The sequence below is a fragment of the Lactuca sativa genome, chromosome 5 (genome assembly GCF_002870075.4).
Source record: "Lactuca sativa cultivar Salinas chromosome 5, Lsat_Salinas_v11, whole genome shotgun sequence".
Classification (NCBI taxonomy): Eukaryota; Viridiplantae; Streptophyta; class Magnoliopsida; order Asterales; family Asteraceae; genus Lactuca; species Lactuca sativa.
In genome coordinates, this window is record NC_056627.2 from 227,105,909 (window position 1) to 227,177,997 (window position 72,089).

General features: G+C 35.4%; 2 protein-coding genes and 1 long non-coding RNA gene across 3 annotated transcripts; 1 reads left to right on the forward strand and 2 right to left on the reverse strand.

Moving 5' to 3' along the window:
* Window positions 1–7,328: 7,328 nt before the first annotated feature.
* On the reverse strand, window positions 7,329–9,467 carry LOC111881893 (receptor-like protein EIX2). The gene has a single exon (XM_023878282.1). It carries the CDS (start codon window positions 9,465–9,467, stop codon window positions 7,329–7,331), a length of 2,139 nt encoding a protein of 712 aa, XP_023734050.1.
* Window positions 9,468–38,894: 29,427 nt separating this feature from the next.
* LOC128126273 (uncharacterized) lies at window positions 38,895–39,304 on the forward strand. Its single transcript, XR_008224056.1, has 3 exons — window positions 38,895–38,964; window positions 39,061–39,160; window positions 39,266–39,304. It is a non-coding gene; the product is annotated as an uncharacterized LOC128126273 (long non-coding RNA).
* A 10,936-nt stretch (window positions 39,305–50,240) lies between these two features.
* LOC111881807 (receptor-like protein EIX2) lies at window positions 50,241–53,463 on the reverse strand. Its single transcript, XM_023878199.3, has one exon. The coding sequence runs from the start codon at window positions 52,627–52,629 to the stop codon at window positions 50,644–50,646; it is 1,986 nt and encodes a 661-aa protein (XP_023733967.1). The 5' UTR covers window positions 52,630–53,463; the 3' UTR covers window positions 50,241–50,643.
* Between the last annotated feature and the right edge of the window lie 18,626 nt (window positions 53,464–72,089).

Here is a 72,089-nt window from a genome sequence, read left to right on the forward strand (position 1 = left end):
AATTATGAGAAAAAAAACACGCAAAAAATAAATAAATTAAAATTATTGTTTAGTTATCAGACTCGTATACTAAACAGATTAATTATAACATAATGTTAAACACAAAGGTTTAAACTGTAAATTTATTTAAAATTGAAATTAAAATTTAAAATTTAAAATTTGAAATTAATATTATTATGGTAGGTTTAATTTATGGAAACTAATTAATAATATATTAGAAATGGAAAATGAAATAAATAACAAGTGGAAAATAAATATATCTCTAAATTATGACAAAATGACATGTGGCAAATTGAATGAGAGAAGAACATCTGGCAAAATCATTCTTATTTATTAGGGTAGATTTGAACAAACTTGTAAAGAATAGCTAAATTTTCATGATAAAAGATATCTAAGAGTTTAGATTTTGACTTGACTTATAAAATTTTAGATTTTAACTTGATTTATAAAAAATACACACTACAGTAAGTGAAAATCAACCAATCTTTTATATATATATATATATATATATATATATATATATATATATATATATATATATATATAGGGTTAGGATCAAATGTGAATCATAAATATTGTGTGAATGTGTGACCAAATTCTGACCATTAGATTAAGAAGAATGAATGGATGTGATTTTGAGGTACATGTTATTAACATAGACTATCATGTACTATATAATTACAACTATTAATTATAATGACAATTATGACATTTAATAAAGAGAAAGATATGATAAGTATCTACAATTTAAGCAATGACATAAAATTAGTTAATAGAAGTCAAATCAAATCTCATATTTTATTAATTACATTTAATTTAAATTAGTTTTTTTTAGAATACGTCTTCATTCAACATATATTTTAATTCTTTCATTCTTAAATAATATAATGTTATTTAATAGTTTTTTTATTCTCTCGGTCTTACAGAATATAATTTTATGAGAAGCAACATTCTTAAAATTATAAGATAATAAATTTCTTAAAGAATACACCTCATATATTAGATAATAACATATCATTCTTTGAGAAAAATGTATTACAATACATTAAAAAAAATATTAAATATACAAATAAGAACCATTTTTATAATATCAAACAAGAATATATATACAACATTTTAAAGAATATCCGCAAACTTGTATACTACATTCTTTAAGAACCTTTCATCTTTTTTTTTAGAATATACAAAAACCATTATAATATATCACTTTCTTTAAGAATCTATGATTATTCTTGAATAATTTGTCCTTTCTTTTCGAAGGTTTTTCCATGCATCTTCATTGGTTTTTGATGCTTTCCAAAAACGACTATTTTTTTACCTGCAACATTCTCGAAAAATCAATCATTTTTTAGTCATTCATTCTTAAAAATATATGTTGGTTTCAGTCTTTCCCAACATTTTCTATTAAAGAATCACATGGAAATTCAAATGTTTTCTTTTAAAGAATCACATATCAATGCACACATTCATTTATTGTTTAAGAATCACATTAATGTTATGTATTATTTAAGAATTAGAGATACTTCGAGGAAAAAAAAACTCCAAAAATGTTAAGAAATTTAACTTTTTTTTCATTTCACTTGATAAGAAGATGTGATTAAACAAGGTTTCCTTAAAACATAGGAATTCCTTTTTTTTATAATCTTTAATTCTACCCTTAATCTCGTCACATTAGAATTGATGTAATATGTTGGTATTATTCAAAAGAATAAGGAAATTAACTCAATCAAAAGGATACATATGCATCCATATTCAATGTAAAATGCATATAATAATGAATATAATATTCAAATTACCTCAAAGCTTGACAATTGATATTTTTTGCAATAAAAGGGAAACAATCTTGAATAACCAATAACAATCCATCTCTTGATGAATCGTAACTGTCTTTAATCGTAACTGTCTTCTAAATTCAAACCCACACAATTACACAAACATGCGTATAAGAAAATTTAAAACCATAGAAATTAAATCATTACCCAATAAAAAACTTGTGAGAATATTTCAAGACTAGCCGAACGGTAACGGACAACTGTTGGTGGCCGGTTGAAGTTCGATGATGGTTGTGATGTGGGTATATCTCGATGGTGGCCGAGAGACGATGGGGTGAAAGTTCAAGAAGGTGGAAGTTTTTTTGTGATGATATCAAGCCATCATTATAGGGGATTAAAATGGTAGTTATTTGGATTTTAAATTATATTCCATAATTATAGAGTTTTAATTTTAGTAATAATTAATTAGATTGACAAACTTATTATGTTATCCATAACAAATGATTGGACCACATTTGGTCATACATTCACACAATAATTATGGGTTATATATGAGCCCAACTCTCTCTCTCTCTCTCTCTCTCTATATATATATATATATATATATATATATATATATATATATATATATATATATATATATTAACTTTAGAAAAATGAAAATCAACCAACCTTCATTAAGAAAAATGAAGTATTTGCTAAATAATATTAACTTTAGTTATCCATTCAAATTGTATTAAGTCACAAAAAAGGCTAGCATTAAAATCATAATTTTAGTTATCAATTTAAGATTTTAGTTATCAATTTAAGATAATAGTAACAATTGATAAAGAATAAATATCATTAAAAATGCCCATTAACATTTTTTATGCACTCATAATATTTTCTATCTATTATGTGTTCAACTTTTTAATAATAATATTTCTATAATACGTTTGATGTTTTATTAACAATATTTAAATTAGCATTTCATTTTTCTAAACGTTGATATATATATATATATATATATATATATATATATATATATATATATATATATATATATATATGCTTAGTTTATTTTGTTTTTATTAAGTATTGTGTGTTAGAATACACAAATCTGGACCAACAGATGAAATTAATCAATGGACATGATTTGAGAGTGTATGATATTACAATGGGGTAACATGTACCATAGAATCACACAATTTTTAGCAAAAGGGTATTTTGGAAAATTAACTATGTTTATAAAAGGAAATTTTCGTATTTTTAGGGATGATTAATTCTCCTAAAAAAATCGGAATTTTTTAATTAATTCAATTTCAATTTTTACCGATTTTATTCTATCAGAATATTTTTTGTTAGAATGATACTCTTTCAGAATTTTATTCTAATAGAATATTATTGAAGAAAAACAAAATTCTTGAATAAGATGTTGAAAAATAACAAACATTCTAATATATTCTTATACATCCGAACATAAATACAAATTCATACATATTCTTACAGACTAAAAGTATTATACATTTTAATATAGTTATAAATATCCTAAAAGAATATCAACAAAAATGAATAACATTCTTAAAAAAATAACAACATTCTGCTAGAATACTCTCGTTCTCCATGTTTTCTTCTTTAATTTTGAAAGAATATTGTTGTTTTTGGATGTTGAATCCTGAAATTCTGAAAGAATATTGTTGTTTTTCTTCATTCTTTGAGAATGAAGTACAACATATCTTTTTTTTATAAGTTACCTCATCATTCCTGCATCATCCTAACATACATTAAATTCCAACAAAATATCTCAATCATGAATATTTGAAAGAAACACATGTTCCTGCTTACATCACCATAAAAATACACACCAACTTTTAGTTTTTGTTTTCTTCTTATTATCTACAAAACTCAGAAGTTTTTAGTTCTTTTATATAATTTTACTCAATTCAAATGGTTTAGAAAAACAAAAAAACTAAACCCAGTATATGCAAAACAAGATTCTAACATAAATTGATTTTTATATTCAAAATCACTACAATAAAACATAGAAGAACAAGTATAAAAACAATTCCAAACCAATTACTAAATTAGACTTTTATAATCAAAGTATCTATTCAAAAGTCAAAGAGAAGAATTAATATTTCCCATTATCTGATTCTTTAAGAATGGGATAAACAATTAATGTATAAAAATTTCACTGATTTAGAAATGATCGTGTGTCTCTACGGATTTAGATTGGGGAATAATTTCTTGGATAAGAGGTTGATTATCAATAAGAGAAATCAAGATCAAGTTCCAAATAAAAAGAAAAACAAACTGAAGTAAAACCTGATGAACGACTCCCCCTCGAGGGGTTTATTTCCTGAAGAGGTAAGTGAAGAATGGTTGTCATGATCTTCGTAATGTTTGGAAGCGAAGAGACCTTCACTACCGCCATGAAAGAGGAAAGCGTTCAACTGAGGAGTGAAGAGCTCGTTGCGATACTCATGAATCGATGCTCCGATTGGTACGATTGAGTAATCACATAAGTACAATAAACCCAAAATAAACCCTAGCACTACTTCGCCATTGTAGAATCGAAATCCCTCTTTGAGGTTATTGCTGATTGATTCCAGCAGGGAGAGTCGAGAGGAGCGGTGATAAGTTCTGGACTTTGATTCAGACTCTTGGAGAGCATAGGGGGGGTACAACCCACATCTTAAATATCTAGGGCTGGTTTGTGAAGAAGCGGAGCAGTAGATGAAGGCATGTCGTTCTTCCTCCTTTTATTTTGGTGATTTTAAAATCAAATCTCCCATTTATCTAAATTACCATAAATTTAGAGTCATGATTTACTAATTTACCCTTATTTCAAGCGGAAACTTAAGCCTGAAAATTGTGTGCTCTGGTTTTGAACTAAATTTGCTTCATTACACAACAAAAGAATTCCAGAATACCATCTTCTCTTCATTGGTCCTCCATTCTCACTCATCTCCGCTCCGGACGACGACCTAATTCCTGGTAGCCAGTTGACCCTAAACGGAGTCACAACAAAAAAAAGGTAGGAACTCCTGGTGGTTAACTAATTTTCGGTTGCCGGCGTTGCCTGGTTGCAGCCCTGAAGCTATCTACATTTCTAATCCAATGAAAACATAAAACATTTTTCTTTCTCAAATCATGTGTTGTTGGTATCAATTATTTGTTTATATATGCGCTTTATGATCTCTGTGTGTATAGGGATTTAAAATGATAAAGTTTTTCTTTTAATTTGTGTTAATTCCAAATTTTTACTCAAACCTAGAGGTTACTTATTCTTTGTATTTGGGTCTAATTGAATATTTTCGGATGGTAGTTGTCTTTAAAAAGTTGTAGTTCAACTCTGCATTTTACTTGTTTTTTATTGAAAATTGTATTGTTTTCGCTTCGTAGAAGTTGGAAAATGGACAAGAGATTTTTAGTTTAACATCTCGTTCCCGAGTTCGACTTAACGAGAGAAAGGAATGGAAATGGATGGAAATGAGAAGAAACTAAAAGAAATTGGTGTTCCCGAGTTTCATTAAAGGACGGAAGTGGAGGGAAATGGGAGGATCACTTTCCCTCCTAACTTCCCTTCCGATTTGGGAGGATTCGGAAAGAAAGAACAAAATGACTCATTTTTTCTTCCACTTCTCTCCTACTCGGGAACACAAAAGAAAATTTTGTTTTCCTTTCCTTTCTCTTCTTTTCTCTCATGACTTTTTTTTTCTCTTTTCTTCTTTTCTTTTGTTAAACTCGAGAACGAGGCGTAAGGGTTGCTTGTCCAAGTGCTTGGGGATGTCTACCAGAAATTGATTGTAGTTCTCAGTTATGGGTTTAACGATATCAAAATTCACAACCAATATATATCTACTGGACAGGAAACATATTTCCCACTTATCGGCCTCAAGGTCCAAATCTACAGCCAACAACCCCATATGGGTCGGCCTCACCTTGGGCTAACTCTTATATAATTAATTCAGTATTGAGGTAGAATAAACATTTCTCATATTGGACAAGCAACCCTTAAACTACCTAAGTGTTCCCTCAAACTTCAACAAAATTTTGTTGGTGTCCAATGCAAGAAAAACTGCATCGGGTTGTGTTCGTGTTCAAATTTCGACACAATATAAACATGTGCTTGTTGTTTTTATTGTGTTCTATATGATTAAGTATGAATTAAATAAACTAATGGTTATTTTATGTTATCTTTGATTCTTTGTTTTGATTGTCATGTTATAATTGGGTAATTTTCGTGTTAGTAAATAAAAATATGGCATCCTATTACATATAACCTTGTCGTGTCGTGCTAGACAAAAACACAATATGATTGCCCGATTTGACACCTCTGGTTCCAAAGTGGGGGTGCGACGGTTCTGTGACAGCACTTTTGTTAGTGGATTTGTAGTAACTATGTTTCTGATCTCTAATAGAAGTAAATGATTGATTTCTTGGAATTTTTTGATTCAGTAAAAAAAAGTAAAAAAATTTTGTACGTATTTTGATGATCGATGATTGACTGCTGAATTTGCTTCTTTATTTTGGGTGATGAGAAGAAGCCTTTGGTTGTAATTTCTTCTTGATGCTAAACTTGATTATGACTGTAATTTGCTTCTTGATTCTTGAAGAGGAAAAGAAAATTGATGCTGTCTAAAGGCTGTTAGGAATTTGAAAAAAAAGGAGAAACTATTGAAGAGTAGAAAGTTTGAGAAGGAAAGATAGATAGGAGTGGGCTGTTTTGTTGTTGAGCAACGAAGGCTTTCATACCATAAAGAAATTGAAGACGAGGGAGATGAACAATAGTCAGTATTAAACATATTTCATGATTCCGTTATGTGTTAAATTGCTTGACACATGGTATTTTAAACTAAAGCACAAAGAATCCTATTTTACTTCTAATACATATCTTTCGGCATATAAAAGGAATCAAATACTCAAAGCATCCTAAACCAACCAAAACTCTAATTTTGACAGATTAACTAACTTCTTTATCATGTAGAATGTTGTAATACATCAAAAATAAAAGTAAGCTGCTATATATTTCTAGCATTTAAACTGGCAATCAACTTTCCTAATTCAGAATTCGACATTGCCCGGCCATTGATGTCTTTCCTGGTAAGAACATTGTTACGACCCAATCTGGTAGGTTTGGTCAAGTCTATGAAAGGCGCAACAGGAATAATTTAGAATAGGATAATTATTTTTTAAATTCTGTCTTTATTTTTTATAGGATTGCATTGCTTGCTGTTTGACTTATTTTAGGATTATTGTTTAGCAGGACACTATAAATGGTGCTGCATAGATTTTGTTTGGATTATCTAATAAAAAAGAAGCCCTGTGGCGTTTTAGGAGTTTCCTGTGGCTCGAATAGCAGGCTAAGTTCTTGGGTTTACCTGGGAACGTATTAAAAATAGAAAACACAACCTACTTTCACCATTTTATTAGTTAACCTACTGATTTTTTTTTTTTTTTTTTTTTGTGTGTGTGTCAATTTAGTAACTGGCTTCTTCGGCATGCCTGCTTGTTTTTGGGACATTCAAGTCCTGTTGCAGTGGTTTAATCTTATATCTTAATGCAGATTTTGATTCAATTTAGTAACTGGCTTCTTCCAAAGAATCTGTTTTCACCCAAATCCAGCAAAGCCAAACTTGTGCAATTTGCCAGAGTTTTCGGAAGTTCACCATGGAAACTGTTGTTATTTAAAGCTAACCATTGTAGCGAAGAACCAAGATTGCCAAGAGAGCTTGGAATGACACCCGAGAGCCTGTTGGAACTTAATATCACAACTTGCAGCTTTCTGAGATTTCCAAGGCAATCTAGAAAAGTCCCAGATAGCATATTTCTAGAAAGATCGAGATAATATAAATTTGTAACATTACACAATGAATCTGGAATCGATCCGTAGAAGAGGTTGTTCTGAAGAAACAACGAACACGTCTCTATAGAGCAAACTGGTATTGTTTGGTTAGATGGAAGGTTTGTCAATGGACCTTTGAGAAAGTTATGGGAGAGATCCAGAACAGTCATGACAGGGAGGTCATTAAGCCAATCTGGAAGTGGTCCTGAAATGCTAGTATTGGAAAGGATTAGGGTGTCAAGACTTGTTTGTGCTCGAATCCAACGTGGAAATTCTGATTCAATTTTACAAGATCCAAGCTTAAGTGATTCTATCCGAAAAGGAGGCTTCCAATCAGGTGAAATCTTGAAGCTCAATCTATAGTTTGAGGTTACATGGAGGAGTTTTAACATCGATGTATTTGAGAAATGAGCTTCAGTGACTACACCAGATAAAGAATTTTCGGATATGCCAAGAACTCTAAGTTCGGAAAGTTTTCCAATGCTAGGAAAAGGCCCTCGCAAAAAGTTATTGCGTAAATCTAGAAGCTGAAGTTTTGAGAGGTTTCCAAGCGATAATGGAAGTGCAGACAACCAATTGTAAGAGAGATGCATGAATTCTAGATTCGATAGTTGTCCTAGTGATAATGGTATCGTCCCCTTTAACAGGTTCCAAGATAAATCAAGATTTTGTAACAACAGCAGGTTTCCGATAGACGTAGGAACCAAACCTGTTAACTTGTTCGAAGCAAGATATAAATCCTGTAAACTTGTTAAATTTCCTAGTGCTTCCGGGATGGTTCCTGTTAACTGGTTCCATCCAAGATTCAATTCTCTCAAGGCCGTAAGCCTTCCTAGTGATTTCGGAATTTCACCACCAAACTTGTTGTCATTTAGATTCAGTGTCTCCAGAGAAAATTGGGCACATTCTCCATTGCTTGCTGGCACCGTGAATCCCCCTTCCATAGAATTCTCTGAAAGATCCAACCGCTTTAACTGACAGAGTCTCCAGACCCTTGTATCTTCAATACCCTTAAAATTATTTCGCCGAAGCTTGAGATCGACAATCTCTTTGAAGACCGGAATTGAAGAATTGAGGGCATTGGATGAAAGATCAAGAACTCGTAAAGACGTCAAGTTTTGTAAAAACAGAGGGAATTCACCTTGGAATGAATTGGAACTAAGATCAAGTTTTTGAATGGTGGAAAGGGTAAGATTCGAATAAAGATGTGTGCGATGGAAATGAGAATTAGAAAGATCACAACCAGACAAGCGTAACTCTAGTAAAGTAGGAATCATATACAGCAATACTTTGTCAAAATTTGGAGCTTTAACAATACTCACTCTGCTTAGATCAAGATACGTGAGTGATAAAAGATTTGAAAACCATGTGAAATCATCCACAACTAGCAGTTTCATGTCACCAAGATCAAGAACACGCAAATTCAACAGATTTCCAATAAAATGAGGCACCACACCTGAAAATCCTGCAGAATGAAGTATTAGGTTCCTGAGTTGTGTTAGCGATCCTATGAACTCAGGAATTGGACTACCACCAAAATGTATCCCACTCAAATCCATGTAACTCAGATGAGTCAACTTGGCCAAACACGGATTCAATTCTTTTGCCTTTAACTTTTGAAAAGATTTCATAAAAAATGACCGATCAGCTTCGAGGTCAAGCCTAGTGACATGTCTGGTTGCATTATCGCAGCCGACCCCTTGCCAGTGGCAGCAGTTGTTTCCATTCCAAGATGATAGTTGACCATAAGGGTCTGATAAATTACTGCGTTTGAATTGGAGAAGAGCTTCCCTCTCATGCTCGAAGCAACCTGAAGTGAGGTTTGTGTTTGCAAAAGTGAAGAGAAAGAAAAGCCATAACTTCCTCATGATTGTGTAATGTTGTTTGTTCACGAAGATACCATTGACGTGGTCAATATTTATAGATATATGGGTATTCCATGCACACATGCAACAGGGTCCGTAATATTCAAAATTTGCTTTTTGCCTAAAGCTTCCACTAAACCTTATCGCGTCAAAAACGCCTTATCTTTAAAAAGTATACTTTATAGTTTATATCAATCATACATTACATCTTTTTTTTTTTTTTTCTGGAATAATCTTAAGAGACTTAAAAAAACTGTAAAGGGTGGGAACAATATATATTCAAGCGTGTACGTCATATAACCAATTAATTAGTAATAATTAATAATTAACAAACTACAAATCTTAATTAACAATCCTCATAAACATATTAACTATTAACAATCTATGATTAGACATATTAAAATATATATATATATATATATATATATATATATATATATATATATATATATATATATATATATATATATAGGGTTAGGTTCATGTGAGATAGCCTAATTTTGTGAGACCGTGAGACGCATTTTTTTTTAGTTAATTCAAGTTCCGAAAAAAATATTTAAAAAAAGATTTTTTTGATTTTCCCATTTATTTTGCATTTCAAAATTATTTTTTAGAATATGTACAGTGTAATATTCTATTAGAATATTTCATGTATTTTTCAAAAAAAAAAAAAAATTTATTTTATTTTATTTTTTATTTTTTTTAGTTAATTCAAGTTCTGAAAATAATATTTAAAAAAAGAATTTTTAGATTTTTCCATTTATTTTGCATTTTAAAATTATTTTTTTAGAATATGTCAGTTTAATAGAATATTTCACGTATTTAAAAAAAAAAAAAACGGGATTTTTTTTTTAATTTTTTTAGTTAATTCAAGTTCCGAAAATAATATTTAAATTTTTTTTTGGATTTTTCCATTTATTTTACATTTTAAAATTATTTTTAGATTTGGTCGCACGGTTTCACAAAATTAGAATGGTCTCAAACGAACCTGAACATATATATATATATATATATATATATATATATATATATATATATATATATATATATATATATATATATATATATATATACACCTCAAATTTTAAACCAAACTAATTAAAGATTAACCAAAAGAGTTCTTACATGGGCTTATGCCCTCCGTTCACATTGCTTTCTAATGAAAAAGAGACAAGAGATTAACTTTTATGGTAATTGTGGACCTCTAGATTTTCCAAACATGGTCCACTAACTAAACTTAAATAGATATAGTCTAGTATTTTATATGGAACAATGGGCCTTTATTGTTAGAAAAATGACAAAACTATATAATTGGTCCTTGTGGTTTGTAGTTCTTTTGGGCTTTAGTCCAATTACTGAAAAGTTTCAATGAATGGTCCATTCGAGCATGTTTCTTTGTGGATTCGGTCCATATCTGTAAGTCCCCAAAATTAAGGATCCAATTTAGTAATCAATGAAGTTAATTGATATTAGATTTAGATTTAGAAGAAGAAGAAATTGAATCAAGCATGCACACATTTATATCATATAAATGTCAGGTACATCTTGGGAAAAACACACACATACGTCACTGATTTCTAGCCAAAAAGTACAGACTGACACACCTCAGATGCTATAAATAGTACTCCTCCTACCAGCACAAGAGTGTGCGGCCGCACACACACATGTGTGGCAGCACACATTACATGACTATAAACAAAACACTGCAAAATGACACAATTAACTATACAAAATGATGCCTGGCTCAAACCACAAATTATGTTCTTTCAGTCTCCCCCTTGGTTTGAGACTAGCATAGACTTGTCATCATTCCTTTGGCTCCTCAGCAGGCTTCTCAAACAGCCTCAGATCTGATCTCCCCATTGAATCCATCCATAATCTTCCATTTATGATTGTAGCTACCATTGTAGTGTATTCTTTAGCGGCAGCTTCCATTACTTCTTTTCTGCAGATTATCTGGTGACGAGCCAGAGTCCGTATGTCCCTTTCTCGAAAACGAAGAAGATCTTTTGCATTGATCAGCCTCAAACCACGTTCTTGATCCTTGAATTTGATGGCAGCAGTTGCAGTTTCGTCATCGTATGCCCAAAATTCCATATTGTCAAGATATCCCTCCTGGAAATGCTGAGGGATTGGAATTTCTTTTTGCTTCTTTGTAGCAGGCCATAATATAATCTCCATAGGTTCGCCTGTTTCTGGGTCGATAACATCCTTATCCTTTCGATAAATGGCTTTGGCAGTCTTCATGCTGGGAAAATTTTCTTTGACCTGCCTATCAAGGAATCTCTTAAAGTTTGATGCACTTGGATCTTGCGAGGGATTGTGAAAGGGAACTCTAGATAATTCTGCTAGATCAGTCTTAGTCCAAGAATTGAAATCATGGGTGCTTTTGTAACATTCAGATATTCCTGAGTTTCGCTTCACCACCCACAAATTCGTTTCTGGATCAAAAGCCCACATACGGATACTAGATCTGTCATCATACTTATCGCCAAACTTTCTCTTTTTCAAATCTGTTATAGTCAGGGCAGGTTCTTTTGCTTTGCGATTTTCATTTGAATTTTTCATAAACAAAAATCCTTCGCGTTGGTTTGCAGTCACAACTCTTTTGCCCTGTTTAATTGTGATTCTAGCTCTGCTTCCTTCTGGTTCTTTTTCAAATCTGTCGACAACGGTAGTTGTTCTTGGAGCAGGTGGATCAACAGGAAGATTATCAGTTGCAGGAGGTGATTGAGCAGAAGGAGGATCAACTACTCCATGAGGCTGTTGGAAGAGGGCTTTAACTTTTTCACCAAAGCATCATACAATACGTTTTTGAGATTAAAATAACTGGCTAGAACTGATCCAAGACTCGTTTGTAAAACTTTGATTTGTTTGGTCTTTTCTTCATCCTTTGCCCTGAGTTCAAAGATATATGCAGAAAGTTGATCCATTTGAATTGATTTTTCAATGAGCTGTTGGCGGAGAACTCCAACTTCCTCTCGAAGATCAGATGAAGAGAATTTGTCATCATCTGTCCGACCCTCATTAAATGATATTCCTTTCCCTCGTGAAGAGGTTGGACTTGATTGAGCCAAATGTCTTACAAGTCTGATAGAAGCTTCATCTAGAGAAGGTCGAGTTGGAAAATATTCTGGAACATAAGAGGATCCACCAGTCTCGAACATTGTGCTTGGACCTTCATTAGTCTGCTTCGGAGGAGAGTGAGCAAAGGTTGTAGTGATTGTTGAGGTAACTTGAGGAGCACTTTTTACAGCGGGAATCTCCAGACTTTCAAGAGATTGACTTGTTGTTAAGGAAGTCTGAGAAGTCTGAGGTACCGATAAGTCGGAAATGATTGGAGCTGATGTAGAGACAAGTGACACAGAGGGAGGAATCTCTGATGTCACATCCCCTTGGCTTGTTGTGACCTCCAAGGGCTTTGAGGCGGAGAGTAGAATTTTGAGAGAATCTTCTTCAACTCTAGTCTTGGTTGCAAGAGAAACAACTTCATTGACTTTATTTGCACGGCTGTTGGTGATACCGAGAAAAGGATCAAAGTCTTTATCATTGAGATCAAACTCTATGTTAGTTGGAATGTCATCATTGATTCCAGTAAAGTCGAATTCATTCAAAAACTCTACGCCATCATAAATATCATCGTCATCATCACCTCGAGAAGACTTTGAATCATTTGTTTTCTGATAATCATGTTCATCAGCTACACATGCTTTGGGAGAGTGATGAATCTCCTCCACTTCAGGCTCGGAGGGAGAGTGATGAATATCTTCATTTTCCATTGGCATTGATTGTTCTTCCGATTCGTCTCTATCATCTTCTTTAAAGATTCCAAATTTTATCAATGGAAACTTTCCTTCAAAAAAAAATTTCCCACCTCTCTTCTGTTTCATTAGCCCAAAAGCACTTGGACCAATGGATTTAAAATCCAAGACATCATTTCCTCTCTGCAGCTCGGCGTGATTCAAGTTGAGGATGATTTGTAGAAATCTTGGATACATCCAGAATTTGTCTCTTTTGTTCCCTTCAAGATTCAGGATCATTTCATTCAGAATGAATTTTGAGAAATTAAACTCAAAACCTACAGCCAATGCTGCAATGGCACCAGTGTTAGCAAGAGAGATCTCGTTAGCTCCAGATCTCCTGCCGGAAATACAGCTCATGAACACATGAGCCAAATACTTCCAACACGGAGGAAGCAACTTCTTGATTGTAGGGGGAAATGTTCCCTCATAACCCATATGCTCCAAGACATCCTGAGTCTGATGAAGATCGATCTCCATGGTATACTCAGGTTTGTCTGATATTTGAAGGGATTCTCTTATGATGCTCTCCGTTACTTGAATTTTCTTTTCTTCAATTGTTGCTTCAACAAATTTGTCACCCTGACCATTTTTCCTTACGACAACATTTCTCCAAAATTCTTTGATCAAACACTGGTAGATAGCAGGACTTGTTGTTAAGACATGAACCAAACATGATTTCTTCAATCCATCCACAATGAATTTCATGTCTCTATGGGCTGCAGGAGGGTCTTCAAGAAAAATAGCAGAATTATGAGCTTTAGCAAATTCCTAGTCTCCCATTTTAATCTAAAAGTAAACACATGAAAAATTAGGGCAACAAGAAAATGTTCAGCTGCACATTCACAAAATCATGCAACCTCACATGGTCAGCCGCACACGGTTGTGTGGTAGCACACGGTCATCCGCACACGCTTGTGTGGCAGCACACGGTCAGCCGCACACTCATGTGTGCGGCCGCACACGTGAGCATACACAGTGTGCGGTTACTCAAATAAACATTTTTATTAAAATCAAATAGCAAACCATGGATAAATTTTTGAAAAATGATGAAAAATCCAGCCGCATTCATAAGAATTACCGAGTACGAGTTTGTTTTTACTGAAACTTGAAGGAAATTTCCAAAGAAACTGAGAGAGAAAATATGTGTGTGCGGTTGAGGCAACAGTAAATGACGGTGAAAAAGCCTCACCGCACACACGCTATATATATTCACAGAATTTACACATTCTCCCCCTTGTCTTTTAAACATTTATTCCAAAACCCCTTTCTGCACACAATTTTCTTAACAAATTGTTTTGAGGATTAATAATTTTTTAATTTCTAAGATTTTAAAAAATAAAATAATAAAAAATAAAAAATAAAAATAAAATTTTAAACATTTATTAATCGACAAGAATCAATTCAAACCTTTATAAATTCCTTTAAACTGTTGAGGATTAGGGATCAAAGTTTTTAGACGACCGTTATCTGCTTGTCGGTACCTTTCATATTCACATCTTTGTCTGGTTGATTGTCGGTATTGTTGTCCACTTAAACACGAAAAATTGTGACAAAATTAGGACATACTATAAGTGACAAGACAATGTGATCCTAAGTTCCTAGATATTATATCTGATCCTAAGTTTCTAGATACTATATCTTAAGGACCATTAGCTGACGACGACCAGGGATATTGTTGTCCACCTAAATTGAGCAGCGAGATCTATAGACAATCTGTATGTGTTCAATTTTAAGTGTACTAGAACGTGTTTCCCGCTTCCTGATATGCCCCATCCATCAAGAACTTCCAGAGTACTCCTTACACCGGGTGAGCAGACAACCATTCAGAGAGAGAAGAGATACAGAATTCTTCAGAGGGGTTGAGAATAAGAAGGTTGCATATGTTGTGTACCAGGTCGGATTAGAAGTCGCGCAAAGGAGACAACATATGGCTAACAGATAAGAAGTTTTTCACACATTTCACACATTATATATATATATATATATATATATATATATATATATATATATATATATAGCTTGCAGAGAAATAGACTTGCATATGTTGTGTACCAGGTCGGATTAGAGATCGCGCAAAGGAGACAACATATGACTAACAGAGGGAAAGAAAGAAAATGATATTCTACAGACCTAATTTATCGGAATTTACCAGTCGCCCCATCCAACCGGAATTAAGGACAGAATCCGCACATCGAGGAAAAGTAAAACCACGGTTCCAAGTACGTGTTCAATTAATGTGACGAGTAGATTCCCATATATATCTCCCTGCTCAACCTATCCGAGCGTCGTATTATCAGGCTAAACGGAACTATCTAGGTCAAAATTTGTCAAGTCATTTGATTTCCTAAGTTCAATTCTGCCTAGTCATGTCCATTTAGAATCTTTCGTGCCTACCGTCACATCAAACTAGAGCATAGACCCTTCAACTTCGGGTACGTTACACAGACTCAGGTTGCCTCTTATCACATTATCATATCACTTCCCAAATTATGTCCCTCAAACACAATCTATAACCAGCATAATTTTATTTTCTAATATTTTGGATTTTCTCTTTTTTAATGTTTTTGGTTTTTCTCCCCCTAAATTTGTGCATAAATGAAATGCACAAATTTATTTTTAAAAAAAATTAATCCTCAAAACGAATCATTTTTAGAAAATTAACCAACACATCGAATCGAGCTTTGTTAAAAGGCTAGGTGAACAGATCTGCTACATTATTATCAGAGCGGACCTGTTCTAGCCGAATAAGCAAACGTTCATAACATTCTCGAATAAAATGAATTTTGATGTCGATGTGCTTGGTTTTTTAGTGCAAGACCGGGTATTTGGCAATTTGAATCGCAACCTCATTGTCACAAAAAATAGGGGTTTCTTGAAAATTCAAACCGTAGTCCAACAATTGATGTTGGATCCAGATGACTTGAGAACAACAAGCAGATGCAGCAACATATTCTGCTTCTGCTGTTGAGGTTGAGACTGTGTGCTGCTTCTTGCATTGCCATGACACCAATCTATCTCCCAGAAATTGACATCCTCCTGAAGTCGATTTTCTATCAAGCTCACACCCGCCATAATTGCTGTCTGCAAAAGCATAGAGATCAAATTCGGGATTTTTCGGATACCAAAGACCCAGTTTTGGGCACCCTTTGAGATACCGAAAAATCCTTTTAACAGCAATTAAATGAGAGAGTTTAGGATTAGCCTGGTAGCGAGCACATTGACAGACCGCAAACATGACGTCTGGGCGACTAGCAGTAAGATACATGAGTGATCCGATCATTGATCGATAATGAGTTTGATCTACGGGTTCACCCTCAAGATCAGGAGTCAGAAGAGGCCGTTCCGCCATGGGAGTAAGAGCAGGTTTTGCGTCTTGAAACCCGAACTTCTCCAGTGCATCTTCCACATATTTTGCTTGATGAATAAGGATTCCGGTTGAAGATTGTTGGACCTGAAGCCCCAAAAACGTGGTCATTTCCCCAAGTGAACTCATCTCAAAACGCTTCTTCATCACCGCTTCAAACTCCTTGCAAAGTTGCTGGCTTGTCGACCCAAAAATGATGTCATCCACATAAATTTGAACGAGAATTTGATCTGGACCAACATGCTTGAGAAATAAGTTTGATCAATGGTGCCTCGGGAATAGCTGAGCAAATGCTGAGTAAGAGTAGAATACCAAGCTCGAGGAGCTTGATGCAATCCATACAAAGCTTTATCTAACTTGTAAACATGGTTTGGAAGAGATGAATTAACAAAACCCGGTGGTTGGTTAACGTAAATCTCCTCCTTGACTTTGCCGTACAAGAAAGCCGTCTTGACGTCCATTTGGTATATAGTAAAGTTCATGTAGGAAGCATAAGCAAGGAAGATACGAATGGCTTCCAAACGAGCAACCGGAGCATAAACTTCTGTATAGTCAAGACCCTCAACCTGTCGAAACCCTCGAACCACTAATCTTGCCTTGTTGCGCACAATGACACCTTAATCGTCTTGTTTATTTTGAAATACCCAACGAGTATCAAGAGATTTCTTTCCTTTTGGTGTTCCACCAATTTCCAGACTCCGAGTTTCTCAAATTGATTTAATTCGTCATGCATGGCTTCAACCCAGCTGGGCTCATTCAGAGCTATTTCGACAGATTTAGGTTCTATTTGAGATATGAAGCAAGAGTAGAGACATGTATTTACTTCCCCACTTTTACTTCTTGTTTGAACCCCGTCGCCTAACTGGCCAATGACGTTCTCTATTGGATGATCTCGCTGAATGCGTGAAGGGATCTAATAACTAATATCATTGACCGAAACAGGAAGATTATGAATGTTAACCGCTCCATCATTTGATGTATGGTCTGTAGAGGATGAACAAGGTTCGTTAGAAGAATCCGCTACAAACTCTTCTGCAATATTTTCTGGAAAAAGAAGTTCCATCAAAGTTGAAGTTACAGCGGAAGTCTTGTGATTCATGAACTCTTTTTCCATTGGAGTTAAGGGAGTAGCAATGGCATCAGGAGAAGGTTGTTGAGGAGATTCAGAAGATTCAAAATGAGTAGGGGGTACCGAGGGAGGATTAGTGGAAATCAATGGAGGTCGATAAACAACTTCATCTTCTTCGTCTTCACTAGGAATCTTCGAATTGAAAGTAGATCCTTCTTGATTATCTAAAGACACATTGAATGATTTGACAAGAGATGTGTAGTCAAACAACCAGTCAGGACCCACTCTAGCACCTGTCTCATTTTCCTCAAGCCAACGAACATCAAATGATTCTACAATCTGTTTAGTCTTCTTATTGTAAACCCTGTACGCAGTTCGAGCAGCATATCCAAAAAAATAACAGCCATCGGCTTTGGCATTGAATTTGGGATTGGATTCCAAGTGGAGAAGGGTGCAAGGGCAGCCAAATACTCGGAAATGACTGACAAATGGCTTGTGTCCAAATAAAATCTCATACGGCATCTTCATTCTGGCTTTGTTGATTAGCACACGATTTTGAATACATGAAGCTTGGAATCACAGAGCATCGTCCTTGCGGCATCTTTTAGAGTTCGATTGCGACGTTCGGCAACCCCGTTTTGTTGAGGTGTTCGAACAGAACTGAATCGACGCACAATCCCTTTCTTAGCGCAAAAATGATCAAGAACAGCGTTCTTGAACTCTGTTCCATTATCAGTACGCAGTGCTTTCACTTGATTGTTAGTCTAATTTTCGATCATCACAATGAATCTTTTGATAAGGTTAGGAATTTCTGCTTTGTTAGATAGAAAGAAAACCCAAGTGAAACGGGAGTAATCATCTATCACGACAAGGCAGAAAGAGTTGTGATTGATGCTCAACACATTAACCGGACCAAATAAATCCATATGCAATAACTCGAGCACATGACTTATGGAGTTTATCTGCTTTGGAAAGTGTGGTTTTCGATGATGTTTTCCCTGGGCACACGAAACACATTTCTCAAAAATAATGAAATCTTTGATGGGTAGCCCACGAACCAATTCGTTCTTCGCAAGACGATTCAGGTTCTTTGCATTCGCATGACCGAGACGACGATGCCACAACATCGCATTTTGTTCAGAAGCTTTGGAGAAGAGACACGTGACATCATCAGGGAAATTGCTATTCATGTCTATAATGTAGGCATTTCCATCCCGTTTAGATCTTACAAGAATCCAATCGTCAAGGATAATAATGCCAGGTTTTAAGATCAGACATTCCTTATCTGTGAAATGAGTAGAGTAGCCCTTGTTGCATATCTGGGATACACTCAGCAAGCTGTGCTTCAGTTCTGGAGCAAAGTTAACATTCTCAAAATTCAACACTCCATTGGACATAGTTCCTCTTTGAGTAATTTTTCCACCCTCTCCGCCCGCAAAAGAAACATATCCCCCATTAAAAGTTTGAATGTCATGCAATTGGGATATGTCTCCAGTCATGTGCCGGGAGCAGCCGTTGTCGACATACCAAGGTCTGGCGACATTCCTCCGCAACTATCCCTGCACGATGAATGGAATTATTTAGTTTTGGGAACCCAGGTCATCACAATCCTGGGTTGATTTTTTCTTTTTACAAGTTTTTCATTTGATTCTTTCTTTGCTTTTGAATTGGAGAGTAATGGAGATTAATCTGAAAGAGATTTTGGAATCCATTGAAAGTTAGGTTTCAAAAATTTGTGAGTTTGCTTTGAACTGGTGGATCTCTTACTTGAAGAGTTAGAAGATCCTGTCCTGCTCTTTGACAAATTCGACTTAGGCTTGGCCTAAGTTGACTTTAGCAAACTTCTGTTGTTTTTGCAAAAAACCTGTTTATTCTTTTGAAATCTTTTGAATTTTTTGTTTAAAGTTGTATTCAAATCTCCATTTCTAGAATGAGTTTTGGGAATTTTCCTAGTCAAGGATCGTCCCCGAAATTCATTCTCCCCTCTTTTTGTTGTATGAGATACAAACATCCGGTTTATGCAGTTTCTTGCAATGTGTCCAGCAGTACCACAGTTAAAACAAATTTTTTTGTTATCAAAAACTTTGGCACTGCTGTTGTCAGTTTTGTTCTTAGCTTTTCCATTACTAACACAATTACACTTGCAAGATCCATCATAGAATTTAGTAACAGATGTGTTAGATGCAGAGACATGTAAATCAGATTTAGCAGTTTAATCAGAAACAACACTATTAGAATCATTTTCAGACTGAAATAAAATACCACCCAACACAAAAACATTTGTGTTTGATTTTGACACAGACTCATGACTGACACCAGACTCAATCACAATATTATTTGACTCAAAAGTTTCAGCAGCATGCTCCCCCTGGACTATTGATATATCTGCACTTGAAGCAAAAACATTAGTATGCAAAGTCTCATAACTAGACTGTATTTCCTGCTCAGAAGCTGACTATCCATACACCATGCAAGGTTCTTTGTCAATTTCTTCTTGAGACAGAGGAATAACAGTATAATTGTGATTGAAGGGAGGAGGGACACTCTCATAACCTAATCCAACTTTTATTTGATTACCATGAGTGATATCTCTCCATTGTGATTGACCTTCGATTAATTTTGCAATCTTTTCACTTGACACATCGTATTTTTTGAAATTAAATTCAGCTTTTTCAAAACAATTTTTCAATGTGTCAAGTTCCATGGTTACAGCAGCAAGTTTTCTTTTGAGATGATCATAGTTCTCGCATTTGTTGCTGTAATCCTCTTGCAATTTTTGAAAATCTTTTGTTTTATTTTCTAATTGAGTTTTTAAGGGCTTTTAATTTTTTCTAAGAGTATATCCCTCATATTTCAAGTCCTCGTTCTCTCACTTGATTATTTCAATTTGATCTCCCAAAAACTTAACAGTTTTAATACAAGATTGAGAACAACCGAATTCACTAACCTCAGATTTGACTGGTTCAGGAGTGGTCTGAACAATGAAAGCAAACTGCAAATTCATCATCTCCTCCTCTAGATCTGCTTCCATTTCTTTACTTGCATCCTTGACTTGAGCAAGATTTGCCTTTTTAGGTTCTGAAATGTCTAGGGCCTGAACTTGATCTTCCCAGTTGAACGATTGAGCTACCATTGCCATGTTTGCAGACTGGTTGTTTGAAGTTGATCCTCTGTTGTTGCTGTGAACGTACGTTACTGGCACCATGGTTCTTTCGAAGTTTTCTCGCTGATTTGGTTTTGGACATTCCTTCGCAAAGTGTCCTGGTTCATGACAATTATAACAACGCAACTTTCCTTTGCTAAAACCCATCCTTTTGTCTGAATTTACACCCCAGTTGTTCTTTCCAGTCTTTTTTGAGAATTATTTAGCCCTGAATACTGCCATTGCCATTTTCCAAGTAATATCCATCTCTTCCACATCTTCAGGATGAATTTGATGAAGATCCGTGAATGAAAGTTGTGGAGAGAGCTCTCCAGCAACAAAGGCATTGTAGCAGTTCACCAACCCAGTAGCTAAAGCCAAATTTTCCTCCTTTTCTTTTGCAAATGAGCTTTGGGAACCAATTCCATGAGATTGAATTAAAACATATGTGGATGGACTAACACTAGAACCAGCTTGAGATATGGTTTGAGGGATTTGAGTTTGTTGCATGTTAGGTATGATGTATGGTATGTTTTGATGGACTATATGAGGTTGAACTTGAGGAACCTGGATTTGAGTATTTTGAAGAGTGGTGAAGCTTGAAAAAGCGGTGTTGTTATTTTGAAGTCCAAGATTGGCTCTAGAGTATGAATTGACATGATTGATTTCTCTTTGTTTATCATCAAGATCGCAAGCTTTGATGATTGCCATTGTTTCAGATAGGCTTAAACGATTCAGATATTTTGTCTTTTTAATCACCGAGACATTCATGTCCCATGATTTTGGAAGAGAATTTAGTAACTTCTTATTGATTTCAGATCTAGTAACCATCACTGCTGCGAAGCTCATTTCAGTGGTTAGTGTGATAAATCTTTGCAATTGATTTTCCAATGTTTCTCCCAACACGTAGTTAAACATGTTGATTTTTTGTCGGAGCATGCCTTGTCGACTTTGCTTCATGTCTTCATTTCCTTCATAAACTTCTATGAGTGCTTCCCATAATGCTTTTGCTGATGTATACTCACGAAATCCTTGTGCTATTTCCGGAGACAATGCCATAGTCAGTGTGGCAAGAGCCTTTTCTTGTTCTTCAACTCGTTCAAAATCATCATCAGTGTAGTTTTCAACTTGTTTATCAATTACCGTTCCATCTTCTAAAGTAGAAGTAATCCGAATTGGTCCTCTCAAAATGCTTCTCCAAATTTTGAAATCCTTCATTTTGATGTATTTTTCAATTCGACATTTCCATTCAGGAAATCCTTCAGCTGATAGCAATCTAGGAATACGAGTAGTTGTTCCCATTATTGCATCCAAATCTTGATGAACAGTCATGTTTTGAGATTCCATTTTAGTAATTTTAAACTCTTAAACACACACTCCTTAACCGCACACACTTATCCAGCCGCACATTGAATTGAGCCGCACACACAAATCTAACCGCACACTATACCAACAATCACTTTAACCGCACACACCTTCAACCGCACACACCTTCAACCACAAACACCTTCAACCGCACACACCTTCAACCGCACACACGTATTTTAACAGCAAACCTTGAAAGTCAGCAGCAAACCTTCAGTTGGCAGCAAACCTTCAAAAAGCAACTTCAATTGATACCAAATTGGCTCTGATACCAATTGTAAGTCCCCAAAATTAAGGATCCAATTTAGTAATCAATGAAGTTAATTGCTATTAGATTTAGATTTAGAAGAAGAAGAAATTGAATCAAGCATGCACACATTTATATCATATAAATGTCAGGTACATCTTGGGAAAAACACACACATACGTCACTGATTTCTAGCCAAAAAGTATAGACTGACACACCTCAGATGCTATAAATAGTACTACTCTTACCAGCACAAGAGTGTGCGGCCAAGCACATGTGTGCGGCCGCACACACACATGTGTGGCAGCACACATTACATGACTATAAACAAAACATTGCAAAATGACACAATTAACTATACAAAATGATGCCTAGCTCAAACCACAAATTATGTTCTTTCAATATCAAAATTTGAAAAGTCTATTTTACCCTTTTAATTTAATTTTAGTGTTGTTTTTATTTGCTTTATAATTTTAATTTTAAACAAAATGTAAAAAAATTAGTATTTTAGTCCATTTCTCTATATCTCTCACATGTTACCATTAATAACTTAGTTATCTCCCATATACTACCGGAGACCATCTCCCGCCTGCCAAACACCGACTTACCCTCATTTTCCATCCACTGTCACGGTCTGACCTTCAGCAACTCTCAATTCTGCCACCTGATCGATTTTAGGTAATAAAAGCAAATCGATTTTAGAGAATAAAACCAAAATTGAAGGAGGTCTATTTCAAAACCATAAAAATCAACCACCTTTGAAAACAAGATCCTCTGGAAAATGAATCACCAACGAAAGATAGATTCCCCGACAAGTTTAGATGAAATGTATATGTGTGCATATGTGTGTGTGTGTGAGAGAGAGAGAGAGATTTTAGATTCAAAATTGACATCTTGTTTCTCAACCAAACAAAACCATAATCGACAGGAAAGATGGGGAGAAAATGAGTTTATTGGATGACTTTTCGGACTAGCGATGGTGGTGGGCTCGTTTTCATGGAAGATGGAAGGCAACGGAGGGTGTGAACCATTTCTCAGTCATCGCCACCAAGAAGGGTAAAATGGTAAATGGTAAATGTTAAATGTTTTTTTAGTTTGTGCTAATTCAAGAATTATACTGAAACCTAGATGTTAATTGTGCTTTGTATTCGAGGCTATTTAAATGTTTTTGGATGGTAGTTTTCTTTCGTAATTTGTTGTTCATGTTTGTATCTTACTTGTTATTAAGGGAGTGTTTGGCTTGTCTTTTTTTGAGGAAAAAGTCCTTTTTGGAAAAGTTACAAAAAATCAGGTTTTCCTAACTTTTACAAAAAGTCGGTTTTCCTTATATCCAAAATCCAAAAGTAGATTTTAAAATGTTTTTTCCCAACATCTTTTACCTTTTATCTTTTCCAAAAAGGACTTTTGCCTCTCAAAAAGACAAGCCAAACACCCACTAAGTCTTTAGCTAACTGAAAATTGTAAGGGTTTTGCTGCCCTAAAATAACAAATTTGCGATGTACGTTCTTTTCAGGTAACGATAATTGCAGTGGCGAATCTAGAATAAAATATCATGTGGTTCCCAAATTAAGTGAAGCTGATAAAAAAATCAACAATACTTGTGAGGGGTCGGGTCGTGTACGATTTAATGAAATATAATCGAAAAAACCGATCAACCACCACCAATTAAAATTTTTTAAAAACCGACTGAAATATAATTGAAAAAACTGAACAGTTTAATGCAAAACTAGTTGATTATTAGTGCATTGATACCTAAATGTTTTATAAAAACTATATATTATGTTTAACCGTATATACTTAATACCACGAATACCCCATGTAACTTATTTTTTTCTCCATTTCAAATGGTTTTTTAAGACATTTTTAAAAAACCAATTCAAGGTAGGTCCTTTATTTTTTCTAAGATGGTTCCTAAATTTTGTGGTATGTATATTATAAATGAAATTCAAAATTTAGGTAGGTCTTAGGACCTACCTTCTTACATGTTAGATAAGCCCTTGGATAATTGTCACTTGGTGAATATATAGTGGGGATTTTTTTTTGACAAAACTGCAAACTTTGTTCATGTGGTTTTCGATAAACCGTGGATAAAGTCCAAAATGTTTTCAACTTTCACAGAAGGTCCAAAATCAAGAATAATCAATGGTTTTCGTCCTAAATGTCACACCCCAAAACCGGTAACGGCGGAATACGTTTCGGGGTGGAGGACGTCATGTACAGTATCATCAGAATTGTATAATAGTAAAAACAAGAAACATGCAACCATTTCATTTACATAGTGAGTTTAATTACAAGTGTGTTCTGTAATGTTCATCAAACACCAAAAGTAATACAAAAATAAGAGATGGATCTTGTATGCTCCACCTTCTACAAATGTTGCACCTGTACCTGTCTATCTTTGACCTGAGGATACAAGTTATTTTGAAAACGAGTATTAGCGTAAAGCTGGTGAGTTCATAAGAGTTTAGTGTAAATTTTAGTATAAAATGTATTAGTACAGATAGTGTGAAAAGTTGCAGTTTACATTCGTAAGTAGTAGAAAACTCTAGAAAATCCTATATTTTCCTGAAAATACCTTGTAAGTGAAAGCCTTTAAGTTGCATGTACTTATCTTCATTTAAAACCATTTGTTGTAAAGGTATATTAGTGAGTCTCCAATAGGTAGTGTAATAAGAAAAGTTATGCCTGATATCAATAATAGTGGGGCAAACTCCCATAAGAAATAGATACTTATTTACTTTGGGATTTTAACTTATTCTTTAGTGTTTGTATTTTAGTGTGAATGTAGTGTATTCCTTGTATGCTACTGATAGTGTGAGTAATAGAGTACCCCATGACCTTCCGGTCATGCATAGTGTAGAGAAGTAGCGGCATCCCTGGGCCTGCACGGCTCGGACTGAGGTTAACAGTCGGGATGTAATAGTGTCTGCCCCGTATAGATCTATACATGTAGCGTCGTCTTCCTGTTAGAAAACTCTGGGCATAGTATGCAGCGAATAGCGTATCTCGTAGTGAGTTAGTGCGTTATCCCCTGATTAGTGCTTTCTCTTGTATTATAGTGTAGTAGTCTTTTGTATAGCTCGTAGTGAGTTCTCTTACTAGTGTGTCGTAGTGTAGTAGTCTTTTGTATAGCTCGTAGTGAGTTCTCTTACTAGTGTGTCGTCTCGTAATAGTGTGTATTATAGTATGTAAAGTAGTGGCAGTAACGAGTAGTAGTGGCCTTAACTATACCCATTATAGTTAACTTAGCGTGTGTAATTCTTGACAATTAAGTAGTGTAGGCATGAATGAAATGAAAAGGCTCATATCCAACACTAATGTACATGATATATAACTAAGAAATCAATGACATTCGGACGGATAACAGCTACCCTAAGCCCACAATCAAACAAGAACAGGAAATAGGGCGAGCTATCGGTCCTAAGTCCTTCAAGTCTTACTTATATAAATATATTAGTGTGGTTACATTTTATAAGAAAATTTATTTAATAAGAATCTTGTACAAAGAAAACATTTAGAAAATAGTTAATTTGTCCAAAGTAGTTTCGAAAACACAAAGTTCTTTTATAAGACATAGTGGTAAATCACATGTGATTTGAACTACGGGTAGTGAATCACATGTGATTTGAACTACGGGTAGTGAATCACATGTGATTAATATTCATAAACATGTGTATTTGACTTGTATCCCCCCCTAAAACATATAAAAACATTTGAAAGGTTCATTAAAGGGGTATGAACTCACTGTTTATCGTAGGGTTCGAGTGTCAACGGATGCCCTGAATGCCAATGGTCCTTATAAATCATGTGATGACACATAATTGGGTTAGAACTAGGGTGTTTCATGCTTAAACATAATGGAAAAACATCCTTAGGGTTCGGAATTACTGAGTACAAGTGTCTCATGATCCATACTTAATGATTCATGCAAGTTTAGGGCCAAAAGTGGGCATTTGAGTGAGTGCATGGCCTTGAAATTGAGTGTGCGGCTGAGGTGTGCGGCCAGAAGGGTGTGTGAGGCTGCACACAAGTGTGTGCGGCCGTTCAGGGTGTGTGTGCGGCCGTACACAGGAGTGTGCGGCCATACACTCCTCTTGTGAGTCCATATGAAGTGTTTGCTCTTCACACTAAGGAGATTTGAATGTGTGCTGCCCCCCTCATGAAGGTGTGCGGCCGTACACCTTCAAGGGACTATGAATATGATGAATATGATGAGTTTTAAAGCTTGGGATTCAAGTGTTTACCACTAATAAGCTTGAAGATGAACTAGATCACAAATATGAGGCCTTCAAGGTGTTCTTGGTTGAAGATTTTGGAGAGAGAAAGTAGAGAGAGGGTAAGGAGCATCCACATGAATGAATGAAGAGGGTATCCATCTATATATATGTTTGGATGTGAGGTTGGAGGGTGTGTGGTTGGGTGTGCGGCCGCACACATGGGTGTGTGGCCGTACACACAAGAGTGTGGCCGCACACACCTCTTTTGGTGTGTTTGATCCAATTCCATGATGCAAAACACTTTCCAACTCCTGCTAAGACCCATAACTAGATTATATTATGTCCAAAACACGCATTTGGAACCACAAGATTTACAAAGGATGATGAATCCAAGATTTAAAGATGATACGCGGACCAATTACATTGGATGAAAGTTTTGGGTTGCCACACTAAAACACTTGAAAAAACTATTATAACCTTTTATTTTATATCCTACATTTCATTTAAATTCTTTCTTATTTTCCATGGTTTTCGTTCTTTCAGGTTTTCCATGGACCAAAATCATAGAAATTTCTTAATTTTGGGACCAAAACCATGAAAATTTCTCAATTTCGGACCTTCCATGCAAGTCCAAAACTATTTGGACCTTATTCACAATTTTTTGCAAACCACAGGGACGAATTTTCTAATTTGTTTTTGTTTTCTTTATTATTTTCTTTATGTTTTTTTTTGTAGTTTTCTCGTTTTTTATAACATTTTGACTTTGTGAACGCCTAAAATACTATACACTCATCCTTTCTGGTTGGTCCTTTTCACTACAAGAATAATGGGCGTTAGCGGCAACAGCCCCCTTTAGCGGCGACACGTAACTTTCGCGTTTTGTGTCGCCGCTAAAGGCGGATGTCTCCGCTAATGCCTATCGACCCCGATCCGCGTCGAAATATGAGGTGAAACCTTATCCGTTGATTTTGTCCCTAATCCAAGGACTGGAAATCGATAAGTACATACCAATATCGGCGACGGTGTTGCCGATAATACTCGAAAATTTTGACCGCCAAAGTTTACCCACAAAGTTGTTGCCGAAAATTTTTGACCATCAATACTCCCCCCCCCCCCCCCCCCCCCCCCGAAAGGTGTCGCTGCTAATACTCTATATGTCGTCGCTAAAAGCCATCGCCGCTAATTCTCTTCGCAGATTTAACCACCTTCAGCTCATTCTTCCTCTTCTTCTGTGAACTCATTTCTCTTTGTCACCACTCCGCCAACAACTCTTTCTTTTCTATTTTTATTATTCTTTATCTTCTACCCATGTGACATACTCATTGGTGGTGTCAGATTGTTTTAGTCCCTTCCCGGAAATGTTGAAGATCTACTGGAATTTGTTGTTGTCCGCCAGAAAGTGGCCGGAAAATTAGTCCTACTGCCGGAATACCGCCACCAGTCCATCACCCCGCTTCTCCGCCGGATTACACACCACCACATCTTCTATATATGATTATTTTATTTTTGTATGTAGAATGTGTATTTTGTATATGTATGTATATTTGTATGTGTATCTTGTATGTATATATATGTTTTTTTATATGTGTATTATGTATGTATTTGTGTATTAGTATGTGTATCATGTATGTATATGTGTTTTTGTATGCGTATTATATATGTATCTATGTGTATTATGTATGTATGTATTTGTGTGTTTTTGGTATACGGAAAAAATGTTTTAAAAAAAACTAAAAAAATGAGAAAACTACAATTAGCGGCGATACCTTTAGTGACGACGGGTCACCGCTAAAGTTATTAGCGGCGACGAGCCAAAAGAGGTGATCCTTTAGCGGCGACGGGTCACCGCTAAAGGTATTAGCGGCGACACTCGGGATTTTATATAGCTTCAACAGGAGATTTTATCTAATGCATTTTTCAATCATAGAATGTTGTAGTACATAAAATAATATCAGATTATTTATATGAAAGTTTATAACATCAATGCTCAGGCTCTTTAATGGCTACTCTTCTGTGGTATGACTTCTTCATTTTTAAGTTATTACAATGTACTTCCATTAATTTGTTGATTATGGCACCCTACTTTCAAATCTTCACATAATAATAACATCATACTTTAAAAAATCTACCCAATTATAGCAATGTCATCCAAATACAAAACAAGTTTGACTGCTTTATTTCGGTGATAATGTCCTTATATGAAAAAACTGAAAGTACAAAGTTATAATTGCATAGAATTTTCATAGTATGTATAGTGTTTTCATAAGAAAAAAAAGTTGAAATACAATGCTGTAATAGAAAGCAATATTTAAAGTAGGATGTTCAATGTTGTAATATACAAATAAATAAAAGTTGGTTGCTATTTCTTGGATTTAATAACACCGATATTCAATTTCTTGTAGTGTTTAATGTTATATCTTAATGCAAATATAGATTCAATTCTCCTTTGGTGGAGTGTTCGATGTCTAGAGTTAAAAGGTGCTCCCACCTTCACCCAGAAGGTCTACAAATGGCAGTGTATAGGAGAAACAACAGTGAGTTCAAGTCTGGATGGATTGACCACCTCTTCAATAAAAGAGTTGCTTACATAGAGCTATGGTAAACAACCAAACTCCTAGATTTTACATGGTCTAATTTTCTTGAGCTCACTAAGACGCATTATGCAACATTTTTTTGATGGGATAATAGCTATACATGATGTTCATTAGTGGCTTACAGAGAAGCTATATGGATGGACTTGGGCTTTAGTTGTAAGTTTGTTCCATATTGTTTCGGAAGCTCAGATGCACAATTATAATCACATGTCAACTTTTGTGGTCAAATATACATATTTGAGTTTAAAAATTAATAGTTCGACATATATTTATGATATTTATTTATATTGGATTTTTCTGCATTCTTTTAGAAAAAATATGGATGTTAAATGTTTTCTTAATTAAATCTGGATTTTCTAGCGACTAATTACTGACGGAATTTATCACAAAATTGGTCAAAATTCTATTAGTAAATGATGTTCGTCGGACATATATAGGAAAATAAAAAAAAAAAAGTCTACAAATTTGTCCAAATGCCTTCTATTTATGAAGGTAAAATCAAATTAATGTTATTAGCGAAGCTTAACACCAACTAAAAAGCATTTAACATTCTCAAAAAATTAAAACCAAATATATATATATATATATATATATATATATATATATATATATATATATATATATATATATATATATATATATATATATATATATATCCTAATATAATAAATAAGTACATTTTTGGGCATTCTCCAAGACCCCTCACAGCTTATTTTCCCGCTCAAGATTTCAAAGTGAATTCCCGAAATTGTCCTTCAGCTATTATAAACCCGTTGCAGCCCATCTTCTTCCCTTCGTCTGATTTTCAGGTTATCTAATCATTTGAATTTGAATTCGAAGAGAACAATCCCAATAATTCAGGAACCAAAATAAAACTCTTATAAACCCTCTTAGTTGTAGAATCAGTTTTGATACTCCCATATACCTTAAACCTTAAACCTTGGCCCTCTTTATAGGGCTCCTCATTTCCAACTTCAGTATGAGAAATCAAGTATTATCACCAAGATATTTGTGTTAATTAACAAGATCGGAAGGTGTAGTGAACTAAGCGATTCCAAAATTAACGCTAACGCTCAATATATGTATTTATATGATGTAATGTCCGCATCCATCGTTTTTAGTGATTGTTTGGTGCTACAATTGACAATTTTTGAAGCTTGGCGATCTATAAGTGCTGAGGTATTTTATTCAAAAGTGATGAGTTTACTCTTTAACCCTAATCATTGATGATAGGTTAATTTCATGTTTTGGTTCGATTAATTGGAATTTTCATGTATCTTTTCTCCTTTTCATCCCTTTTAATTGAATGTTTATGGTTCTGTCTATGTTCGATTTTTCACTTGAGGGTGAAATACCAATCGCCAATCGCCAATGTCCAACCACGGTAACCGGTAAGGGAATTGTGTATAAGAAGGAGCAAATGGATTCAGAAGATCTGGTTCATCAGATTCTCATCACCAACATCGGTACACCAGAGCTAATTATATGCACACTAAGTGTTTGGTGAAATGCGTGATTTTTTTTAATATGCTTTTGCTTGATTTCACAAAACTATTAATGTGGCAAATATGTTAGTCAAATTCTTGATACAAATCCACAACAATTTTTCCATCTGCAACAACAAAGGTTGATAGAATTGATTATAAATTAAAAGGGTGAAGAAGTGCTGGAATTTACATGGGAGGAGGTCTCTCCAAGGGGAGAGGAAAATGTAACTTTTGATCTTCTTATACTAATATTTAATATGCCCAAAATACACTTCATCTGATAAACTTCCACAATACATCAAACCTTTCTAGAGAAGTTGGAGAGAACAGTTGCCCTACTGGCATTTTAAGATGTGAAGAACAGTAATGTTGGAGATCTTTTAGACATATATCAACGTCTAAAAACCACAAGTGATGTCAATTTTGCTATCCTTATAAATCAAAGCCATGAAAAAGGTTAGTTTTTTTTATCTAGATATGCATAAATAGTTTCTCAATATATCCATTTTTATTATATTTTTGTATTTTTCTGGCTTAATGTGGTTGGGTTTTTCTGTTTATGTGCCTATCATATGTTTTGTTTAGATATCTATCAGATCCACCATTTTTTCTATTAGTGTAAATTGGTTTTGGCCATAAATTGATTTTTTTTAACATTTCACATTTTAATTTCCTATTTTTCGTTATTTTTCTTTTGTTGATGCTAACTAATAGATGTGAAAATTTGCAGCCTACTGGGAGACTTTGGGTTCATCCTCTTGGTGTATGATGATGGTCGTTTATTGTATGCGAGTATGTATGTGACTATATGTGTGAGTAAGTATATGACTGTTTGTGTGTATTTCATGATAAAATCCCATAAATAGCAACATATTTTGTTTGTTTGTAATCGAGTATCACTGTTGTTTCTCCTAAAATTCAAGTATCAGAGCATCATTAGCTTTTTTTTTTTTTCATGAAATCAGATCACAAATTTCGTTTTTTTTTTTGAAATCAGGGAATTGTTTGAAAATCTGATGTTGTCCTCATGTTGAAATCAAGTGATGAAATCATATTGTTAGAACTAAGTTCTATCAGGATCGATAGATTCTAAGCAAGCTAATAATTCAGAACGTAATAAAGAACACGAGTATGGCTTTGAATATGTCGTATGATTAACGCTTCAACACCTCAAAAGAGCTCGATTAAGACCTTCACCTGTAGAGGTGTTCTAGGGTTACAAAACAATGAACGTGATAATCAACTTTATATAATGCATGCATGCATATATATATATATATATATATATATATATATATATATATATATATATATATATATACATATATAACAACCCTACTAACTAATCTAGAAAATCACGGATGGACAGGCCCAATCCGGATCTAAAACGTAAGGCCTAAGACGCAACACAAACGGACTCTACAATCTCCCCCTTTGCGTCTTTGGAGCCAAAACCTCAATTCTATTTAGCAACAGAAGACTTCTTCACAGTCTTAAACACCCTCGGTATGATGGCCAAAAGATGACACCAAAAAGTAATGTACCACCGAATTATGAGTTATATTGAGTGTTATTAACGCTTAATAATAGTCAGACAAATTAATTTGCCGTGGTTATCGTTAGACTAAACCCTAGTGGTATTGGTACTAGTTTTTATCGAAGGAAAATCGTTTTGAGAGTATCGAAGCGCTGTCCGAGTCTTGAGTCATCAACTTTCAAGTGAGTGCATAGTCCCTTTCATCTTTCACATAGATATGAAGTATTTTATATAAACTACATGCTATGTGTGCATATTATCTGAATACTTGTTGTCTATGTTGGATGAACGTTTTATACATGTTTTAAAGGATTTAAACTGTATACGTATTTTATATATACGAATATGTTGGGTATGAGATGGGTAGATGAATGATGAGAGATATAAGATGATGTGAGTATACATTGGCAGCTATAGACTTAGTGCCTATGGGACAAACACCGGTAGCTATGGACTTAGTACCTGTTAGACGTTGGTAGCTATGGATTTAGTGCCTGTTAGGAATTGGTAGCTATGGACTTAGTACCTATTAGTTAGACGCTGGTAGTTATGGATTTAGTACCTGTTAGGAATTGATAGCTATGGAGTTAGTACCTATTAGATAAACACTGGTAGCTATGGATTTAGTACCCGATGAGTAGACTATAGCAGCTATGGAATTAGTGCTTTACGAACGAACATTGGCAGCTATGGATTTAGTGACAGTCCTATAACCCTGGAAGTAAGGGACTTCGGAATAAATGAATGTAGGATAGATGACTCTTACGATAAATCCTTAAGAGTAAAGAAGATAATGGGGATGGGTAATTGGGTTTATTGTTTGATTGTTTAACATAATAATTGTATTATTGTGGGTTGAAAACCCTATGTACTCACCAGGTTTCCCAACCTGACCCACTCAGTTTATTTATATCACAGGTGTTGATATGAAGTCACATTACACTGAGAGATTTAAAGAGATGTAGATCACTAGTGTAAACAAATGTATGTTCTATTTATGCTTATGTTTCTATATTAACGATGACATCCCAAACGTTTTAAAATGAATAAAATATGTTTCTTCAAAAGTGTTCTAATAACGTATTTATCATGTTTTTCTGGGAACAAATTCCGCAACATTTTTATGAAAAGAAGTACTCTGAGTTTTATAAAGCATAAACAAAATCGGTATTTTCTGGTCGTGAAAAATGGGGATGTCACAGTTGGTATCAGAGCATTAGTTTAATCGAACTAGGAATATGGATTTATTTCTAGACTTAAACTTACAATGCTAAGGGAAGATGAGTGTTGATGAGTATGCAACCGCATTCACCGAGAGGATAAAGCTATTCCCCTACTTGGTGCCTACTAAACTCTCCAAGATCGATAGGTTTGCTAACGGACTGCCCACTGACTTTGGCCCAATGGTCAAAATGGCAACTACCTTGAAAACAACTGTTAGGGCAGCTAAGAACGTAGAGGCCCAAATAAGAAAAAAGGGTCTAGAAGAAGATAAGGCAGGAGAGAAGCGGAGTTAGAAGGATCTTCAAGGTCCAACAAGGAAGGCAAATTCCCAAAGCTTGGAGGAGGAGATGGAGGTGAAGCGAGATGGTGTGATAAATGCAAGAAGAAGCATTGTGGGAAGTGCAACGAAGAAGTGACTTGTTACAAGTGTGGGAGGACTGGCCACTATTCCAAGGACTGCACACATAATGATAAAGTATGCTACGGATGTGGAGGCAAGGGGCACATGTCTAGAGACTGCCCAAGGAAAAATAAAGCAGCAAGACCAAAAACGCCACCAAGGCCAAGGGCATTTCACATGATCCTCGACGAAGCAGAGAACCATGCGAGGAATCAAGGATGAGGACTTTATACCCGAAGATCAAGTTATGCAGTAGCCATAGTATCGTATGATGTAGCCCGTTAGTGGCATAGTCCAGGGTGAACTTGGACACCTATGTAATAGTTTCAAGAAATAATAAAATCTTCATTTTGTTATCTGGTGTGTTAATTTGTTATGAGATTTTCTTGTATGGTGACTTGGAAAGCTGCAAGACTGTACTTGGGACAAGTATGAGTAGATGTGAATGGTAGCAGAGGCCTATACTACCGGAAGCACAGGACTCACACTTGGATTAGGGAAAGTCACAAGGTTACCAAGAAGCTAGTAATTGATTTCATTTTATTCAAGTATGTCGTTACCATTGTTTCGGTAATGACTAAGAAGATTGTTGATATTCCGACCCTAGTGGTCATATCGAATCGAGTCCGACTACGATGAGTATGTTGCGTGGTTCAGAGAACCAAGTTCGATGTAGCGTCCGACTTAAACCAAATGATTGAAATCAAAGCAATCAATAGAAGTATCACGCTCATTGTTAAAGAAGTTGGTAGTGTGATTATATCACATTAGAACATGAAGGAAGGCATAGCTTGTTTTAGAATATGACACATCGATCTATAGTAGTAATAAAAGAACTCATCTCAAGTTTGTATCCAGTAAGGATCGATATTGTGACTTGAAGGTCATAATTTGGAGTCTAACCTGAGGTAGAGAGCAGGTGCACGATCGAGTACTGCTTACAGCCAATGAATCTAAGAGATAGACTTGAAGGAATATACAAGTTTTAATTATTACCTAGGATGAAGAGATGACATATGAAGTCATAATACGAGCCCTGCTTCGTTGATGATTCTGGGATGTAATCATCTTAAGGGGGAAATAATTGTAACGCCCGCAAATCCGGGCTAGTCAATTTAGAGGCAATAACGGTCGAAAACGACTTTTCGACAAAAGATTATTTAGAATAAATAATATTAACCAAGTTGTAGAATATGTCACAAGGTTTCCGTACATATAAAGAACGCCAAAATCCGAGTTATAACGAAGAAGTTATGACCCGTCGAAGTTTCGCGACTGAACCGGCACGACACCGGGAAGCGTAAATAGTGAATATACGATAGAGCGAGATTTAGCGTTAGCACTCTAAACAAAAGTCGTAGAATATGTTAAACTAAGAACATCGATAAAAAGAACGCCCAAATCTGACTTTGTATGAAGAAGTTATGATTTTTCGAAGTTTCGGACTCGCAGTGTACAGCCCGAAATTCGAATATTAGATCGAGCGGTATTTGGCCGACACGACCTAAACGGAAATCGAAGATCTCATTAAGAGTAGCGTAATGAGAAAAAGATGGGCAAAAACGGACATCAGATGAAGAAGTTATGAGAATTTAACAGACCAATCCTGTCCCGGCCTGTTAATAATATAAAATTTAAAATCGAGCCAAAATTAGCTGACGGAGTCTAAATGAAAGTTGTAGATTACGTTCCCGCCTTCGCGTGGATATAAAAAACGTCGAAAACGGAGCTCGTATGTGAAAGTTGCTTGCCTGTTGCTCTATTGATGACGTGGCAAAATCTTGACCGTTGCTTGCTGATCACGCCTCGCATCCGATGATCGCCACGAAGTCTCGCTTACGCCCCGCGTCCGAAGCTGGGTACACCCAGCGCACTTGATCTTGTCCGGGTCCGAGAAGGGGTGCGAGCTAGCTGGTGCGAAGCTGGCATTCTTATCCGAAGTTACGCCCCGCGTAGCCAAGGATTACGCCCAGCGTAGTCCGAGGCCTCCCAGGGTATAAAAAGGGGCGAGGGTCTCCGCATTTTTCACACAATTTTCCTTCTCTCTCTAGATTTCTTTCTCTCTCTAGGGTTTCTAACCCCCCTAAGCCCTAGTTAAACCCCTTAGCTCCCGAGGGAAGCCCCGAGGCTCCCGAAGTCCCGAGAAAAAGAGGCTTTCGGTTTCGGAACGCTGCTCCAATTAAGTCCCGGCACTACTAGAAAAAACGCCTTTTACGACGCGCAAAATATGACGCTCATTGATCTATGTTACGCAAAGGAGAGTGACATTAGAAAAATGTCATCTCTTCAAAAAATTTAAGGATAGAAGACACGCATTATTGCGCGCCCTTAAATTAATGTCTAAAAAAACACGGAGGGCACCTATAATAAAATGCGCGTCGTCTAAGGATGTTGCTTTATATTTTTTAATCGAACGCGCGTTCCATCCTTTAATAGTGGGGGAAAGGGGGAAATGAAATTATGAAAAACTTAAAAACCCCGCCTTCCTTTTTTTCTCCTTTCCCTCTTGCCCAATTATGAACGCTCCTTCCTTATTGCCGCCTACTTCTTCCCCCACTTACTTCTACCCACTAGAACCACCATATCTCCCACTCGATGTTGAAATTGTTAGAAAAAACCCTAATTATACTCTCAAGTCTCAATATTAGGAATGTGAATCTTGATTCTCGTTTGTTTCAGATTCCCCACAGATAAATCGAAAAACACACAGATGAAGAACCGTAACTTTGCTCCATTAGCTTCCCGATTGCATCTCGTCATCACCTTTGAAACTTCTGCGTCAGAGACCCAGGTAATCAATTTAATTTTCATTCCTTCACATATCTTTTTCTAGTTTTGAATGATTTGGCAGTTCTTATGTAAAAATTTGGACCGTATCCTACAAAAAAATTCGGCATATTTGAATAGAAAGCGGATCTGAATCTAGCACTCTCGATATGATTATCAGGCTCAAAGGAGTGGGCGTCGTTAGGAAGGTCGTCATGGGTCGCTAAGGGCGCTAAACACCGCCCGATATCTTCTCCCAAAGGGGTCGCCAGCCAAGTCTCCCCAGCAGCTTAACAAGAAGAGAGAGAGAGAGAGAGAGAGAGAGAGAGAGAGGAATAAAGATGTTCAGGCCTTCATAGTGGTAACTTCCATCCCTAAATCGACTTATGTTCTTCTGTTTTTTACCTCTCGATTTATTATATTAATCCATTATGCATCTCTATTGTTTTTGTTTTTGTTCATATTTCAATGAATTATCAACTCCTATACTCCATTTTTGTGATTTATGTGTTTGATTTCTGCAATTTACCTTTGTCTTTCCATGGTGTTTAGACGAACACCAAGTGTTCGATGAAATTCCCCAGATATCATTAAGTCTTTAGCACCTATTACATATGTTTTATGAAGTGAGAAATGCTTCATTTGATAATATTCACATGTAATTTTATGTTTTTAATAATTTGTGCTCTATGCCACTATATGACTACATGTGTGATTTAACTATATGCATTCAATTGTGGGTGTTGCTGCACTCAATGGTAAGATATTCTTGAAATTTTAATCCATTGTTACATTTTTTTCATGTTAATTTAATGGTTGATGGCCAAAGATGTTTTTATTTTGTCAAATTTAGGGCACATCTGGTTTGTGTTTAACCAATGGATGGAATTTAGTTCCATTGCAATCATTTAAAAGACCAAAATACCCCTTTGTATGTATAACGATTAACCAAAAATCTTAAATTAACTATTTTTTGTGCAAATGATTTTTCAGTCAAAGGCAAATTCGCAAAGAAAAGTTGCAGCTAAGGCACACCACTAAAAGGAGTTGTAGTGATTTTGTGTTTTGAATAATTCTTGATGATGAATTAGTGTGGCCATTGGCCATGTTATATTTTATCTTTTGCTTGTAACTCTTCGATTTTCAACCATGAGAAATGGTAATACGTTTTCTTAGTTTTTTTTTTCAACCATGAGAATGTATGTTTATTCAAGTATGTTAATTTAACTTGTTCTAAATGGATCCATGACATTGTGAATTTTAGAAATTTTTTATTTTTTTACACGGTAATTTGATATATAAATTGTTTATACATTGATCCCTAAAAATTTGTTCAATACTAGTTCTCGAGAAGTATTTTATTATTGAATCCCCAATATTTTTTATTGAATTTAATAAATAGTTTATAATAATTAATTTTAGATATGAAGAAGCGGAAACATTTGGAAGGAAGGGCTAATGTACAAAAGGCTGCTTTCAGTATGATCTAGAATTCAATGAGCTACAGGTTTGTTATTCTTCAAACTTTGCTTGGATGAAAATGGTGATCTGTTCTATTATATATATATATATATATATATATATATATATATATATATATATATATATATATATATATATATATGTTGCTTATTTGTTAGAAATTTTCTAACAGGGGCAACTGTGTCATTTAACAGAGCTGATGTATTGAGAGAAAACATAGAAGCAGTGTTTGCAGCTTGTGATGCAGCTCATGGAAGATGGGCAAAACTTCTTGGTGTTCGTGCTCTTTTGCATCCAAGACTAAGGCTTCAAGACTTTTTACAAATATAAAACGTGTCACAATAATTTGTAACTGCAACAGAGAAGGTAAACAACAATTTGTTTGATTAATAATATTATTATTGTTGTTATAGATGACAAAACTGAAAGCAATGCTTGATCAAGAAACATGGGTTGAAGTAGATGTGCCTAATGAATTCCAGGGAATTATGGATTCCCTTTCTAGAACAATTGTTCACTATTTCTAAATTCCAATTACTTTGTATGTTTCAGTGGTCTCCTAACAAATCATCCATCTTTGGAAGCTCAGCAGAAGATGGTGTCTTGAACATCTGGGATCACAATAAGGTGTGTCAACTCAACCAAAAACCACTTTTACATTTATTCCATTTCCCTTATTCTTTTCTTGCAACAAATTGTTTTTTTTTAATAAAAGGTTTGTTTTTTTTTCTACAGGTTGGTGAACGTTTTGGTCCAGCCTCAAAGTTTGCACCTGGCTTATTGTTCAGACACTCTGGACATAGGTATATATATTTAATTTTAATTAATGGTTTTCCTTTTTACAGAAATAAAAAAATAGATAAAAATTGAAACAAGATTATATTGTGCTATGATTGAAGGGATAAGGTGGTTGATTTCCACTGGAACTCGCATGATCCATGGACAATTGTCAGTGTGTCGGATGATGGTGAAAGCACAGGTGGCGGTGGAACTCTACAGGTATGTATATATATCACTTATTTATTATTATTTAAGTTTTTATTAAAATGTTATTTATATTGATTAGTTGAAATGTTTGTTTTGTTTGAATGATGATGTGTGTAGATATGGAGGATGATTGATTTGATTCATAGACCACAGGAAGAGGTGATTAATGAGCTGGAGCAATTAATCACCTCATCCCTGTTTTTTGATGTTGAAGTTATTTCCGAATTTGGGATTTGGAAATTTGATTCGAGTCTATTCAACTTGTGAAGTTTTCTTTAATTTATTTTCTTTTTAAAATTAGTTGCAATGGAGTTTAGATTTTGAATCAATGTTTCATCTGTTTGATAAAAAAAATGTTTCTCTAGCTTTCAAGGAATAGATCTGGTACAAGCACTTAAATAATTAGAGAAAAATATGACTACATCCACTAATCCATAGTTTTTTTCAATTTTTCTATGAACGCAATTGGTATGAGACATTTCTTGCGGTTAAGTTTTTTTCATTGCTAACCAATAATTGTGACGTTGAAACCTTATGCTAGTTTCATTTCAAGTGATATAGATTCTGTGAGAAGAAGTTCTTGAGCTAATGGGAGACCAAAGAGTCAACATCCAGAAAGCATATTTATATCTTGCTCTGACCGATTAAATTATTGCTAACACATATTAATTAACTACTGTACGCATATCAAATAATTCTTGAATTGTTGGTTTTTGATTATATGCAGTCAGGTTCTTTTATCTTTTATCCCCCGCTTTAGTAGCCATCTTTGGAAAGCCCTTGTTCTCAATACAAAACAGGTGATTCTTACAATTGTCAAACTGAATTTTATCTATGGTTCTGGTTGCATAATTATTGTATTCATCATTTTAACTGAGATCTTATTTTACTTTGTCAGGATATGGACATCCAAGATAGAGAACTAGTAAATGACTGGCTCATGATTATAGTTTACAAAGAACGTGGTTTTGGCTGAAAAACATATTACCATGTGGTATGCATCTTCCTTGAAACTTCATGATCTTAGGCCTCTGTGTTTGTTTATTTAAGGTGTTAGCATAAATGGGAAAGCATACTTTTGAATGTCACATTGTTGCCTCCACTTATAATTTGCATAATGTCGATTGTGCTTTAGAATATTATTAATTTATTTTTATTTCTCCTTAGTAATTGTGGGCATAGCGTCACCTGTTTTTGTGTTTCTTTTATTGTGAGGGCAATCCTTAACTGTACCAGTGGTTCCGATTATTTTGGTCTCTTAATGGGGTATTTAACCCTTGGCTGGGAATTAAATAGTTAAGCAGATTTTTGTGATACTTATCTGAACTTGAAGAGTTTTTTCACCTCTTGAACGTGAGAATAGAGTTTCTACCTGATCCTTTATAAGGGATACTTTTGACTGGTGCAGGGAAACTCTAATGTTACTATGGATTGTCTTAATTGCCTTAGTTTCGACTGATGCAGAGTGTTTGACCAACACTGATGCTAATGCCTAATGCCTAATGCTATACTGCTTTGTCTTTCTTTGTTGGTAAGACATTTGTATGCTAAACCAGATGCTAATGCCTAATGCCTAATGCTATCACTTGTGGTTTAATTCAGATTCTGGGACAAAAAGAGTCATAGCTGGGCTGTTAATGTTCCTGTTTGTTTTCATTTATGCAGGTAACAATCTTGTAGAAAGGACTTATGAATCAGATGTTAATGGTAACAAGTTTAACACTCGAGTCCATACGATTAGATGTTAATGGTAGCAAATTTAACACATGTGTCTTTGTTATACATACAGATTAAATGCAATGGATTGTATTTTTTGTATATGGTATTTTATTTAATATTATGCAATGGATTGTATTTTTTGTATATGGTATTTTATTTCTATTATGAGAGATTAAATGCAAATTTAATTTATAAATTAATAAATATATAAATATATTTTTTTTAAAAAAAAATTAAAATTACGATACGCAAAAATGTGTGTCGTCTTCATTTATGACATGGCCTTCCTTGACGGAGGCTTCCTTGATACGCATTGTGTGTCATAAACACGTGCGTCGTAAAGTTACGACACGCAAATGCGTGTCGTCTTCCTTTATGACAGGGTCTTCCTTGATACGCATTGCGTGTCATAACCGCGCGTCGTAAATGCGCATCGTCTATAGACGACGCGCAAAAGCGCGTCGTCTCTCTTTATGACAGGGCCTTCCTTGACGCGCATTTGCGCGTCGTCTGAACGTTTTACGACGCACAATGAGCGTCGTAAAAGGCCTTTTTTCTAGTAGTGCGGTTTTCGATAGAATTCGCTGTAATTGTGCTACGCTTACACAATTTTTAATATAGTTTTCAAATAATTATAGGAATGTTATTAGGTCGTTAAAATAATTATTTGGGCTATTATTATGAGTTATACTGCGTGTTATTAACGCTTAATAATAGTCAGACTAATTAATTTGTCGTAGTTATCGTTAGACTAAACCCTAGTGGTATTGGTACTAGGTTTTATCGAAAGAAAATCATTTTGAGAGTATCGAAGCGCTGTCCGAGTGCTGAGTCATCACCTTTCAAGTGAGTGCATAGTCCCTTTCATCTTACACATAGATATGAAGTATTTTATATAAATTACGTGCTATGTGTGCATATTATCTGAATACTTGATGTCTATGCTGGATGAACGTTTTATACATGTTTTAAAGGATTTAAATTGTATACGTATTTTATATATACGAAGATGTTGGGTATGAGATGGGTAGATGAATGATGAGCGATATAAGATGATTAGAGTATACATTGGCAGCTATAGACTTAGTGCCTATGGGACAAACTGTAGTGACAAAGAACATGGTTTGGCATGCGGAATTAAAGCTTTCACAATTAAACATGGTGATTTGGGTGTTTAAGAGATATATTGAATGTATATGGTGTTACAAAAAAAGGACTAGATCTAGACTACATAATTAACACACACTTACACACTCACTTTTACATCTCTCAAGCACACCTCTACAAGTGGACAAACCCACTATTTATAGAGGTGTTTACATGTCTCTCTCTCACTCTCTAACAAATGGGTCTAAAGGCTAAAGCACCACATGCAAGTGGGTTTTACAAAAGTCAAACATTTACAAAGTCATGAATGAATAACTTTGCACCCCAACATTCTCCCCCTCAAAGTTAGGAATGAATGACCCACTTCAAATCTTCCAAAATCAAGCACTACGTGGTTCGAGCCTCAAAGGTGACACATGTCGAAACGAACTTCAATCTTCAATTCTTCCATGACTCTTCAATTTGGGCTCTAGGATGTGAGACCATACAAACCGAGCAGCAACGAATGATTAACTTCAAATAATCACCCCAAATTTGCGCATAAAAACACACCCCAAAAATCTTCAATAATACCAAACCCATTTCGAATACATCACTTCCGAACTTCCAATTGCATCATCTCGTGGCTTCAAAACTTCAAGATCACTCCGGTCTTCAAATCCGCGTAATATGAAAAATTCAAGTTCGAATTTCCATATAAAACTTCTCCCCCTTTTTATAATCGAAATTTGATTATAAAACTCCAAGGAAAAAGAACGTGCTCTATTCGGAATTTTTCATGTCAAAACTCCCCCTTAACATGTGGCATAAACATTGTGCTTCAAATCCGATAAATCCAAAAAATATTGAATTTTTAGCTTCGTTCACGGATCGCCTTTGACAAAATTTCTCAAAAATGGGTAGAAATCGTCATTTTCAAAATTCTGCAGTGACTGTTGCGCCCAAAACAGCCAAATATGCGAAACACACTCCCATTTGCGAAACTGGGTAAAATGTGTAAATTCGCACAAACTGCAGGGACCAGATTTGAAAATTCTGCAATTTCAGCATTTTATGACCCCATTTGCGAAGTTGGGTATAAACTGTCAAAAATGCGAAACTACAGGTATTCGTTTTGACAATTTCTGCATGTTCTTCAAACTTGCGAAGTTGGGCTACTTGTGTTATTTCTTGAAAAGAGCAGGGAACAAATGCGAAACTGTTAGCCTTCTTCCCCAATTCGCATTTTACTGTAAAATTCTTTGTGTTCTTTCCCAAATCACAGACTTCGCATCTTAATGTTTCGCATGTTTAACTCACCAAAATGCGAATCATAAAGAGATGAATTCGCATTTTGACTCCAATACAAAACTCCAAATGCGAATGAAACACTTCCTAGTCATCATATGCGAACCATGTTTGACACACCCAAATGCGAATACTTTTGCTTTAACATGTTAACTGCTTTTGACTTCAATATTGAACAAAACACATTCTCAGATGCGAACTCAATTGATTACATATGCGAAAATCCAAACCCAATCGTTTTATTATGCGAACTTAACTGAGATTTTCACAAAATCAATATCAACAACTCCAAAATCCAGATTCAAACTTTCGCAAATAACGATTTCACGATCCTTCTTGACTTCGCATTTTTCTTCATGAATCATCCCTAAATCATCAACCCAATTGCGATTCAAAAATCAAAACTCATCTGTTCATCAATCGACACCAAAACACGAACTCCCGACCTTTTATCAGTTCATCCTTAATCAATCGATATCCCAAAATCAAAACAAATTCGACTTTGCGATTCAAAATTAAACAAGTTTCGTTTTTGAATCAACGTCTCAGCAATGAACTCAAAATCGAAAATCAATTCATTGATTCCAAAATCAAATTCTTCATACATCAACCTGTTCGTTCCTGGACATTTGTACCCTTGACCATCGTCTTCAACTTTTCGTGAATTCCGATTCCAAAAACCTTCGTTCTTTCTCAATCGATTTTTCAAGAACACTAATCTAGCGAACTAGCGACCAACACCAAATCCTTTTTCTCAAATCGATTTTTGGATTAAACTCACTAATTCAACAAATTCACCCTGTTCGTTCATCAGTTCTTGAAACATCTCGACTGATAAATTCAATAATCAAAATCGATATCGATCCAAATCAACAATTTCCAAGTTCAATCAAAATCTTCAAACCAAGAATCATTAACTTGTCATTCTGATTTAATGAATAACTTGATCATTATCGATTTTTGTATTCAAACATATCGATTCACAAGTTCATCACAAAAAATCAAAACTCATCAATTATAAGAACAGATAAAATGAAAACGAAAATCAAGAACAAGATTAACAGTAATGTTGATTACGACTTCCAAGCTTCAAATATATGTTGACAAACATATACAAATCAACAGATTTTGACGAATAAATGGGATCGATTATGAGAAGTGTATCGGATCTATTCATTTGGGCTTAAAAACAAGATTGATGAACAGTAACAAGTTGACTTTGGGCTTAAGGCTTTCAATCATGAATAGTAGTTGATTGTTTTTGGGCTAGTTTTTGATTCAAGTAAACAATTTCCACAAAAAGAAAAGAATTGTTTTATGAACAGTGAATTTCGAATTTGAGAATGATTTTAGAAATTTTGATCTAAGCAAAAATTAATTGGATCAAACAAAGGAATTGAAACGAATTAGATCCAATGAATCAAAATGATCAAAAAACAAGAACGCAAAGCACGAATCCAAATATTACGAGAGATCATAGAGACAGACTCACCAAAATTGTTCAAGTTGCGACAAAAATTGCCAAACCGAGAATCATTCTTCAAAAATCACCTTGATCTTGAAGACCCGCTCTGATACGAATTGTAGTGACAAAGAACATTGGCATGCGGAATTAAAGCTTGCACAATTGAACATGGTGATTTGGGTGTTTAAGAGATATATTGAATGTATATGGTGTTACAAAAAAAGGACTAGATCTAGACTACATAATTAACACACACTTACACACTCACTTTTACATCTCTCAAGCACACCTCTACAAGTGGACAAACCCACTATTTATAGAGGTGTTTACATGTCTCTCTCTCACTCTCTAACAAATGGGTCTAAAGGCTAAAGCACCACATGCAAGTGGGTTTTACAAAAGTCAAACATTTACAAAGTCATGAATGAATAACTTTGCACCCCAACATTAACACCGGTAGCTATGGACTTAGTACCTGTTAGACGTTGGTAGCCATGGATTTAGTACCTGTTAGGAATTGGTAGCTACAGACTTAGTACCTATTAGTTAGACACTGGTAGCTATGGATTTAGTACCTGTTAGGAATTGGTAGCTATGGACTTAGTACCTATTAGATAAACACTGGTAGCTATGGATTTAGTACCCGATGAGTAGACTATAGCAGCTATGGAATTAGTGCTTTACGAACGAACATTGGCAGCTATGGATTTAGTGCCAGTCCTATAACCCTGGAAGTAAGGGACTTCGGAATAAATGAATGCAAGATAGATGACTCTTAGGATAAATCCTTAAGAGTAAAGAAGATAACGGAGATGGGCAATTGGGTTGATTGTTTGATTGTTTAACATAATAATTATATTATTGTAGGTTGAAAACCCTATGTACTCACCAGGTTTCCCAACCTGACCCACTCAGTTTATTTATATCACAGGTGTTGATATGAAGTCACATTACACTGAGAGATTTAAAGAGATGTAGATCACTAGTGTAAACAAATGTAAGTTCTGTTTATGCTTATGTTTCTGTATTAACGATGACATCCCAAACGTTTTAAAATGAATAAAATACGTTTCTTTGAAAGTGTTCTAATAACGTATTTATCATGTTTTTCTGGGAACAAATTCCGCAACATTTTTATGAAAAGAAGTACTCTGATTTTTATAAAGCATAAACAAAATCGGTCTTTTCTGACCGTGAAAAATGGGGATGTCATATTTCTGTTCAGCTAGCTCCGTTTGTGATTTGTGGATGTTGAAGCTGACCTTTGGCTTTTCCTTGTGACTTTCGGTTGTTTTGACTGGAACTTTCTGTTCTTCCTTCGGTTCTTCAGGGATTTCTTTGGTTCCACTTGTGCTTGGTTTGTCGAAACTCGAAGGTTTATTTATGGGTTCAGCAATGTATCTTCCTTTAACCCTCCAAGAAGTCTGCTCAGACAAGCCTACAGTTTCGTCTGCATTGTCAATAGGAGCTGACCAGAAGTAGTCATCACATCCTTCAGCATTATCATTTTCGACCAAGATTCTTAATTCTGACGTCTGCTTAGGAGTGACCCCTGTAACTGCATAAACCTGGTTTGGCACAGTCTGAACCTTTTTATAAACCATAGCCCTTTCTTTGAGTTTCTTTTCCTTATCTTTTTCCATTCGAGCAAATTCAACTGAATTTTATGAGATTAGTGGTTTCTCATTCTCAGTTTGGCTCTTCATAAACTCAGAGCAATGAACTACGTCTTCTACAGATATCTCACTCATCTCACTTTCCTCATCAAATTCAGACGTATTTTCTAAGTCTATTTTATTATCAGGAGTCAATTTGGCATTGGATTGATCAAATGAGTGAATAGTGTCTGACTTAATTTTCAACCTATCATTTTCATCTAGAATATCTTTTAGCATAATTTTGTGTTCCTTTGAATCAATGAAGGTTTCTATTTTGTCCAGTCCAATTTAGTAGGACATGAATGTCTCTTCAGATGATACTTCTGATTCACATTCTGCTATGACCTCGTCTTCCTTAAATTCAAGAAATGGCAAAATCATCTTATGAATTTCCTTTCTTATCTCACAACTTAAATGCACTTGAGCTATATTAGTATATAAACGCTTAGCAATTAAACAAAAAACATTCCTTTGTTTTAAAAACTTTAGATTATCTCTTTGTAAATAAATACTTTCATCCCTAGCCCTAACCAACTCTTGCTCCTTCAGCTCTATCCACATTCTTCTCTCCTCACTCTTCGTTGTCACCCTGCTGATTTGGTCAGTTAGGTTAGAATTTGTTAACCGAGTTTGCATGAGACTACCGCTTAGATTAGAAAATTTTAAGTTTTAATTCATTTACTTCTTCTTCATATTTTGTTATTGGAACATTACGAGATCCTAGGATAGATTTTATCTTTTTGAATAAACGATCGCAGTCGTTGATCTGCTCACTAACTGGCTTTGTTGCAAAACATTTGTTTTCTGTCAGATTCGGTTCCTCACTTGTACTTTCTGTTGATGAACTAGCTGTGACAATCAAGCACTTTCCAGCCGAACCTACTTCCTTTGCCACATAAGCCTTTCCATGAGTGGGCTTTCTCACCTCTTCGTCTTCAGAGTCGGTTGAACAAACTTCGACGCCACCGAACTCATCTTCATCTGCATTCTCCTGTACAATCAAAGCATTCATAGAACTGTTAGTTGCTTTGTTTTTCTTGATCTCTTCCAACTTGCACATATAGTATGCCTCATCATCTTCTCCGTCTCTTTTCTCAGCCATTTTCCTTAGCATGTAATCTTTGGCAAAGTGGTTCTTGCTGTGGCAGTAATTGCAGTCGTATCCTGAGTCTCCTGCAAGCTTGCTCTCCTTCTTTTCTTCATCCTTTTGAGAGGTGATCTTCGTTTCATCCTTCACCTTCTCAGAGCTGTAACTTCCCTGCCAATTTCGGTTCTTGTTGACATGAAATTTTCTCCTTGCGAACTTCTTTGGTTTGGTGGCCATCATAGCATACTCCTCGCTTGTAAGGTCACACTCCGACATATCAGCTTCTTCTTCTTCTTCCATAATACTTTTTCCTTTAGAGATAAGAGCCATCGATCCTACACCGAAAACCACTTTCGCTTCTTTGGTTACTACACTTTCATGGGACTTAAGTATTCCCATAAGTTTTGCTAGCAAGTAAGACTTCAATTGTTCATGCGATTTTACAGTAGAAACAACAGCCATCCATTATGGTCTGAGCCCGTTCATGAAAGTTACTTTCTGCTCAATCAATTTCCTCTCTATTCCATGCTTAATCATCTTACTTAGGAGATGATTGAACCGATCGAAAGTTTGTATTAGCTTTTCTTCAGGTTTCTGTTCAAAAACTCCAAACTCTGATAGCAACAAGGTTTGAATGGAGTGTTCTAGATCTTCATCGGTCGAATAGACTTCTTTCAACCTATCCCAGATTTCTTTGGCCGTCGTGCATGAACCAACCAACCGAAAGTTGTCAGACTGTAAGGAGAATCCGAACATCCTCATGGCCTTCACATTACATAGCAATTTGTCTTTCTCGTCCTGCGACATCTTGTCTACATCCGCTACCAGCTTGTTATATTCATTTTGGGATTTTACAGTAGTTTTGTTCCTGAGTGAACAAACGGCCCATGTGTGATAGCTTCCCAGATAAGATAGCCATTATCTTCAGATCCAACCACGTAGTCTTCGAAGTGATGTGCCCATGCTTCATAGTCTTGAGTGTAGAGAATGGGTATCCAGGTTGTAGATCCAATGTTGTTTCAGATGTTGATTGGGTTTGTTTGCGAATCATCGTGAGACATAGTGAGCTGCTAGAATCAAACCTGTAAACTTGAGATTAGGGTTTTATCTAAAACTGAGTTGCCGTCGAAACAAAGAAGACGACTTCTTATTTATATGATAAAAGCGGAAACCCTAAGGAATTCTGAATACAGAAGGAATGTGTATTGATCACACAGTCTCCCGCTCTGGTACCAATTGTTAGAACTAAGTTCTATCAGGATCGATAGATTCTAAGCAACCTAATAATTAAGAACGTAATAAAGAACACGAGTATGGCTTTAAATATGTCGTATGATTAATGCTTCAACACCTCAGAAGAGCTCGATTAAGAACTTCAGCTGTAGAGGTGTTCTAGGGTTACTAAACAATGAACGTGATAATCAACTTTATATAATGCATACATGCAGGCATATATATATATATATATATATATATATATATATATATATATATATATATATATATAACAACCCTACTAACTAATCTAGAAAATCATAGATGGACAGGCCCAATCCGGATGCAAAACGTAGGGCCCAAGACGCAACACAAACGGACTCTACACATATGTTATTGTTGTCTTCTCCATGGATGACAGTCACCAATTGGGTTTTTTTTTTTTTTTTTTTTTTTTTTTTTTGTTTTTATTATTGTTAAAAGTTAGGACTCCCAACCCCTATTGTTGAAACCGATTTTCCTCTTAAATTGCTTTTGGGATTTTAGGTTTTTATCAGTGTATATGTGAAAAAGAAATTCAAGGAGTGATAAATGATGTTTATGATTTTAGGTGTTTCCACTGAAACTGTTTTTCAGATATTTACATTTCTATTGAAATCCAGGAAGTGGTAAATGATGTTTTTGAAATCTCCTCTTTTTCATAAGAAACATTCAAAAAGGTATTTAGGTTGATGTCTGTTCTGTTTGTTGGTTGAAGCAGGTTGGTATCCTGGAGAAATTGATACATGGTTGGTTAAGTTGTAATCAACTTTTGTGAGGAGAACTAATGACCAAGTTAAGTTTGCATACAGAGTCCAATGGTCATGGTAGAATACAAGAATCTGAAAGGAATAGTAGCCGAAGTACCTCATGTACAGGTCAAGGTGGCACTTGCATCTTGGATCATGAGAAATCACATGATGATAATGGCATTGTAGAAGTTGGCTTTGATATGTTGGAATGGAATATGGATATTTTTCTCATAATGGAATCACGAATTCCAATTCTGTTGGAACGGAAGCAGCTGATGCTTAAAGAATGGATCATGGAATTGAAAATGATTCTTAGCAACATTGTTCTTTTAGAATGTATCAATTTCTTTGTTAGATTTTGATGTTTTTTTCCCGATTTTAAAGTTTTTTTAGTTTTATTCTTTAAAAATTAATATAATTCTTAGCAAATGTTACATGTATTCTATAAGAATTAATGTAATTTTTTATTTAAGTCTTCAATTGATGGTTCGAGAACTTTGTTATTCCACAAAAAATTTGTTATTTTTGAGCATACTCAAACATATTCTGTCAGAATGTCCGAATTAAAAACCTAATAATTCGTGAAATCAGATTTTTAAAATTAATAGAATCTATGATTCCTTAAAATATGAAAACTTCCTTTATTAAATCTATGTTAATTGACTAAAATACCCTTCTAATTAAACTAGATGATAGTTTTCGATTATTTTTAATTCAATAATATGTATTAATCACTTTCTTAAAATAAGTAAAACGATTGGTCCATATTTATGCATATAATAACACAATAATTAGTTTGAATAGAATAACCTAGGCCTATATATATATATATATATATATATATATATATATACACACACACACACACACATGTTTCATAAGGTTCCATTGATCCATGAAGTTTTAGACGAGTTGCTCAATCCACTCCGCATTATTTTGTGTTCAAGACTTTGTCTAAGAAAAGAAACGAAATCTGCAAGTTTGATCAGGCATTGTAATTTGCTTTTGAGTATCACAGTTTCTTGCAGATGTAATATCCAACAAAATTGAAGAAAATGAGTCTCCATCTCTTCTTAAGCACCAGAACTCCCACAATTCCCATAAACCCGGTTGTGAAACGGCCTGTTGCCCCATAAATCCATATCTTCTAATCGCCATCATCGTCTTCATCTTCCTGGGAATTCATCATGGTTGCAATTGATTGGCAACGGACTACCACAAAGCTTATTATTGCCAGCATATATGGATGGATCAATGAGCGTCTGGAGCTGACTTCCTGTTGGGATTCTTCCGGATAAGTTATTGTGTGACAAATTCAGATGGCTAAGAAATGTCAATGCCGACAGACTTTGTGGGATCATCCCTGAAAGATGGTTGATAGAAAGGTCAAGAGACTCTAACGAATTCATATCACCAATTCTATCCGGAATACGACCTGTGAGGTGATTGTTAGACAAGTTAAGACCAAGCAATCCTGAAAGAAGTATGAACTCCTTGGGTATTTCCCCCACCAGTTTATTGCTCGAAAGGTCCATGATGACAACGTAACTCAATGTGTTTGTATACTCCAGCGTAACTGCTTTCATTACCTGGCTTAAACTACGCTCGAATGTGCCTGGAGAAAGAATTGTAATGTAGTCTCCTCCGGTGATCATTCCACTTATGTTCTGGAAACAGCAAGGGATGATTCCTGTGAATTTGTTTTCTCCAAGATCCATGATTTGGAGAGTTGATATTTTACACAACTCTACAGGAATTGGACCTGTGAAGCTGTTTTTATATAGCCTGACGACAACCAGAACCTTTCTATTGTCACCAATCCATTTTTGTATACCTCCAAAGAATTTGTTTTCTCCCAAATCCAACAAACTTAAACTTGTGCAATTTGTTAGAGCTTTTCGAAGTTCACCATGGAAACTATTGTTGTTTAGAGCTAACCAATGTAGCGTAGAACCAAGATTGCCAAGATAGCTTGGAATGACACCTGAGACCCGGTTGGAACTTAATATCACAACCTTCAACTTTTTTAGATTTCCAAGACAATCTAAAAAAGTCCCCAATAGCATATTTCTAGAAAGATCGAGAATAGCTAAATTTGTAACATTACACAGTGACTCTGGAATCAGTCCATTAAAGAGGTTGTTCTTAAGAAGCAACGAATTCGACACACTAGCATAACCTTGTGTTAAAGACTCGATTGTTTGGTTAGATGGAAGGTTTGTCAATGGACCGTTGAGAAAGTTATGGGAGAGATCCAGAATGGTCATGATTGGGAGCTCGCTAAGCCAATCTGGAAGTGGTCCATAAATGCTAGTATTGGAAAGGACTAGGGCGTCAAGACTTGTTTGTGTTCGAATCCAACGTGGAAATTCTGATTCAATTTTGCATGATCGAAGTTGAAGAGTTCTTAATTGGAAAGGAGGCCTCCAATCAGGAGAAATCTTGAAGCTCAACCTGTAGTTTGAGCTTGCATCAAAGTATTCTAACATAGAGGTATTTGGGAAATGGGCTTCAGTGACTACACCAGATAAAGAATTGTTCGATATGTCAAGCAAACTAAGTTTGGAAAGTTTTTGAAAGCTAGGAAATGGCCCTTGTAAAAAGTTATGGCGTATATCTAGATACTGTAGTTTTGAGAGGTTTCGAAGTGATAATGGAAGCCCACACAACTGATTGTAGGGGAGACACAAATTTTCTACATTCGACAGTCGTCCTATGGAGAATGGAATTGTCCCGTTCAACAGGTTTGAAGATAAATCAAGGTTTTTTAATAACAGCAGGTTTCCAATAGAACTAGGAATCGAACCTGATAATTTGTTCCAAGATAGATCTAATTCCTGTAAACTTGTTAAATTTCGTAGAGCTTCCGGGATGGTTCCTGTTAACTGGTTAAATGCAAGATTAACCTCTCTCAAGGCCGTTAGCCTTACTAGTGATTTTGGAATTTCTCCACCAAAATCGTTGTCATTTAGAATCAGTATCTCCAGAGAAAATTGGGCACATTCGGATCCATTGGTTAATGGCCCCATGAATCCCCCTTTCATAGAATTGAATGAAAGATCCAAACTCCTTAACCGACAGAGCCAGACCCTAGTATCTTGAATAGCCTTAAAATTATTCAGTTCAAGGTTGAGATCGACAACGTTTCTCATGACGGGAATTGAATAATTGAGTTCATTGGATGAAAGATCAAGAACTCGTAAAGACGTCTAGTTTTGTAAAAACAGAGGGAATTCACTATGGAACAAATTGGAACTAAGATCAAGTTTTTGAATGGTGGAAAGGGTAAGATTCAGTCAAGATGTGTTTGATAGAACTGAGAATTAGAAGGATCACAACCAGACAAGCGTAACTCTAGTAAAGAAGGAATCATATACAACAATACTTCGTCGAAATTTGGCGCTTTAACAATGCTCACTCTGCTCAGATCAAGATACGTGAGTGACAAAAGATCTGAAAACCATGTGAAATCATCCACGACTAGCAGATCCATGTCACCCAGATCAAGCACGCGCAAATTCGACAGATTTCCAATAAAATGAGGAAACATACCAGAAGATCCCGCAGAATAAAGTATCAGATATCTGAGTTGTGTTAGCGATCCTATGAACTCAGGAATCGGACTGCCACCAAAATACGTCCCACTCAAATCCATGTAACTCAGATGACTCAACTCAGCTAAACACGAGTTCAACTCATTTCCCTTTAACTTCGTGTAAGGTCTCGTAAGAAACGACCGATCACCTTCGAGGTCAAGCCTATTGACATGTCCGGTTGCATTATCACAGCCGACCCCTTGCCAGTGGCAGCACTTGTTTCCATGCCAAGATGATAGTCGACCAGAAGGGTCTGATACAATGCTGCATTTGAATCGGAGAAGAGCTTTTCTCTCATGTTCAAAGCAACCTGAAGTGAGGTTTGTGTTTGCAAAAGTGAAGAAGAGAAAGAATCGAACAACCCATAACTTCTTCTGTTCTTCATGATTATTGTTTCTTCACGAAGATACCATTGACAAGGTCATTATGTATAGATATATGTCTTTTCCATGCACACAGCATGTAATATTCAAAATTTGCTTTTTGGCTAAAGCTTCCACTAAACCTTATCGCGTTAATGAAAAACACATTATCTTTAAAAAAAGTATACTTTATATCAAGCATACATGATATGTTAGAAATATCTTACTTTTTTTTTTGTGTGAAATAATTTTAAGAGATCGACTCTGGAAAAACACTAGCGGATGGGAACAATATCCAACGCTATCGTAATATTACTACTTAATATTAGTAATCTAACCTAATAAATGAAAATGATTTTTTTTTTGTGTGAAATAATTTTAAGAGATCGACTCTGGAAAAACACTAGCGGATGAGAACAATATCCAAGGCTATCGTAATATTACTAGTTAATATTAGTAATCTAACCTAATAAATGAAAATGATTTTTGCCATATGTCATGTTTTCTATGCGTTGTGATAGGTCATTTTATGAGAATTTTGAATTAAAATAAATCCATGTTTCAACTTATGGTTTTCTTAATTTTCATCAATTCAAATGCCACACATTACTAATTTATATTAGATTAAATTAAATGTGACACCAAATGCAAAAGAATAGATATCTTATTTCTTGTTTCTATCTCCTAAAATTAAGGTAGGTTCGACCTCATTTTACATATGTTGAATGGGTACATAGTATATTAATATTATACTATTACACTATTATAATTTGAATTTTGCCATTTTTTTTATATCGTTCATTTAATAAACTTTGACGATGACAAGTTACGTTTTGAAAGGAAAAAAACTGATTCAATTTACTATAAACATGTTCTAGATTTCATTTTGCAAAATTTTCAATCTAGGGTTTAATTTAATTTGTTATAGCCTTGTATTAAACTTTCAAGCAATTTTCAAATGGAAAATATATTTTTAAATTTCAAGAGTCGTTTATGTTTAGCAAAAAATATTGTACATTCTGAACTATAATTCTCGATTTCCTATATTTTTATGTTTTTGAATTGAAGTAACGTTTTATTGTTAATACTAATTGTGAAACACATGTATTACACGAGTTTATTAAAAAAACTTAATATCAACTTGTAAACATTAAATGATTCTTAAAGTAATACTTTTACATATATACTGAGACTTTATTGAATAAGTACGTAATTGAACTCAAAGTACTAAAAATTAGTAATTACGTATTCTAAATTAGGGTTGTAAATCACAAATTTCTAAATACTTATTTGAATATAATATTAGATGTCTTATTGCTAAGGTTACTGTCAATGTCTAAAAATGAATAAATAAGCACAGTGATATCATTAACTGCCCATAAGTAAACATTTGTTGTCTCAAAATGAATAAATAAGCACAGTGATATCATTAACAATAGTAAGTATGGAATAGTAACATTTCACAAATATATTTATTGGTTATTTTGCAAAAAATACACATAATAAATCAAGGAATAAACTGAACATAAATGTGTAACATAAAATTAGGGATTTAAGTTCAAATAAATGACATGATAGAAACGAAAATAGTGTTTGACATGGTGCATATATCATTAGATCTTCTATTATCCAAATAATTTTTTCTAATTTTTCTTTTTTCTTTATCATCGTTAGATAATGGACTTATAATATTAACACTATAAATAGATTGAAAACCTGAATGCTCATATCCACATGATATATTTGACCTGACATTTTCTCTGACACCGCGAACATATATAAAATTGTCTAAATATCTTAAATTTTGTTGCCTATAACCTACATTTGTTGTAAAAGAGTAACAATAATGAAAAATAAACTACATCGATAACGTGACATGAAAATTTGATATGATATAAAACAATATTTTTTAATCGAAATTACAAAAATAAAATTAATTTAACATGTAGCTAAACAATTACCGGTTTCCATGGTAGATTTTCTATTATCTATAAGTAATTTTCTTTGTTTTCGTTAGTTTTTAGGGTCGGTAGAATCCATATCATGTTGAAATTTATAAAATGATAATAAATACTGTAATCTAACTATAATGTAAAAATAATAATTTTTTTAAAGAATTAATTTACTAAAATTTAGATATTACAAAGTAAAATTTAAGGTTTTCTATTTTATTAGGTATTAAAATTTTGAATTTGAAGCTTGAAAACCTAAAATGACGATTCAATGTAAATTTCTTTATTTATAAATTTTAATTTAGAAAATATTTAATATTTACACATTCATATTTAACTTCTGTTTTAATCAATCAGTGTATCTTTCATATTTAACTTTTGTTTTAATCAAATCATGTAATACACGTGTCTAACACCTAGTTAATAATAATTAATAATTAACAACCAACAAGACTTATCAACAAATCCTAATAGACATAATAACTATTAACTATCTATGATTAGAAAATTTATATGATTAGAAAAATTAAAGATAAACCAAAAAAAAATCATACATGCCGTTTATGGCCTAGTTATGTGCTATGTATAAATGTGAACAACCTAGTTTTGTCTTTTGTATGAATGTGAATGGAATTCATAAGCGCATGTAAGATTTTTTTATGTTTCTCTTTAGTTTGGTTTGAAATTTCATGTATATAATTTTTCTTTGGTAATAGTTAATATTGTTGGGTTTTTGTATACTACAAAATCCTATGGTGCACATACAACCCTAAATACCTTGGATCTATGTTTTCACTAACTATACATGCAATGATGTTTCCAAGGTATTAAGCTTATAACTAGCATACAAATAACATATGTATAATAAGACAAGTTTTAGACATATCTCTTGATGTTGTTGATGTTGCTAGGAAGACTTTGGCCCTTAAGAACTTAGTACCCCAAGTGTTGCACCTCAATTGGAATCACAACTTACCTAGGACAAAGGATGATAGTTGAGAGAGAATCCTAGCCTCACTAAACCGTCCATATCCTCCAAGAATACATTGACGGTGATTTTGGCAATGATGCAACATATTTGTATGTGGAATTCTAAAGGTCATGGGTATAACCCAAATCTATACCGAGGGGTGTTATCATCCATGGTTCATGTGGCCCAACTCTTTATGTGTCCATACATAAACTTGGTCGTACACGGATCATAAGCCCAACACATATAAATATAACCAATTACCATAATTAGTCCCCATAGATTTAAGTAGTCCCTTTTGATCACTAACTTAATTCCAAACTAATTATTGATTGATACTAATTTAATCATATGATTTCATATTAATATATTAGAACTTATAATATATTAATAAATCATATATAACCTTCTCTCAAGAGTCCATCCTAACAAATGTCCTGGTGTTATGCAACCCAAATTGACCATGCTAATCTCGCTTCGAGTACATACCAATAATAGTTATGGGCTTAGACATCTAATCCAACATTCTCCCACTTGATTAAGTCTAAAATTATTATTGCAAATATCACTCCAAGATCCCGACTAGCATTCGTAGTTCTTAAAAGCCATTGTTTAACTTTGACCTAGTCAATGACGTGTCCATTAGATAAGGGATCATATATTCCTCCATTCTAGATATCATATGGACTGAGACATGGATTATAATCATTCTCTCTGCCCAATTGTTGTTTCCTGATTTCCGATTGTAACACCGTAAAAATTTGAACAATTTTTCACTTTGGAAAACTCATAGAATATCATTCACATTCATAAAAAGAAACATTGTATCAACATTGTATTAGTACAAAACCCCAAGATCAAAATATATAAACTCCAATGTGCGTGTGTACGAATCATGTCGGCGCCTTCCCGCGATCATCACCGGTACCTGAAACACATAACACATAACACTGTAAGCATAAATGCTTAGTGAGTTCCCCAAAATACTACTCTAACACATAATAGCCACTCGAGGCTGCAACTCTGTCGACCCTTAGGTCAATGTGTCTCAGTGGGGCCCTCTATCCCCAACTCTCTGTGGGCCCTCTGGCCCTAACTCTATGGACCCGAAGGTCCTAACTATGTAACTCTGAATCATGCACATCACATATCACAATAAATCAAAACACATAAATAACATACAATTACACTGGCATATAACTCTAAATCACTCTGTCACATAACTCTGTTACCACACTAGGTAAAGTATAGTGAGAAGACTCACCTCTGATATCTCGGTAAATCTCTGACTCGGTAAACGCTGGCCTAGCCTCCGCCTAATCATATGAAATAAATACCCTAATTAATATAACTCTCAAAGGCTAGACTATGTCCTCTTATGACACTCTCAGAAGGGTAAAATACCATTTTACCCCTCTCATAACTCAAAAGGCCCCACAATAGACCATACCCTAAAATTCAACAAAAAGTCAACTTTCCGGGTTACGCTGCGCGTACCCGGCTGCATCTCAGAATAGGGGAACGCCACCCAGTACGCGACGGGTACTGGGATTACGCCCGGCGTACTCCCCAACTTTAGCCCCTTAGCTCTTGAGGTCTTAAACAGTTAAGACCCACGTCCAATTTCTAGATCTGACCACATCTAAGCCTCTTAATCCATAAAGTTGATGACTTTAAGCCTTTGCATGGCTGAACAAGCCACCAACTCCCATAATATTCCATCCTCTAACTCTAGAAGGCTTATTACTCAAGCATGACCTCAAACTAACAACCAAAATGGAAACTTTATGGTTCTAAATCACTAATATCACTGAAAAGGGACAGATCTCGGAGCATGGAGCACCTTATACTCATAAAGTCTCCACCTTTGGGGATTTTAACCCTAGAAATGGCACATATTACAACAACCAAAAGAAGAGGAAAGTTTTGAACTTTATACCTCTAAGTGTATCCCCTTTCTCTATAGATCTCAGATCCAAAATGGCACCTCAAGCTTTAGCTTCCAAGAGCTCCTTTCCTTCTTCTTCACTAAGTCACCAAAGCACAATTAGCTCCAACAACACTCACACACACTAAGGACGATGGGAAGCTCTCTCTTAGGGTTTCACTCACTGATATGGAGGCTGAGAAATGAGCCTTAGCACCCTTTAAATAGTGCACAAGATGGATTAGGGTTTTTGCACCTGGGTCGGGTACGCCCGGCGTAACTCTAGGTACACCCAGTGTACCTTGGCGACTCCGCGTCCAAACTAAGCGCATGAGTACGCACAACGTACCCCTCTAGTACGCCCAACGTACTCACTTGCTAGGTTCCCTCCACTCAAGGACTAATCATGACCAATTGACAAAGAATAAGGGTGAAAGAAATGCACTTGAATCTCGGGGTGTTACAACGATTTATGAAGATTGACTAATTAAACAAATCTAATTAGTCCAGGCCTGGCCGAGTGTGACAACCCGAAATTTTCATTCTGAACAAACCATATCAAGCCAATAGAAGTTGGAACAGTTACAGAGAAATTCCAGACTTTGGGTATAAGTTTGAGTATCTCAAGTTTAATACTTAAGGAGATATTAGGAGAGTGGATTGACTAGGGTTTTGTGCAACACTGTTATTCCAATACTCTATGATATTAGAGTTCATTCCGGGAATAGAATATTTTATGCCAAAAATCTCAGGACTATATATAGAAATCTGAGCCATATTCATTCATTAGTTACATTTCCAACTAGAAAAAAGCCATTTTCTCTCTCACGGATCTTCGGGTTTTTATCCCAAATCGTGAGTACCCCTCTCTAGTTGTTTTATATAGCTTAGATTGTGCTTATAACATCAAAATCGGATCAAAATCCCAAGATTTGGGAGTTTACCGCCCAAGAACACTTGGAGAGTAAACTCCTTTATAAGGGTCAAAGTGTTCCCAATGTCCCTCAAAGCCTTGGAAATGAAACTAGAAGCTACCATTACATGTTTAGACCACAAAATCATAACAAAACAACAAGATTTGAGAGTTTACCGCCTAAGAACATCTTGGGGAGTAAACTCCTTTTTAAGGGCCAAACGGTGCCTAGTCCATTCCTTAAGCCAAGAGACTAACTTGGACATGTACCTAAATGAGTTTAGGACTAGCAAACAACCTTAGAACACCAAGAGTAAGGTGTTCACGGCCCAAGAGGTTCTAGGGCCGTGAACTCCAAATTATAGTGCCAAATGGTGCTATAAACTCCCCTAAAGCCTTAGGCAATTTCCTTGCTTCATTCATGGATAAATTAAGGACTTGATAACACCACAAATACCCTACCAAGGGATATTACGGCCGTAATATCTATGGGATATGATCCATGGGCCGTGAACTCCTTAAAGGAGTTAATAGGAAGCCCAAACACTTGTTTAAACCTAGAAGCTCTTCACCACTTAAGTTGTATTAATGTTAAGCTTCATCTTGTGACCTAAGAGAGAGTTTACGGCCAGGAGTTTACTCCCCTGGGCCGTAAACTCCAAAACATATGGTCATTTGACCATAAACTCCCATACGAGGCCTTGCACTCCTTTGTTGCAACCCATTAGCCTCCTAACACTTGACCAAAGTGTTTTCCTCGTGTTAGGATGTCTATACATGTTTAATTAGTGTTATAATCACTAATTGTTTATATACATATGTCTTCATATGTAATTAGGACCATTGTGTGTGTCTAAAGTCTTCACTTGACACCTAGCAGTCCTATCTCTTCAGTTCATCCGTATCACCAACAACCGGTGAGTTCATACCCCTAAATCAATGTTTTAAATGATTTTAAATGCTTTAATGGAGGGGATACAAGTAGAAAACAGTATGTTATTAAATCACTCTTATGTATTTTATAACTGTGTTTTCACCCAATAGATTTCACATACTTCAAAATTCGATACATGAAATGGTTTTCTATCTTAAAATACCTTGATAAGAAAAGTATTAGTTTTGAAATGTTTATTAAAATGACATCAAGTCACTCTTAATTATTGTTCAAAACTCTTAGATATCTTACAAAACCATTATTTTTACCTTCTTGAACAAAACTATACTAATACACTTATGTTCATATAAATGTTTTGAGATTATAGTTTTCATCCTTCATTCAGTTTCCCACACTCTTGTGTAGCAAGGGTGTATAAACCTACTTGAACAATCAATTACCTTTCAGTTAACTATCATCGGGATAGTTAGAAGAGACAAAACATTATTCCTATTACAAGCAATCACACAAGAGTCAGTTTATTCATGAGTCTATACCAGTACATTACCTGATACATGAGCACACTTACATATGCTTACATGATACATGAGTACATTTACCTAGGCTTACATGATACATGAGTACGTTTACATAGATACATTTACCTAAATACGCTTACATGAATACCATACATGAGTACCATTACATAGATACATTTTCCTATATACACTTACATGGATACTTGTACCTAGAGTTATGAGGATGATTTATTAGTACTTTCTGTGTAAATTGTCCTGCCTATCCCAGTTCAACGGGATATCTAGGCGGGACTAACCATTCCGAATCCCAGCTGATTAGCACCAGTGGTTGATGACCATCTATGGAGGTCTACGGTTAATACTTATACTAGGAACATTGATTATGGCACTAACCCTTCCTTCCCCCTGCTGCTGCTACAGAGGATAATTAGACAATCTTCGGATGTTCATTAGGTTATTCATTTTGCTTACCACGATGTCGTGTTAGTCCTGGTACCAAAGGATAACACTTATATCATATCTTTTTCCTATTTTACTTTATTTTGTGACACATTCACATAAACGATGAGTTAGAGTAATTACTGTTTGTAATAGTCAAAAAGGAGGAAAAACTATCATTTTTATAACAGAACATTCAGGTCTTGGTAGAAGACTATCATATTCTTTTGTAGTGTTAGTCCTAGTACCAAAGGATAACACTCACATTATATTCTTTTCCTACTTTACTTTATTTTGTGACGCATTCACATAAACGACAAGTTAGACAAATTACTATTTGTAATAATCAAGAAGAAGGAAAAACTATCATTTTTATAACAGAACATTTGGCTCTTGGTAGAAGACTACATTTCATAACTAGTAGGAAATAAGGGATTTTCTAGGGTTTTCAAACTTATATCAAATGTTTCGTTTAAAGATTTACAAGGCATTCATCATAGTTTTCCAAAACAAGACAATAACACTTAAATACTTATGAATTCACCAGCCTTAGGCTGATACTCTCTTTCAAAATAACTTGTATTCTCAGGTCACCAGTTAGACAGGTACAGTGGCCAGGTTTTGAGAAGACGGAGCACAGTCAAGACTCATCTTATTTTGATTATTCATGTTATTGTTGTACATTATGAAAGAACACACATGTATTAAAACTATACTTTAATGCAATGGATGATGTTGTTTCTTTTTTACTACTTTACACTGTTATGATACTTCACATGACGTCCTCCACCCCGGAACGTTTCCGCCGTTCTTGGTTTCGGGGTGTGACACCGAGCACTTACGTTTGTCATCACTAAATCATCGAGGGGCCCACAGATATCGCTTTCGTCTCTCCAAGGGTAAAAGGAACAGATAAACTTCGACCCAAATGTTCGCTTGTACTTACTCATCAAATTACACGCAACGATATGTTTTATGACAAACAAGTTACTGGTTGCGTTTACATATGTCAATGTGCAACCGACGTGCAACTACAACTCACACGTCTTCATTTAAAGAATATAAGATAATATCGTCTCATTATCACTCGTGATAAAATCTATGAAGTGATTCAAATTAGCATGTGTTTAATCCAATACTCGAATCTCATTCCAGGAGCACTCAAGAATGTTGCGGAAACTTTTGCTATGTCTAAACACTTAAGACATCTAGAAGCCCAATTCATGACAGTCTTGATTCATACCTACTTCTAACGTATGATTAACTATGGAGAGTTTGAATAACCTAGTTATTCGGGAAGTCAAAACATGCAAAGTGAAACACAAGAATAATCGAATCCAATATGGTCTCAGAACTTATGAATATAAATAAAACACCTTTTATTTATCACCATTTTGATTACACATTATTCATTGTATAATGTTTGAAATAATCAACTTAATACTTGACCTGAAACAATAGTCTTGTCGTGCTCCAAGCATGCACACTATGTTTATCCAAACAATAGTTATGCCATACTCCAAGTATGCACACTATGCTTGTCTATGATCCTAAATTTGTGAAATAGACCAATTAAACATGATTCCAATGATGCTCATTTCACAATAGTTATGCCATACTCCAAGTATGCACACTATGTTTATCCAAACAATAGTTATTAGTGTGATGCAAAGGATGTTTGGTTTCTTCAGTTGATCCACTCTCTAAATCCTCCACATGATTCTCTTTTGGTCCCTCTTTAACTCCTCTCTTGACTTCTTATGATGGAGTGGTTATATCTATCTAGGCTTGTCATGCGAGAACGGGAGTGTCTAAAGAATCTATGAGATTAAGTGAAATATTATGGGGTTATCCTTATAAGGTCCTTCTATAATTGCGCAGTTTACGAGTTGTATATAATTGAATATTAAATAGACCTTCAAGTAAGTGACCCTACTCTAAAACCACAACCAAACAAGGGATAGGAAGTAGAGCATAGATCACCAATTCTAATTCTATAAATCCCAATTATATAAAACCTTGGGAGTATACACTCCGAAATTATAGACCTACCAATAAGGGTCTTTTTAAATTTTCACATAAGTTAGTTATAGTGTCTAAAATACTCCTATGGTATTTTAATGGTATGAACTTGATGGGATGTCAATCCCACCAAGCAAATTACACCATTTGATTGCTAGATAAACGTAATATAATGGTAAAAAGGGGTATCGATCCTCGGGGAAATGGTTGTATTCAATCACCAATGCAATTCAATAGAACTAGTGAAATTAAACTAATTAACTACAATTAAACTAAAAGGGGGTTTTTTGATTACTTGAAAACTAAAATATTTGAATAACTAAGAACCTTGCAATTAAGCAAGTTGATGAGATGCTCAAAGGTTGGAAATAATTGGTTAACTAAGGCTTATCCTTAGGATTTAATACAAAGCTTATCCTTCATCCCAAATTGGTTATAGCAATCATGAAGCATGATATGCCAAGATTCCTCATAAGTAGTATGGAGGTTGGGGAAGCCCACAACACACCTTCTTAATTAAGATCAAGGTTCAATTGAAGCAATTAATACCAAGAAAATCAATTAGCCTTAAGAATGAAGGAATCCCCAATTCTTAGAGGATGTCAAATGCTTACACATCCATAAAGGAGATATGATTCATGAGCTAGAGATGATTTCTACCATCATAAAGCTTTGTTCTAGATAAATTCAATGATCCAATGCAAAATCAATGAAATAAATCAACCATTGCTCAATCAAATACTAAGCTCATGATCAAAGCATCAAATAAGCATAAGAATTGCAAACTAGAATCATAAACATGGAATAAATTGATAATCAACATAAATCCTTCAAAACCCACAAACATTCATTGGTTTTCAGCCAAAGTCAACCAAATAAGAGTATTAGCCACTCATGGCAACAAAGTAACAAGAACAATAATCTAATTGCATAAAGAAACTACCTAAGATTTGGAAAGATGAAAGGAAATGATTTCTAGCTCCCAAAATCGCCTCTTGCAGGTCTCCAATGGTGGAAAATCATGAATGAGCCTCTAGATCTGATCCCCAAAGGTTATGGCAAGCCAAATGACTAAAATGCCCAAACTGGGCAGTTGCGCGGGTACCCGCGCGACGAAAATTCCATCCGCGCAAATGTTGCAGTCATGCTATTGGTCCACCAAGCCACTCCACCCTTCCACTACCAAAGATTCCTTTGGTCCCCCCTTTGTCCAGGTAATTTGAATCCACCAATCATCATTTAGCCACCAAATGGATGCTCCAAGCCAATAACTTTCAAAGCCCAATTCTTCTTCTTTGATTCCGCTAAGCCCAATAATGCCTCGGGAGCCCACTAAGCCCGTCTCTAATCAAACCGCAACCGCAACAAGCACCGAAAAACCTACAAAATATCTCATACAAAATAACAATCACCCGGTACGATCCATACTAAAGAAAAATAAATAAAATACAATGCATTAATGATAAAAAGATATAAAAATCTAAAATAAACTAATAAAAATAAGGAAATAAAATAAGCTATCAAATCACCCCGAGCTTAAACCTAACTTGTCCTCAAGTTAGAACAAGACTAAAAATGAGCTCGGGATGAACTATCTAAAAAGGAAAAAGAAAGATACCATAGAACTTGTTCAATATCAGTCAACATGGTCAAAATTAGTATTTCAATGGACCCTACGCATCTTCAAAATGTTCCCCGCTTTAGAGCCATAAACCACATTCTCAACCACTTGATGGGCGAATAGATCACGACTGGATGCGGTCGCGGTGTGCAAGACAAAGGAAACAGAGATGCGCCCAGTGGGGGCACTTTAAATCACCAATGTTGACCATAGTGCATGAAGGAAAGGCGCCTCTTCACACACTATGATTCCTACATTTGTCAGGCCAAAGTGTATAATAACGAAATAAGGTTTTGCAGCACGGCCTCCGGGCAAACATCCGGTTTCAGAGGCTTCTCCCTTGTACTGTCCTTTACAGTCTACCGTCTCATCGTCGGGGCCTTTTCTCACCAAAAATCAAAAATAAAATAAAATAAAATAATAAAAACTCTACTTAACCTAAATCTAAACCTAACAACCTAAATCTTCAATCTTGAACTTCTGTTATCGGGTCTTCAATCACATTTGCTGCTTGACATTCATATTTCTTTCTTTCTTTCTTTTTTTTGAAATATATATAACATAAGTCTTGAACTTGGAACCTTGTTCTTCTTTTTGTGTTGCTCTTTTTTCTTCATTTTTCTCCTTTGTTTTTGTTTCTTTTCTTGAATAATCTTTTATAGGCTCTTATTGTCTTCACTTTTTCAAATTTCTTCAATTTTTTTTTGGAAGGTCTAAGGAATTTCACCAAGTAACATAGGACTCCAATAGTGAAAATTGAGTGGTAGATAGAGGCTAATATGAACACCTAATGATCATTGACAATGTGCCTAGATCAACTAAAAAGGGTGGGGAATGACTCAAAAATGGGTGTTACCGAAAAGACTTGGTCCCAAAAGATGTGAATTGGGGGAACCACTTCAAAGTTCATCAAGCACCTCAATGCAAGGTGTGATAAACAAAACCTATCTAACTATCTACTCTAGACCCCTAGAAAAATGATAACCTATCCTAAAAAGGCGGTGGGAATCTAACTAAGCAAGGCTTGGACGAGACTCGGGAGTACTAAGGGGTACTCCCTCCAAAACCAAGATGTGAGTCTTCAATATCTTCAATGTCTTCAAAATACCTTACCGGGCTAGTCTTTGCTCGCACACATTGGCATGACCAACCACATCCCTCCGCACCTAGACCCAATCAAGCTACCTGCATCTGACCCCCACACAAGCGGTCTCAAAGTGGTCTGTGAGGCTCAAAATATGTCCCGTTTATCAAATACAAGGAATTCCATATCAAGACCCGGGACCAATCTATGATTCAATACTTATGACTCGGCGCTATGGTACCTGTAGGGATGAGAAGACAAGAGAGAACAAAAATGCATGAACCTAACCTAGAATGCATCTAAAAAGTATGGAAATTAGAAAAAAAAGAAACAAAATATGCAATATTTTTGAAATTTTATGCAATTTTTTATGAATGACCTAAATGACTTACTCTAAATGCAACTATATACAACCTAAATGCAATAATAATAAAAAATAAAAAATAAAGAATACCTCACCCCAAGCTTAAAATTAAGCATTGTCATCAATGCTTAGGATGAGAGTAAGGAAGGATCATACCGGGATTAAGATGGAGGAGGCCCACGAGGACGGTATGGAAGCAACACACGGGTCACATAATGATGCTTAGATGGAGTTCCTGGCCGCCTAAGTACACATGGATGAAAGCTTGGTCGCACAAAGGAAGCATATGAAATGGCTCGAAATTTTCTTATGAAATGACATATTTGCGCGGGTACCCTCGCTAACTTTGCGCGGGTGGGGGGCAGCCGCGCGCACATGTCAGAATACATCCTATGTTGGGGTAATTTGGAACTCGGAATCTGCACGGCTGGGGGTCGGTCGCACAACGGATGCGCGAGCACCCGCGCGCAACAATCAGAGAGCACCCCATGTTGGTGTAATTTAGAACTCGGGACCTGCACGGCTGGTGGTCGGCCGCGCAACAGCTGCGCGGACACCCGCGTAAAAGTCAAATTTTTGGAACTTTTCAAACTTCACCAAAATCACTAGAAGACTTCTATATGCTTATTTTTAGGCCAACTTCAAGTTTAGAAACACCCAAAACTTCAAACGGACATTATTTATTCACATTGCATTTATTTAACGTCTTTGCCAAGACATAGGCCCGCTTCCATCAACTTTCGTAATTTGGGATTTCCAATGTTTTGTTGTCGAATTCTCCCGTATCAAAGCCTTCATAAAATGGTTTCAAATGGTGCCCATTCACTTTGAAGATTTGGTTTGTTTCCAAACTCTTGATTTCAACCACACTAGGATCAAACATTTTTATAACAATAAAAGGTCCATGCCATTGAGATCGCAATTTTCCTGGGAATAGCTTTAAGCGTGAATGATAAAGAAGAACTTTTTGACCCGGAATAAAGTGTTTTCGAGTGATGTTCTTGTCATGAAACGCTTTTTTCTTCTCTTTGCACCTTTTGAACCTTTTAATTATCTTCTTCTTGACCACTTCCATCATTGGAGGATCCAATCTTCTTTGAGGTTCCCTCTTAGGATTACAATCATCTTCCATGATTATCTTGTTTGTGCGTACATTAGGGCTTACCCTGTTTATTGGCTCAATCACATCAACCCGATACAATGGAGAAATATTACTAGGGTAGCTCATTCCTTCAAAGATGTTGAAGTGAATGGTTTCTCCATCAAACTCCATAGTTATCTTTCCTTTATGGACATCAATGATTGTGTGAGCGGTATGCATGAAAGGTCTTCCAAGGAAGAACATAGATGATTTGGAAGGAGTCTTCTCTTCAAGATCAATGACATAAAAATCCACCGGAAAAACAAGTTGATTAACTTGTACTAACACATCCTCCAACACTCCTCTTGGAGACACACTTGACTTGTTTGCTAATTGAATGATGACTCCCGTTTCTTCCAAAGGTCCAACATTGAGAGATTGAAAAACCGAATATGGAATCACATTGATCGAGGCTCCAAGATCTAACATAACACTTTCAACATGTAAATCACCAATGGTACAAGGTATAGCAAACATTCCCGGGTCTTTGCATTTGGTTGAAAGCTTCTTTTGGATGACCGTGGATACATTTGCATTTACTTGAATCTTCTCATTTGTCTTGAATTTTCTCTTGTTGGTGCACAAATCCTTAAGAAATTTGGCGTAACGTGGGATTTGCTTAATGGCATTAAATAGTGAAATGTTGAGTTGAACCTTGCGGAAAGTCTCAAGAAACGCTTTCTCTTCTTCTTGTTTCTTTGAGGAAGCCAACCGAGATGGAAACGGTGGTGGTATGACCAATGGTTTGATGGGTTTGTTGGAAGGATCGGGTTTATCAACATTTGGCACAACCGGTTCCTTTGGAGGAACTACAACTTTTGGAGATTCCACAATGATCACTTCATCTTCATCTTCTCTTGAAACTCTTTTATGTTGACTTTCTCCAAATGTCTTCCCACTTCGCAATATGATGGCACTCACATTGGGGTTCTTCTCGGTTTGTGATGGAAGTTTACCCCTTTGTTCTATCTTGTTGATAGCGGTGGCCAAGTCTCTGATTTGTGCTTGAATGTTTGAGAAAGTGTTCTTGGTCTCTTGTTGAAATTGGGTTTGACTTTGAGCAAGAGAAGTAACAAGTTCTTGAAGGCTCATTTGATGGGTACCACTTGATTGGCCTTGTTGTGGAGGTTGTTGGTAATTTGGAGGGTTAAAAGAAGTTTGTGGATATGGAGGTTTTTGGGAGGGGTATTAGGGATGTTGAGGTCTCATCAAAATGTTTGGTGGAATTTGCTTTGGTGGGTATGGGTTGTTTTGGTTATTCCTCCAATTTGGGTTGAAGTTGTTTTGAAATCCCATGGGTCTTGGTTGACTTTGATATCTGCCCATTGCATTCACATCTTCTGGTTCACTTCCAAGTGTAGGGCACTTATCCGTGTAATGCCCCGTCATTGCACAAATACCACATACCATCAATTGTTGACCACTTCCCACCACCATTTGACTTAACACATTAGTCAAATCCAAGAGCTTTGATTCTAAGTGTTGAGTGTTGCTAACTTCACCAACCACTTGTGTAGAATTTCTCTTCATGTCATTTCGAGTCCCAAATTTCCTTTGATTTTGAGAAATGGTGCCATAAAGAGATCGGATTTCGTGAGGTGTCTTGTTGAAAATGTTACCACCACTTGAAGCATCAATCATCCTTCGATCTTTTTCATTCATACCCTCATAAATTTTTTGAAGAAGTATTTGTTCAGGTATATTGTGTTGAGGACAACTTGTACACAAATTGTTGAAACGCTCCAAAAAATCATGAAATGTTTCATTTTCTCCTTGACGAATCCCCAAAATGTCACTTCTTTGACTTGAAATGCGGGAGGTGGGATAGAATTTGCTATTGAAGGCCTTTAGTAACCCTTCCCATGTGTGAATAGATCCCGATGGTAAGTTGAATAACCACTTTCTAGCTTTATCTTCCAAGGTGAGCGGGAATGTGGTTAACTTGAAATCATCCAATGTCACATTGTCGGGCAACATGCTAACACATATCATGTGAAAGGACTTCAAATGCCTTTGAGGATCTTCTCTATCCAAACCATTGAACTTGGTAAGTTGATGTATGAAACTTGACTTCAATTCAATTCCTTGGCGGTTTGCGGGATAAACAATAGCAAGAGGTGTATGAGTAACATCCATTTCCAACATTTTTCTAAGTGTCAACTCTTGAGGGGGATTGGGTGGATTGGGGTTGTTAGGATTTTGTTGCATGTAATTGGGATGTTGTTGGTAAGGTGGATATGGGTATTGTTGGGGATTGTAGATTGGTGGTGGATAAGATTGGTAGTTAGGGTATTGGTTGTAAGGAGGTTGTTTTTGTGGGTACATTGGGTTTTGGTACATTGGAGGGTGTTGGTAATTGGGTTGATTTGGGTAATGTACTTGTTGAACTTGAAAATCATTGTTTTGAGGTTGGTTGTTTTGGTGGAAGTGTTGTTTTTGTATTTGTGGTGGTGGTTGATAATTGGGTTGGTTTTGAGGAGGGTCTTGATTCCAAGGTGGCATATCAATGAGAGGTTCTTGTGGTTGTTGTCTTAGTTGATGGGGGTGGGGTATTGGCATCTTGATTGATTGGGTTTGGGTTGGAATTGTGAGGTGGAGTGTGATTCATGGCTATGTGGTTTTCAAACGGAATGTCTTCAAAGGAATGACCAACAATTGGAGAACTCGGTTCGGTGTCGGTATCACTTGAAGTATGAACTTGATATTCTATGTCGATTAGTGGAGAAGAGGAAGAAGCTTGAACTAGTTGTCATTGCTTCCCTTGTTTGGCTAACTTTTTCAACCTTTTTGCTTCTGTTTCAATTTCCGGATTGTAGAGTAGTTCACCGGTTCATGTAGGCCTAGGCATAAACAATCAAATAACAATAACCAATTTCCCCGGCAACGGCGCCAAAACTTGATAGGATGTCAAGCCCACCAAGAAAATTACACCATTTGATTGCTAGATAAATGTAATATAATGGTAAAAACGGGTATCGATCCTCGGGGAAATGGTTGTATTCAATCACCAATGCAATTCAATAGAACTAGTGAAATTAAACTAATTAACTACAAATAAACTAAAAGGGGGGGGGGGGGGTTTGATTACTTGAAAACTAAAATATTTGAATAACTAAGAACCTTGCAATTAAGCAAGTTGATGAGATGCTCAAAGGTTGGAAATAATTGGTTAACTAAGGCTTATCCTTAGGATTTAATACAAAGCTTATCCTTCATCCCAAATTGGTTATAGCAATCATGAAGCATGATATGCCAAGATTCCTCATAAGTAGTATGGAGGTTGGGGAAGCCCACAACACACTTTCTTAATTAAGATCAAGGGTCAATTGAAGCAATTAATACCAAGAAATCAATTAGCCTTAAGAATGAAGGAATCCCCAATTCCTAGAGGATGTCAAATGCTTACACATCCATAAAGGAGATATGATTCATGAGCTAGAGATGATTTCTACCATCATAAAGCTTTGTTCTAGATAAATTCAATGATCCAACGCAAAATCAATGAAATAAATCAACCATTGCTCAATCAAATACTAAGCTCATGATCAAAGCATCAAATAAGCATAAGAATTGCAAACTAGAATCATAAACATGGAATAAATTGATAATCAACATAAATCCTTCAAAACCCACAAACATTCATTGGTTTTCAGCCAAAGTCAACCAAATAAGAGTATTAGCCACTCATGGCAACAAAGTAACAAGAACAATAATCTAATTGCATAAAGAAACTACCTAAGATTTGGAAAGATGAAAGGAAATGATTTCTAGCTCCTAAAATCGCCTCTTGCAGGTCTCCAATGGTGGAAAATCGTGAATGAGCCTCTAGATCGGATCCCCAAAGGTTATGGCAAGCTAATTGACCAAAATGCCCAAACTGGGCAGTTGCGCGGGTACCCGCGCGACGAAAATTCCACCCGCGCAAATGTTGTAGTCATGCTATTGGTCCACCAAGCCACTCCACCCTTCCACTACCAAAGATTCCTTTGGTCCCCCCTTTGTCCAGGTAATTTGAATTCACCAATCATCATTTAGCCACCAAATGGATGCTCCAAGCCCAAAATTAGAATTTCATTATCCATCTTCACAAGCCCAAATAATCCAAGCCAATAACTTTCAAAGCCCAATTCTTCTTCTTTGATTCCGCTAAGCCCAATAATGCCTCGGGAGCCCACTAAGCCCGTCTCCAATCAACCCGCAACCGCAACAAGCACCGAAAAACCTATAAAATATCTCATACAACATAACAAACACCCGGTACGATCCATACTAAAGAAAAATAAATAAAATACAATGCATTAATGATAAAAAGATCTAAAAATCTAAAATAAACTAATAAAAATAAGGAAATAAAATAAGCTATTAGAACTTGGTGAGTTTTAAACTTGTTGGTATCTTATAGTATCATAAAATACTCCTATAGTATTTTAACTTTATGTTCCGTTCTAGAAATCCTTTGTATAAAGACTTAGGAAAGTTTTAAGTTTGTTGCTACACCACATCACTCCCAAACACATGTTGGTCATATCTCAAATAAATATAGTTAATCAGGCTATATTGATCCCATAAATGATTACATAACTGTCCAGGTTTGACCACAGTGTCCATCCTTTAAATACTTATGTTTTATTCTTCTTGTGATACTTGTTCTAATATGTATATATAAGCAGGTATGTATACTTTTATAAAAATATTGTTATATTTTAAAAATATATTTTTAGTCAGAGCACTTCGGCCCCATTGTATTTATAGTTGTATATCTTTTATGGGTTGATGTACTCAGTTCACATTGTATTTGAATCACATATG

Excerpts from the sequence above, each read along its gene's own strand:
- LOC111881893 (XM_023878282.1), bottom strand. The coding sequence starts at position 9,467 with ATGAGGAAGTTATGGCTTTTCTTTCTCTTCACTTTTGCAAACACAAAC.
- LOC111881807 (XM_023878199.3), bottom strand. The coding sequence starts at position 52,629 with ATGAGAAACGTTGTCGATCTCAACCTTGAACTGAATAATTTTAAGGCT.